This window comes from Acomys minous, assembly GCF_964271855.1.
Source record: "Acomys minous genome assembly, chromosome: 8".
NCBI lineage: Eukaryota > Metazoa > Chordata > Mammalia > Rodentia > Muridae > Acomys > Acomys minous.
Window position 1 is genome coordinate 5,220,192 of NC_140489.1, and position 72,089 is coordinate 5,292,280.

A 72,089-nucleotide genomic window follows, 5' to 3' on the forward strand; every position below is an offset into this window, starting at 1 on the left:
TTCTTGAGAGACCTGACGCCAGGTTTATGTGTGTTCCCAAATGTGGTGTCTGCTCAGGGCTTGGACCTCCAGATATTGGTGTTTTTGTGAGCAAAGGCTCTTTCATCCCCCTGGAATTTTAGACTCTGCACACCTGTCCAGTGGCCTCGGTGCTTATTTAGCAAGTCAGATCCTATTGTTGGGTTTGTAGGTGACCTATGGTAGGATCCACTCATGTTCCAGACTTTGGTATATGCTTGGAACTAGGAGCCAGAGATGCTAATGTTTTTGAAAGCCAATGTTCTTTCTGTGCTCTGGGGATTTCAGAAGCTTCCCACCAGGCCGGCCAGTGCACATGAGCCCAGAAGCCAGTGGCTGCCCTCCAGCTAGATGTGTGATGCCAGCCTTCTGACCATGAGGACCTGAGTCTTTATTGTGGGATATGGGTAGCTAGAGACAAGACTCAACTGTGCTCTGCACAATTTGGAGACCTCTCACCTGTGGGTTACAGATGCTGGTGTTTTCTGGACCTCAGCTAAGTCTTTGGGTGGATGAACGGTCATTGCTGTCCTGCTACTTAAACAAGGTGTGTCCTAAGTGACACTATCTTGGATCCCTCCCACTTGTTACTTTTTTATGAGGTTTTGTGAACAGCTGACATTCCCATCCCCCAGGAATGCAATAATCTTATTTAGGAACCTGGATTTGTAATGCATTTCAAACTGTAGAGACAAGGAGAAACAAAAAAGTACACACAGACAAACAGGCAGACAGATGGAGACATACACAAACAAATGTGAATAAGGACCTCATCTCCAAGTAATGTGTCCACAGGTGGTCAGGTGAATACTGACATGGCAGGAAATTCAGTCCTTTGGGTCTCCTCTCAGACAAACAATTATATTCACTCATACTAAATGTTTGTGAATTACATCCTCACAACAGGGAATTCCTAGGTGAGTGAAAAGAGGAAGATTTACACCATTGACACTAAAAATTTAAGTAGTTCCTTAATCTGGCTTTCACATGACTAAGAGCCATTGTGCATCATCTGACTAAATTTCATCCTCAGCTTCTGCTGGAATTGACAGAGACATACACATGCACTGAGGATGTGCTATCCTCTTCTGCCTGCACAGCAGAATATGGACCCAGTTAAGGTTCTGCACAGTGTGAATCATACAGTTTCTGTTTATATGGAAATGGAAATATTGACAGAAGCATTAGTATTCCTGATATTTTGCTACCAGTTGCTCTAGAAACACAGGGCAAATCTCAGACACTTGTAACTGTAGAGGAATTTTTAATTCAGAACATAGCAGTTCTGAAAAAAGTTCACATCCAAAGACCTTATTGGTCTGTGTGATCCATCTGGAATAGAAACATCCATTTAATCCAGGAGACAGAGGCAAACAGTTCAGAGATCAAGGCCAGGCTGCTATAGAGCAAGTATCAGGTAAAGGAAAGCTTAGGTCCAGGCATGGTGGTGGTACATGTCTTTAATCCCACACAAAGGTAAAGTTAGTTTGTAGAAGGAAGTACCCATATTTCAAAGTGATGTATAATTGAGTGGCAAAGAAGCTGATGAATCAGAGAAGATTTGACAGAATAAAATACCCCAACCCTAAAGAGAAGAGAGTGGAAAGGGAAGGTACTTAAGAGGCAGTTTTTCAGAGTAGTAGGCAGTTTTGCCAGGACAGTATTATAGAGGAGTGTTGCAGAGAGAGAGAACTCACGTGAAGACTGAAAGACACAGAAATTGAGAAGGAGCCAGATTTAGAGCAGATTACTGACTTAGTTTGAGGCCAATGAGAGCAATTTCAGGCCAAGAGAGAAGCTAGATTAAATACATCAGCTGGGAGAAGACTTTGAGCCAGACCAAGTGACTTGACCCAGGCAGCACAGTGTTCAGAAAGAACAGGTGAGAGTGAGTTTCTAAAAAGCTAGTCTCAGATGGTGAAAATATTCTAGGCCTGTGTTAGATTTTATGGATGCTAAAAGCTTCTAGGTCTAGGCTTAGGTGAGCAGAAGGAAGCAGTAAGATTCTGAAACAACACTGGGAACAGGAGAACTGCACTACATTTTCATGGAGGTGAAACTAATGTACTTGCTGGGTTCTTCCTCTTATCCTCTCAGGAACCACCCCCAATGCAAAACAGCCCTCAGCCTCAGGATGAAAGCCCAGGCCTAGCTGAGAAGCCTCATGTCCTTGTCACTGGAGCCTCCATCAGAGCATGGCTGTCCTGCTGCTGCTCCTCTGCCTGGTGACCTTTCCAAGCTGTAAGTGTTTCAGGGCTTCAGGAGAGGGACCCGGACATGGATGTCATCTATGGGATGTGTGACTGATGGTGATGTTCTTGTCCCCAGGTGCCCTGTCCCAGGTGCAGCTGAAGGAGTCAGGACCTGACCTGGTGCAGCCCTCACAGACCCTGTCTCTCACCTGCACAGTCTCTGGCTTCTCATTAACCAGCTATGGTGTAACCTGGGTCCGCCAGCCTCCAGGAAAGGGTCTGGAGTGGATGGGAATAATATGGGGTGGTGGGAGCACAGATTATAATTCAGCTCTCAAATCCCGGCTCAGCATCAGCAGAGACACCTCCAAGAGTCAGGTCTTCTTAAAACTGAACAGTCTGAAGACTGATGACACAGCCACTTACTACTGTGCTAGAAACACAGTGAGTGAACTCCACAGTGAGCCAACACAAAAACGTACTACACTGATGCTCAAACCAGCAGGGGGCGCTGAAGCCGAGCAAGGACTTTCTAGGTCACTTCATTTAGGAAATTCAATGCTATGTTGCAGGAACATATATTTCAATGCTAGGAACAATAGTTTCTTCTCCCAGCCAATGCAATCCTCTAGAGACATTCTCCACTGTCATATTCTACCAAACTTAAGTTTTGCTGACACACTAGAAGAATTTATTTACCCACAAATGATCTAAGCTACTCATTTACTTCTTGTTATCAGACTAAATGTTACATAATTTACTATGTTCCATATAAATACATATATATGTAACCTTTTATATGCATATGTATGGAAATATAAATCATATATAATTATAGATCGTGCATGTGTAGAATTATATAATTATATATTAGGCATAATTATATACTCATATTGTGAAACATAAAATTACATATATGGCTAAAATTATAACATATTGATATATATAAAATCCTATCTTTCCATATATGATGTGATATATCTGAATATACATGTGTGTATGTATATAACTGAATATACTTATATTTTTAAAAGAGACTGAAATTGTAGCACTTGTTGATTGGAATTTTTGTAAGGAAGTTTGACAGTTTTGAGTTTTCTGTAATTCAGCTTCCTTCTGATACTGTGGTTTTCAAAGCTAGTTTGGAAACAGAAATCTCCATTGTTTCCTTCTTCTTAAACCAGAGAACCCTATAAAAGATCCAGAGCAAAGGACAAGAATTTCTAAGTCTCAAACATTTCCATGTGACAAAGAAAATATAGGACACACTCTTGACATTCTTACACTGTGCCCCACCATAGCATCTAAATATCCATAGAGTTATAAGTTTTTAAACAAGTAAGCACAAACAAGTATTTTCCTCTGGACTAGACAGAACTAGCAATGGTGTGTGGCTGGTCCTTGAAATCCTCCTCTTGATTATGTCTTCTGATTAGTCCTAGGAAGGTAGAAAGTAAACATAGCCAGGTCATGTGACACAGAATCCTGGCAACTCCACACCTCAATCAAATGGCAAAGTAGAAGGAACCAGAGGGTCCTAGAAACCTATAAGTAGAACATTATGATAGGCAGATTTGGGCCCAGGGGTCCTGCTCAAACTATGGCACCAGCCAAGGACAATACAGGCCGTAAAACTTTAAACCCCTACTCAGATCTAGCCAAGGGTCAGAACATTCTCCAAAGTAGAGTGGAGAGTGGGATATTACTTTCTCACATACTCTGGTGCCTCACCTTTGACCATGTCCCCTGGAGGGGGAGACCTGGCGGCACTCAGAGGAAGGACAGCAGGTTACCAAGAAGAGACTTGATACCCTATGAACATATACAGGGGGAGGTAATACCCCTCAGGAACAATCATAGGGGAGGGGAATAAGGGGAAATGGGAGGGAGGGAAGAATGGGAGGATACAAGGGATGGGATAACCATTGAGATGTAATAAGAATAAATTAATTTAAAATATTTTTAAAGTACTAATAAAATAATAGGATAGTTTTAGAAAATAAATAGGAAATAAAAGATGATGCCTTAAAGTTTTCTGCTGTTGAGTATGTTCTGTTGTCACTTCTAGAGTTACCAAGAAAATGCATAAACGAATGACATGAGGGCAGAACCCCGGCACACACTACCTTACCTGAAACCACCAGAGTTGGTGATCTTATAGCTTGTGACTTTTATAATATGTGCCAAGAATAACATAAGACATGTATTCCTATTATTCACTTACCCCAAATCTGTCAGATATAACATGTCAGTTTAGTATGGTGTCTCAACTAAATAAATATAAATTGAAGTTTTACAAATCATGCATAGGTTTTCCTGTGAACGGACTTCATGTAAACAGGACATGAGACCCTCCAGTTCAGTTGATCAGGTCTGTGGTTCCAGATAACATGTCTGAGCTCATTCTGTCACCAAAATGCAAAAAGGAAAATCCACAGTGCCTGGCAGCTTCAGAACTGTTATGATTTTTTTCCCATTCTAAATCAGAGTATTACTACTGTTACTATTCAGTTGCTTGTGATGTGTAAACTTTATTTATTATCTAATTATCAAGCAAAATATAAACATTCAATGTGTCTAAAGTATTTTATTAGATGTACAGGGACAAAGGAAAATAGTAAAGCATAGATCCACATTATAATTATGAATCCAGCTATGTTGTGAAGAATAAATCAATAAACTATTCTTTTACACTTTAGAATGTATAAATATAATACTTAGACAATGTTATAATCTAATAGTGCAATATAAAACAGGATACTGAGTTGGCTTTTATCAGAAAACCTAAAGAGAGCACTGTGCAAATGAGGACATCCAGAGAGATTGGATAGAATGTTTTTCTTTCTTCTCTCTGCAGTTTTAGAAATATTCTACTTTTTGATACTCAAATGATATGTCAAAGCGCCATCATTTTAATAAAGCATGCAATCCTAGAATGAGCCTCTTTAGAATGCAAGGAAATGCATATTGAAGTTCTGAATATGAATACATTTTATGATGTGCTAACATTTTAACTTTGACTTTTTAAACTTTACAAAATGAACCACATGGGCTTTTGTGTGTATGACGTTGCTCTAAGGTGGCATCATCAGGTGTAATCTCTACTCTTAATTCAGAATATGAAACTTCACCTAGTACCTGACCCTTGACGATATCAAAGCTTCTATTCCTATTTAGTTATTCCATATATGAAGCTTCATCTTTCCATGATGTTTGTCATTGCAGTTGAGAGCCAGGTTCTAAGATGACTGTCATCAAATCTGTCTAATCTTTGAGTATTATGACACAGTAATTAACTATTTCTTTTACTTAAGATAAATGTAAGCCATAGGTCATTCCTAATTCTTTAAATCTCTTTAAGTCTAGTGTCTCTATGGGTGTCCAATCAAATTCTTGATAACCGTGTGGACATGGATCATCTGCACCTAATCAGCTTAGAATAGCTGGAAATATCTGGTAGAATACCCTGTTGTTAAGGTCTCATTCCACCATATTCAGATAGCACTCAGAGCTTGGCAAAAAAGAAGAAGATTGCTTTCTCAATCTGGCTATTACTTCTTTGGCTGACCTTATCTGGAAAGTGTCTCTAGTAACAGACATCTGACCATTATTGGAGGATAACACTGCACACAGCACCTTCCAATCACTACCTGACTTAAATCATGACTATGGCTCCTTCCCCCTACCCGTATGACAATTAGGTGCTGTGCTCTGCTCAATCAATACTTCCTGCCTGTAATACTAACAACCCTTATATGCCTTACCCCTAAAACAATAAAATGAGCTGCCTCTCTGAGATGACTCCCACAATTATTTTCCATCATACTCAAGGCTGTCCAAATGCCATCCATTGCTCCTGCTCCTTTTATCATCATGGCCCAGTGGCCAACAACCCCTGGGGGAGGAAAGGACAACAAATCATTGCAGGATTTTCTTTCAATGGTTTTCAACTTTTGTGATACAGTCTGTCACAAGACAGTTATTTACACTTTAGATTAGATTCATCTGAAAATTCTTTATTATTCAAAGTATTGTCCAGTATGTCTAGCTTTATGTTGAGATATTAAATCCACTTGGACTTTAGTTTTGTGCAGGATGATAAATAATGGTCTATTTGCATTTTTCTGCAAGTAGACATCCAGTTAGCCTAGCACCATTTATTGAAGATGTTCTCTTTTTTCCACTGTACGATTTTGGCTTCTTTGTCGAAAATCAAGTGTACATAGGTGTGTGGGTTTATTTCTGGGTCTTCAATTCAATTCCATTCATGCACCTGGCTGTTTCTATGCCAGTAGGGTGATGTTTATGTTACTGTTGCTCTATAGTGCAGCTTGAGATCAGGGATGGAGAGACCTTCAGAAGGTCTTTTGTTGTACAGGTTTGCCTTAGCTATTCAGGTTTTGTTTGTTTTTCAATAAGAAGATGAGAAGTGTTCTTTCAAGATCTGTAATAAATTGTGTTGGAATTTTGATGAACATTGCATTGAATCTGTAGAGTACTTTTGGTAAGCTGGCCACCTGTTAGAAGAAAAAATGGGAAAGACCAGAAAAAATGCTGGTGAGGATGTGGGAACAGCAGAACACCCCTCCATTGCTGGTGGGAGTGCATATATGTACAGCCACTTTGGAAATCATTCTGGTACTTTCTCAGAAAATGGGGACTAATTCTACCTCAAGACCAACCCAGCCATATCACTCCTGGGCGAATACCCAAAAGATGCCCCACCATACAACAAAGGTATTTATTTGCTCAATTGTGTTCACAGCATCTTTTTTTAATGGCCAGATTCTGGAAACAACCTACATGCACCTTAACGGTAGAGTAGATAAAGAAAGGATGGTGCATTTACCCAATGCAATACTACTAAGCTATTAAAAACAAGGAAATATTGAAATGTTCTGGAAAATGAATGGAACTAGAAATTATTATCCTGAGTAAGGTAACACAGACCCAGAAGGCCATGCATAATATATTCTCACTCACAAATAGATATTAGCTACATAATACAGGATAACCACACTAGTATACAGAGACAGATGCACCAATCAAGGGCCATATATAATGTGGACCAATACCCTCTGCTCAGATGCAGTACATAGACAGCATAGTCTCCTTAGGGTCCCCACAATATGAGGAGTAGAGACTATTTCTGACATGGAATCTGGCCACTCACATTGATCACTTCTTTCTGGCAAGTTTGTCTTTTCAGGCCACAGCAGAAGAGGACACAGGTGGTACTGATGAGATTTGATAGGCTGAAGTCACATGTTAAAGAAGGAGGGTCCCTCTCTGAGGACTAGGGTAGGGAGGGAGAGATTATGAGGGTGGGAGGATGAGATCAGGAAGTGATGAAGGAGGGGCTATAATTGGGATGTAAAGTGAACAAATTAAAAATAAATTTTAAAAAAGGATTGCCTGATTTTTGTTCTATTGTTTGTATTTTTTCATTCATTTTCTTCTCTATGTCAGCTCTGTTCTGATCTCTCTTAAAAAGGATATATAAAATTGAAATATTTCCAAAAATATAGCAATTTCCGTGCTGATCCAGCAGCAGCATCTTTACATAGGATGGTGCACATTATCTTGTACCCAGTCCATGATGGGCACCAGTCGGAAGCCACACCCACCTGCCCCAGCTCTGGGTTACACTTTCTATGCTGCCTTTCTCCTGATCACAAGGCTGGTGCCAGGGGCTTCAACACAGCTCTGTGAAGTTGCACACTGGGGGGCACATGCTACAAGGCTCTGTTTCACCATGCCTTCTACCTTCAAACACAGACTGACCTCAACTGCTCATCTTGTCCCAGCCCCAGGCAGCATGTGGGTGCTAGGGAGCCCTCCCTCCATTGCTTCTCCTTCCTCTTCCATGCCTGGCTTACTGGTATGAATTTCATGTCCAGAATTTCAGTGTAATGCCTGAGTCCTAAGGAACATGTGTGGGAATATATTTTAATGGTATGGGAAGATTATGGATAAAACATAAATTTATACTAAGGTTAATATACTAATATTGATCATTTCAAAAATGATTCTAGGCTTAATCTTTGTCACTACACACTTAAGTGTGTGCTAATGAATTATTTGATTGTTTTGCTGAATTATGGGTCAAAAGGTGGCTGGTTCAGCTGGAGATGCAATGTGGGTAAATGGATTCAATGCTCACAGAAATAGTCATTTAGGAAGGGGTTTACTATATGAAGTATAATCCTGCACCGTGATAAGGAACTAAAGTCAGGCCCTTCACTGGAACAGGAACAATCTGACTGTGAAAGCAACACCAGGAGTCTAAAGGGCTTTGTCATTGCTCTTCCCTGGAGGCCTGGACTGTGAGAGCCCTGGCTGGTCAACATGAAGATTAACATGAATGAAATGAGCCTAACTGGATCCTGAAGCAGCATAGGCTCAAAACAGCATTTAGTCATCAAAGGAAAAGTGAGTGTGTGGACTTGAAGTGACACCAAAGCAAACAGTGACCACAGTGGTGTGACTCCTGCAGTGTGATGACAGTGGCTAATTATCTGTGGTGTTCCCTAAAGATAGTTTTTCATTTATTTATTTAATCACTTTACAACCTGACCCCAGAACATTCCTTCCTCTCCTCCAAGTCCCACCCTCATTATTCAACTTACCTTTCTGTAAAAAACAACAGTCTCCTGCATGCTAAAGATCAACCTGAAGGCGGAACAGTTTAACATTAGAGATTTTGGAGCTCTGTCCCTGACATAGATGACCTCTTAAAGACTCCACACAGGGGATTGAGACAGATACTAAAACTCCCAGGCAGACCCTGGACAATGCGCTGTGAGTTGTATGGAGAAGTTGGATGAAGGAAGGGCAGGGAAGCAGGGAGTGTTTGTCAGGAGCTCCACAAGGAGACTATCAAGACTGGCGGACCTGGGCCCAAGGGGACTGCACAAAGTGATGCACCAGTGAAGGACACTGCCAGCAGAGAATCTAGATCCCTGGTTCAGATGTAGCCAATGGACAGCTCATTCTCCACATGGAAAAGGGGAGCAGGAGATCAGGAGACTGCCTCTGATGAACTCTGCTGCCTGCTATTTGAACAACTGCCTCTTGGGGAAGACACCCTATGGGAACACAGAGGAAGAGAATGGAGATATGCAGATGAGACCAGATAGGGTGTGGTCAGAAGGTAGGGAAAGAGGACCTCACCGGTCAGAGGTCTAGGCGGAAGGAATAAGGTGGCAGAGAATTCCACCTCTTCCTCAGAATCTTCTGCATTTTGGGTGAACTTGGATGAAGCTGGAAATCTTTATATCAAACGACATAATGAGGACCGGAAAGAACAAAACAGCCCATTTATATCACATGCAGGAATTAGGTTGTGTGATGGAGGTTTGGGCTTCTTCTTGCAGGTTATAAAACTTGATTTGGAATGCTAGAAAGAGAGGATATCTTAAGTGAGTGGACAGGGTGAGCAAGGAGAGGGGAATAATGGTGATGTGAAAGCAAAAGTGAGATGTGGTAAAAGAAAGGGATGAATAAGAGAGAAGCAAGAGAACTGGAGAAACAAGACCAAAATCAGAGTAAAAATTAATTAAAAGGAAAAGATACACTATTATATAAATTTGGGGAAATGACATCAAGCCTAAGACAAAGACAGTGATGTGTTGTCTGATGTAAAGATGGAAGATGAGAATGGTGGACAAAATTTAAAGAAATCATGTGGAGACTTCAGGTGCAAAACAACTCAGTGTGCTGCAAATAACAAAGTCTCCACTGCAAACGCTGAGTGGAAGACCAGCAGTGACAAGGAACAGCACATATGCAAGCCTCTTATGCCAGGAAGAGTATGGTCGCTCAGAAATTAGTAAAATTCAAAAAAGTCCCAACTGTCCTCATCACAGAAAAGGAATTCTGAGAACCTTTCCATAAAGTCATGATCCTGTCCAAGAGGCACATCGGGGAGAAACCACATCCAGTTCAGGCAATAGGAAAACTGAGCTTTTATATAGAAACAAAACTGTGTGAGGAGATGTTTAATTTCAAATTTGTACTGGGAGACGTAGCAGGATATACGCACAGCATGTTGTGTGCGTGTGCACAAAAGAGAACTAAATAAAATAGGATGGATCATTAGCAATGGGAAGCTGCACACAGAGCAACCATTCTGTGTTAATTTCTGTAACTGTCATCAGTCTTTGATGCCTTATATCAACTCTGAGCACTGCTTCCTGCCCAGGTCCAACAACATAGCCTGCTACAGCAGGAAGACATGCAAATGAGGCTTCTCTGTGCCCATGAAAAACAGTCCTGCCTTGAACTTATAGCTCTGGCAGAGGAGCTCAGCCCTGGATTCCCAGATCCTCCCATTCAGTGATCAGCACTGAACACAGACCACTCACCATGGACTTGGGCATCAGCTTGGTTTTCTTTGTCTTGATTTTAAAAGGTAATTTGTGGAGAAGAGATGCTGTGTGTGTGTGTACGTCAGAAAGAGAAACATTATGACTGTTTTCTGACCAGTATTCTCCATGTTTTCAGGAGTCCAGTGTGAGGTGCAGCTGGTGGAGTCTGGGGGAGGCTTGGTACAGCCTGGAAAGCCCATGAAACTCTCCTGTGCAGCCACTGGATTCACATTCAGTAGCTATGGAATGCACTGGGTCCGCCAGGCTCCAGGCAAGGGGCTGGAATGGGTCGCATATATTAGTGAACGTAGTATTAACATCAACTACGCCGATGCCGTGAAGGGACGATTCACCATCTCCAGAGACAATGCCAAGAACACCCTGTACCTGGACATGAACAGTCTGAGGTCTGAGGACACAGCCACATATTACTGTACCAGACACACAGTGAGTGAGTGACACTGAGAACTCAGACTCAAACCTCCCTGCAGGGAGCTGATGATCAGCAGGGGGCGCTGAGAGCACACAGAGCTCTGAGTGACAGAGAGTTACAGCCTCTTCAGAGAGTCCTGAAGGACACGGAGGGCTGGACTCTTCTGTGTATAGGCTACCTGTCCACAGGGATTCTCGCTATAAGTACAATGCATAGTAATTCTTGAATTGTCCAAATGTATACTCAACTTTTGGCTCTCCATTTTCAAATGTGTTTTATAGTGTTTCTCCCTGTCTCTGTCTCTGCCTGTCTCTGTCTCTGTCTCTGTCTCTGTCTCTGTCTCTGTCTCTGTCTCTGTCTCTGTCTCTGTCTCTGTCTCTCTCTCTCTCTCTCTCTCTCTCTCTCTCTCTCTCTCTCTCTGTCTTTCTCTCTCTCTTCATATGTGTGAGTCTCTCTGTTGTCTGTTTGTGTGGGTGTGTTTGTGTTTGTGTTTCTGTGTGTGTATATGTGTTTGTGTACATGTTGACATATCTTTTTCTATCAATCTACATGATAATTTTGAAAAAGTCCTGTCACTTGGCCTGGATCTCAGCATCTGGCTAGACTGACTGGCTAGTGAGTCCCCAGGATCAACTGTCTAAAGGTTCCACAGGTGGGATTAATTCTTGGCTACCACATCTACCTCTTTTTGTACCTATGAAGCACCAAATTTGGGTCTTTGTTCTTATGTGGTAAGAACTTTAAGCAGAGTATTTTTCACAGCCCATAGATTGTTTTAAATAAAGGACAAACTCTGACTTGAAAAACTTGTAGAGAAGTTTTCTGTGTGGGGACCAGGATCAGATCCCAAGGAAGCAAAGGACTCATGAGACGGTGAAAACCAAGACTCAGGGCAGAGGCTCAGTAAGATTACCTGGCTAGAGAATGTTAGGGGTTCAAGTGAGAGCCAACAGGGAATCAGGCAACGCCTGTGACCATGAAACTAGATGACCTTCAGTCTCTCCATCATCCTCACACAAACCATATCCATCAGAGCCATCCCTGACCTGCTGTGGGGCTGGTAATAAAATGTGTGTGAGACTCAGCACTGAGAACTGAGGCCAATGTAGGTAGTGATAATCACTGAGCTTGGGTTAGCTGCTAACAGCTCCTGACCGCTCAATGGGTTGCAATGCTTTTCTTCCTCCCTAATTATTTGTTAAGGTTTACTTTGCATAGTTCCCCCAGATTTAAAGAGCACAGTGAATTTCCTTTTAATATATTAATCCCATTTTTTTCCTCCAGGCACCTAAGGGTCTTACTTGTAAATTGCCCCCAGAACATGGTATAAAAGACCTCTGAGTCATTCTGAGTTGGTTTCTTCATCTGAGGCTCAGAAATAGTCAGGTGTGGCACCTAGAACCAGAATAGAGCATTATTCTTGATGGCATTTTGGATTCACATGGATGATGTTTCTATATTTCTAGGAGGCACTGGAAGCCAGGGGATGATGATTATTCAATCAAAGCATGATGCACCTGGGACATTGTTTAAGTATGTCAGTTTGTCATGGATTTGTAGGCTCTCTGGTGATGGCACAGGTGTGGCTGTGACACATTGTTGTCTGGTGAGTAGTGGAAAAATGAAAAGAAAAAGAGCTTTATATTTACAGATTCACCATTTAGGCAGAGATCTGAAAGATGTGGGGAGGAACCATGGCTCCTTCTACAAACCGATTCAACCTTCTCTGCCCTGCTCAGCCTGTCAGGTCCATCCTCCTGTGTAGTGAAAATGTTCCTGAGAAAGAGCCTCCCAGCCACAGCTGCACTGGTGAATCCTGGGTAACGGGAAACTAGTCCAGACCGGCTGATGTGTGACACTGAAGATTTCTGTGACTTCTTTCCATAGAGCTTAACTAACATGTTCTATAATATTTGGTATTGGATGTCTTCTAAAAGACAAACAACAAAATTATTGTAATTTCTGTATGTTTGTAAAGTACATGTGCATCCTTGGAAAACAATGCAGAGAGTATGTGAGAGCACGTGATGAAGGATTGGTTGACTAAAACAAAGGAAGAGAGTTGGAGCATGACTAAATCCCTGTGTTTGCAAAGGGGAGTTAGTAATGGAACTGAGTTGTCTACAAGTTGCAGGCCCTCATCAGAGGCCCCATATGCCTCTGATGCCTTGTCTTTTCTCATCATAAGCGCAGGCCCTAGCCAAAGAAATCCCAGTATGTGAGTTCATCACAAGTGTACAAGTGTATACTTCACTGCTATGCTATTCCCCAATTCTTATCTCATGCTCCTTCATGTCACTTCTTACAATATACTATTTGCAGACACAGGAAGCGCGCGCGCGCGCGCGCGCGCGCGTGTGTGTGTGTGTGTGTGTGTGTGTGTGTGTGTGTGTACACCTAAGCAGACAGCCCAAGGATTTGTGTTACTGATTTTTGGCTATTTGAGTGATGACCTAAATTCAGAATAATTTTGGTGTTCCTTCATGCCCTGTGCAATCCCAGATAGGCCCATTCAAGGACAGAAACATACATCTAATGAGGAGGTAGGCTCCACCAGTGCAAAAAGTCTGAGATCATGAGCTCCCAAATTATGCTAGAAGATTATAGAGGGTTTTAAAAACATCAGGTTCTATAGACTGTCATCCACCTGTAAGGACTGTGTGCAACATCCAAGGCTACAATGACCAGGACCATTGGATGTAGCACTGCAGCCTCAGCCCACATTATTTCACATCCTTTTCTGCGGTTTCATTGTATCCCTGAAGAGCACACATGTTTGAAACAGAGTCCTCACATTCTGTGCTCCTGTACTCTTTAGGTGAGGCTTCAGAAGGCGACTAGGTTCGAGGAGATGGTGACACTGGGAAATGGCCACAGAGCACTAGTGGTTTCATAGATTCAAATGACAACATACTTGTTTATCTGTGACTCACACTCAAGTCACACAGGAAAAGTGACAGAAAGAGGTCCTACCCTATTTTCAGTGCTGTATATATGTACACCAGGATCCAGAGCCATGAACAAAATACATTTTCATTTCTTTAACATCCCTCAGTTTCAGGCATTGTGTTGGAGAAAGGCAATAGTGGATAAAGTGATCAATTTCTGCATTCCTCTTCTTGAGATTGGGGATTGGAAGAACTTGCCTCATCCTTCTGGCTCAGCCTCTTTTGTCAGTTCCATAAGTACATCTTAGGTAATTCAAGGAACACTGAATATAGTGTTACTCTTCCTGGAAAATCATCAATTTTGCAGGCAGGGAACTATCTGAGAACTCTGCTTTCATAAGTGATCACCTCACCTTAAAGAGAAAAGAAAAAGTCAGAAGGCCCTATGGAGGTTGGCCTGCAAAGGAGTCTCACATGATTCTGAAGCACCCCAGGCCCAGATAGTCTCAGTCCATCTGGCTCCATGTGCTCCTCACCTCAGGGGATGTGCTAACCCTGAAGCCCAGTTTTCCCTGCCTACCATGTACCCAGTCAATATTTGATGAGCACTAACATATTTATAGTCAGTGAATGATAATGAGTTATTCCAAGACGGTTCTATTCGCTGGGTGGAGATGAAAATGACTGAAATTAAATAATGCAATTGATGGAATGTAGATTAAAGAATGACACAGGGAAGCAGCAAGAAGCAAGGAAATCAAGGTCTGGAGGGAAGTGTTTCAGAGAACCCCAAATTAATTCAAGGTACCACATGGTAGAATTGTAATACAGTTACAGAGGAACTAGTGTCTTCTGATCTTTAAGGGCACAAGACACACACATAGTACACAAAAGATATACATGCAGGCAAACAACAAAAACATGTAAAAATCGTTTAAAACAATGTAAGTTACTCTAAAAAAAAATCCTGAGGGAATTGTCCAGAAGAATGTGGGATGGGATTTTTTGCTGTCATATGACCAAAAAATGTTCCCACTTCCTCCCAGATGTCTCAGATCCACTGAAGACTTGGCAGAGGCTGCACAGCCTGACTATCAGTGCTCATCGTTTCCTACTTCATTATTACAGGTGGGTTACACCATCTGCTCCAAGTCCTTGCTGTGCTGACTTCCATGCTATGATGGGCTTTGCCCTCACGTGTAAGACAAAATAGATCAGCTCTCCATTAAGTTGCTTTGTTGGGATATGTCACCACAAGGAAAAGAAGAAACAAATTGTCATCTGAGACCTCTGCTGCTGACCTCTGTGATGGGGAACCAGAGAAATGTGTTACTGTGAGCTACATAGAGAATTGTTACTGTGACCCAGAAACAAAGCACCCATCTCCTGAAGCTGCTCATGGGGATATGCCATCAAGCACACACACACACACACACACACACACACACACACACACACACACACACACACAAAGAGAGAGAGAAAAAGAGAAAGACAGAGAATCAGAGAGAGAGAAAGAGACAGAAAGAGACAGAGACAGACAGAGAGAGAGAGAGAGAGACCTTTGATTTCTCAGCCTCATCACCAGAGTCAGTACAACCTTGCTTATAACAAATTGCCAACATTTGACTTCCTCAAGCTCAGGAACAACCTTGTGTTTGGAATTCATTCTTCAGGGACAGAACTAAAGGAGCATGTAATAACATCACTAATTAAAAAAAAAACAGGTACTATTTTTAACTGTTACAGGTGTGGGGTTAAAGGGCAGGACCATGGACAACGAAGGATCCAGACATGGTTCTTCACTGGGCACAACCCAAAGAAGTAAATGCATCATACACAGTTAGGAATGCAGATGGAAAACAAACACGTTGTAGGCTCCCCTGATGGACTGAGACACACATGCTCTCATAACCACTGAACTTATCTCCTTAGGCTCTGCCTGGCTCCAATCTTCTGGGTTCCCTCAGTTTGAATGCAGTTCTGCACAATGCATAATGGGATCAAATATAACCCAGAGAACCCTAAACACCTGAGCAAGAACCCACTGATTTCATTAAGGATAAACAGCACAGGCATTCCCATTAACCTATTGTCACAAGAGTGTAGCAATGAGATCCCTGAGAATGAGAACACAGGTGAACACGGGTGTGTAGGGTGAGACCGTGTTTCAGGCACAGAAATGCAATGATAATTTTAGCAGTTATGGGAAGCATGGAATGTCATAGACTTTAATCCTGTATGTATGTGATTGATTGGGCAGTGGCCACAGGAGAGAGAGGGGGCTTGGGGAAGGTTGTGTATGGGTTTATAAATAAGACTTCAGCCTTGAGAAGCTTCCAGAATGTTTTTCTTACAGGTTTTGTCATCTAACACCCTGTGTAGATAGAGTTTGAAGTCTCTATCCCTTTAGGTTTTCTTGTTATTAATTTTTAAATAAGATTGTGAGAATTATTTGAGGTCATTAAATGTTATCTTACTGTTCCATTGTAAAAAGAGAAACCATGACCACAGAAATTCTCATTTCTTAAAGGCATTAATTGGTGCTTGATTGTATTTTCAGAGGTTTAATCAGTTGTGACATGGCAGGAGGCCTGGCAGCATGTAGACAGAGGTAGTACATCAGAGGAGTTAATACTTCCATATCAAGATTCTCAGGCAAGAGGAAGTGAGGTAGAGCCATTGTGCTTTGCTTGGGCTTTGATGCTTCAAACGTCACCACCAGTGGTACAATTCTGCCCACAAGACCTCATGTACTCCAACTAGATCACACTTCCTAATTCTGTTCAAGGGCTGCCAATCTCTGAGGACTTTTTGTTCAAATATAAGAGCCTGTGGAGTCCATTCCTGTTTAAACTTCCTCTCACCCAAAGGGTGATAACCATATTATACGGCAAAAAAATGTATTTATTTCAACTTTAAAAGTCCCTCTAATCTATCACATTTTCAACATTGTATGAAAGTCCAAAGTTGCAAGTCTTTTCTGATACTCATGTCAAACTTTTAACTACAATTTCTTGTGAAATCAAAATGAAAAACATATCACATACTTTCATCATACAATGTTATAGAATATACATTACCTTTTGAAAGGGAGGAATGGAAGCACAGTGAGGAAATTCTGGGCCAAAGTAAAACTTCAAACCAACACGACAAACTCTAAACTGCATCTCCATGTCTGAAGTCAAAGCGCTCTTCAGATCTCCAACTCCCTTTGTTAGTGTAACACACTACTCTCTCTTAGGCTGGATCCACACACAGTCTTCATCTGTCCTTGGCGGGTATCTCTTGGCTCTGCACCACCATCACCATGGGTTCTCAAACACAGTTCAGACTTCACCTTCAAAGATACATGTGATGACCTCTCTGGGGCTCAAGCAGAGCCCTTGACATATGGCTAGTCTCGTTAGCTTTCCTTAGCCCTGGAGAGAGATTCCACAGCCCCTTTCTCATCACATGGCTCTAAAGCAAGAACCACTTGGCTGAAGCTCCCAATTTCTGCAGCTTTGTTGAGGCTGGAATGTGGCCACTTTTCAAATACATCCCTTGACTTCTTTAGCTTCTCTTTAATTCCCTTTCACAGGTTGGAAGCTTAGCTGAGTCAAGTCCTGCCCTAAGGTGACCACCTGCTTATTTCATTTAGCATCAGACTAGCCCCTTTTTTGTTAATTTATTCATTTTTCACATTACCTCCCAGTCAGAGAATCCTCTCCTCCCAGTCCTACTTACCTTCCCTTATCCCCTATCTGCCCTCCATTATGGACAACACATAGACTGGACCTAGGCCACTGCACAGATGTAGCAGATGGGCAGCTCAAGCTTTATGCAGGTCCCCAAAGAAGGTAGTGGGAGCCTGGGTCTGACATGGACTCTGCTGCCTGATTTTGATCACCTCCTTTAGGAGGGCCACAGGAAAAGAAGACATCAGTAGTCCTGGTATGATTGATGAACTGGTGTAGGTGGGTATAGGGAGCTGCCTTGTTCTGGGAATAGCAGAGGATGGATGGGAAAGAAAAAGGGATGGTGAGATAGGAGAGACGGGGAAGCAATGGGATGTAAAGTAAATAAACAAATGCTTTTAAATACTATTAAAATGAAAAGGTAGCCAAGGCAAATCTCAGTCACCTGGAAGTGAATCTGGAAAATTGCCCTTTGCTTCCTTTTATCCTCTCAGGACCCTCCCCTAATGCAAAGCAGCCCTCAGCCTCAGGCTGAAAGCCCAAGCCTAGCTGAGAAGCCCATGTCCTTCTCACTGGAGCCTCCATCACAGCATGGCTGTCCTGCTGCTGCTCCTCTGCCTGGTGACCTTTCCAAGCTGTAAGTGTTTCAGGGCTTCAGGAGAGGGACCTGGGCATGTCATCTACAAGATGTGTGAGTGATGGTGATGTTCTTGTCCCCAGGTGCCCTGTCCCAGGTGCAGCTGAAGGAATCAGGACCTGACCTGGTGCAGCCCTCACAGACCCTGTCTCTCACCTGCACTGTCTCTGGCTTCTCATTAACCAGCTATTGTGTACAGTGGGCCCGCCAGCCTCCAGGAAAGGGTCTGGAGTGGATGGGTGGTATATGGAGTGAAGGGAGCATATATTATAATCCAGCTCTCAAATCCCGACTCAGCATCAGCAGAGACACCTCAAAGAGCCAGGTCTTCTTGAAACTGAACAGTCTGCAGACTGAGGACACAGCCACTTACTACTGTGCCAGATACACAGTGAAGGACACCCCCGTGTGAGCTTGCACAAAATCTTTTCAACAGGAGAAGTAGGTGGGGCTGACACCCCACAGGGACTCCCTAGAACCACTGGGAGTCATTAAAAATAGGAAGTTCAGAACAATGCTCCTTGAGCATGTATTTCAATGTTAGGACCTGTGGTTTCCTCTTCAAGTTAAGGAAATCCTCTAATGTGGTCTCCACTGTCATATTATATTAAACTTCTCTGTTTATAGAGTAGGAAAATCATTTTCCTGAAACCCTCTAAACTATACAATTACTTCATGTTACCAGACAAACAGAATATATTTTTGCTGTATATATGGATATATATGTGATTTATGTATATTTGTATATTGATAAAGATGTGATATATTGATAGATAGGTACATACATACATACATACATACATAGATACTCAGATAGATAGATAGATTGATTGATTGATCTACAGATATATTACTTGAATATACTTATTTTACAAAAGAAGTCTGAAAATACGGCATTTGTTGATTGTAATTTTGGTTAGAAATGTTGGGAAATAATGAGTAAACGGTTATTTATCCTCTTTGTTTTTAATCTTGGGGTAGAAACACCACAGATTCCTTAAAATATTGTACCATTCCAAGGGAACTCAGAACCTGAAATACCCATTGTTTCCTTATTCTAAAAGAAGGGGATCTGAAACCGTGAGTTCAGTTGGTTATCATATTTGACTGGCTCCATTTTTATACATTTCTATCTTGGTTAAAAATTACTTTATATCTCAAAGCCCATAGGTTTCAAAGTTTTGAATCTTCTGCAGTTGTATTGTGCATCATCAGACCATGAAATTCTCACCCACTACTATGCACATCCAGTCTGATGTAGCCTCCTGACCTGGTTTCATTTCTTATCAGCTCTTCCAATATACAGCTGAGTTCTATTATTTTCATATTTTGTGCATTTCTTGCTGCTTTTGTTGCCTACAAATGCTCCCAAAATTATTCCTCTCATACTCTCTGTTGCTGCTGTCTGAAAGAGACTGGTATGTAAGCTATGCAGTAGAGAAGAGTCATTCTGTGAAGCTGTATTGGCTGTAGGATCCATGCTAAAGGAAACTGGATTGAGGGAACTTTTAAAAGGAAAAAGAATCTGCTCACATGATGTTGAGTCTTCTCTGGAAACTCTTGCAGTAACAGCAGCAGTGTGTGATGAAGCTTCAAACACCATATTGACTAAATTCTTAGAATTCTGAAATGAAGACAAATAACACTGGATTGAAAGACTGCACACAATACTGAAGGATTCTGCTTTTGAATTCCCATGATGGTGAATTGGGGATGTAGGACAGCCTAAATAGCTCTCAGTAAAAGTGGATAAGCAGCATAAATACTTCAATCAAGGTTGTTGGAAGAAGTAATACCAATATCAAGAGGTTTTAATTCCCTAGAATGTCAATTTTGAGAGAGAACATGCACAACTTGCTATTGAGATGCTATCACCATGTACAACAGAACAATCATAGTCTATATTGACAGAAGAAAATGGTTGGGCAAATGAGTAAAGACAAGGATCTACATCTAAAGCACGACAGAAGTAATAATAAGATAGTAAAAATAGATTTAGGAAACAAACATAAAATAAAATAGGAAATAAAAAGATGTCTTAAAGTTTTCTCCTGTAGAGCATGTGCTGTTGTTATTTTGAGAGTTACGAATGGGCAACTCCTGCCATTTCCCACCGGCAAGATATTACCTTGCCCATCTCCTTTAGATTGACAATCCCTAGACCAATGTTTTCCTTTTTTCACATTAGCTACAGTACCCTGGAAGTCTTAGAACCTCCTAACCATCATGACCAGATGCTCCTTGTTCTGACCTACAAGCACCATTTATGCCAAATTGAGTGCACCTGTTATTTTAAGGTCTGGCCCTTTTAACCTTACAGTTTCTTTGAACAAGACCAAGTTGGCCACAATTAAAATACCAGGTCTTATGATATCTGGATCCTCTAGCTACAGCTTGTCCTACAATGTGGTTTTGATGTTCTGGAAATCTAATATAAACTGTTTCTCTTACCCACTTATGTAATGCACCTCTTATTTGCTTTTAGGGTCTAATTGCCCTCTTATATCCCGTGTTAGCATTCTCATATGCCATAATGAGTTTCAATGCCTGTTTGGTGTCAGAATCTGTTATTGCTCTATCTAGTGCTGATCCCAATATCTGCAATAATTTTGTGATTGCTTCCCCAGGACATTGAAATATCTTAGTAAAGGGAATGCTTGTCTTACCAGGTTCCTCTACCATGTCCCAAGCTCTTAAGGCTGTAACATGACATTATTCAATCACTGTATCATCATGTTGGACATGTTCTCTTAATTCAGCATCTCGCCCTTCACCAAGCAATTGCTCTTTACCAACATTTATCTCCCTTCTACTATTTTCTTTTTCTATTTTCTCTGCCTCCCTTCACCACCCTGATAACCAAAACAGTTGTTGTACCACTTCTAATACTGCTGAAACTAAACTTTTTCATTCTTGGGGAACACATATGTGCTGCATAGTCCAGTCATTCAACATTTCTTTAACAAGAGCCAAATATATTCCATACCTGATGGCAGATTGCTTAAAATGTTTTAATCCAACATATCTAGTGGACTCCATGCCATTTCATCATAACCCTCAGCACCATTTTGAGCAGGCACATGCCTTACAGTAACTGGAAAAGCTGATTGTGACTGGATGACTCTGGAGGGTTCTTCTATGGGAACATTTTTCTACAAAGACTCTTTTCTTTGTCTGATCTCCTGTTCCTGTAGTTACTTTACAGCCTCTCTGGCTTCCCGTTTCTCTTCATCCCCTTCCACATGCTGTTGTTCTGACCATCTGGCACGTGGAGCAGGGAAGGATGGCAATTGTGGAAACACTCACTCACTCTCAGTTACCGTGTTTTTCTCCTTTATCAACAGCACTTGTTGTTTTCGAATTGCTTCAACCTCTAACTTCAAATTTTCTAGTTGTACTGCTAAGTCTGCAATCCTTTCCAGAATGATAGAATACACTGACCCTTCCAGTTTTCACATCTTATTGGTCTTTCTTACAATTAAAAATAGAATGTTATACAATAAAAAGACCAAGAAACAACAAAATATTCGGTCTGGGTATAGAGAAATAAAGGAATTTGGAATATCAGCGATTTTGCCTGAAAGAACATTACTATATCTTCAAAACTATTATCTTCCTCCACAACACTAGAAGGTAAGTTACCCATGATGCCCAAAGCATGTTGGGCACCAGTCGTAGGCTCAATTTCCTTAGTAATTATATTTTATTATGGACTTATTAACCAAGTCCATTATTAACCTCACTAATAACCCGACTAACCTAAACAAGGGAAAATGGATGTTAAAGAACACAGAAATGAAACCTTCTGGGTATCAGTTCTGAGGAAAGACTCTCTTGGCATAGTCAGCAGGATTTCTTTTGCTGGAACCTGGAGCATCCAGAACCCGGAGCAGAATCTGAGGCCTGAAGCACCAGCCAAACCCTGGACCAGGAGCTGAAGCCTGGAGCGCCAAAGCCTTCGCTGGAGCTGTTCTCTCAAAGAGCATTTCAAAGCAGTGCAACAAACAGCCACACAATCCCAAGTCTAAAAATATGCCCCACCTATTGTTTTTGGCTCACATTTATATATCCCATCACAATTAGCTCAAGGAAGTTTTTCATCTGTTAACAACCTAGCTCACCCACAACGTGGTTCAACTTCTAAGGAGATAAACATCACCCGCTCTCTCACAAGTCGTACCACGCTTGAGATCTAAACAACAAAAAATATGTTTACCTTTCCTTCAGTCAGTCTATTTAGAATACAAGGAAAAGGCAGATTGAAATCCTGACAATGAATCAATTGTATAATGAATTAACATATTCATTTTAACATTATTAAACTTTACAAAATGAAGCACATGGGCTATTGTATGTATGATATTGCTCTAAGATGACATCATCAAGTGTAATGTGTACTCTTAATTCAGAATATGAAACTTAACCTAGTAGCTGATCCTTGACAATATCAAAGCTCCTAGTCCCATTTTGTTGTTCCATATCCTAAGCCTCATATTGCCTAGATGTTTGCCACTGTAGTTGAGGACCAGAACCTAAGATGACTGTCATCAAATCTGACTAATCTTTAGTATTATGAATTCTGCCTGCCCCAGTAATTAACTATTTGTTTTCCATAGAATAAATGTAAGCTATGGGTTATTACTACCTTTTTAAACATCTTTAAGTCCTGTGCCTATATGGAGAAACATGTGGACACTGATCTATTTGGTTTTAATCCCCTTATCATAGCTGGAAAAATCTATTAGAATACCCTGCTATTAAGTCTCATTCCATCATGTGTGGGTAGCACTCAGAGCTTAGCCAAAAATAAGAAAGACTTCTTTCTTAGTTGGCCTTCTTCTGCTCTCCATGACCTTATGTGTAGAGTGTCTCTACACACAGATTCCTGACCTTTCTTAGAGGATGACCCTGCACAGATCCTCCCACAATCACTACATGACTTAGCTCAAGAATATGGGTTTTTCCCCCTGCCCGTATGACAAGTAGGCACTGTGTTATGATCAATCAATATGTCCTGCCTGTAACACTAAGAACCTTAATATGCCTTACCCCTAAAACAATAAAATGAGCTTCCCCTCTGAGCTAACTCCCAGAAGCATTTTCCATCATACTCAAGGTTGTACAAATGCCATCCATTGCTTCTGCTGCCTTATTATCATGGCCCAATGGCCAATAACCCCTGGGGAAAGTAGGGACAACAAAATCACTATAGAGCTTTCTTTTAATGGCTTTGGACTTTTGTTTTGCAGCCTTGTAACAAGGTGGTGGTTTGCACTTTAGACTAGATTCATCTAAAAATTCTTTATTATACAAATGATTTCCTAGTGTGTCTGGCTTTAGGTAGAGATATTAAATATACTTGGACTTTAGTTTTGTGAGGAGTGATAAATAAGAGTCTATTAGTATTTTTCTACAAGTAGACAGCCAGTTAGAACAGCACTGTTTTTTCAAGATGCTCTCTTATTTCCATTGTAAGGTTTTGGCTTCTTTGTCAAAAATCGATTGTACAGATGTGTGAGTTTATTTCTGAGTCTTCAGCAAAATTTCATTGATCCACCTCTGTTTCTATGCCAGGACAATGACAGTTTTGTTCGTGTTGCTCTATACTACAGCTTGATATATGTGATGCGGATAACTCCAGAAGATATTTTGTTGTACAGGTTTGTCTTAGCAATTCGGGTTTTTTTGTTTTGTTTTTTCAAATGAAGCTGAGAATTGTTCTTTCGAGATCTGTGTTGGAATTTGAAAGGGAATTGCATAGAATCTGTAGAGTACTTTGGGTAGGATGGCCATCTGTTAGAAAAAAATTGGAAAGAGCCTTGAGCTCATTGGCACAGGAGAACCTTTCTAAGCGCAGGCCCTTAGATCAATTATTAAAAATGGGACCTCATGAAATTGAAAAGCTTCTGAAAGGAAAGGACACTGTCAAGAGAACAAACAGACAATGTACAGACGTGGAAAAGTTCTTCCCAACCTTACATCTGACCAAAGGGTAAAATCCAAAATATAAAAAGAACTCAAAAAACTAAACACCAGCATTATTAGATACTAGGATGGCTATTCTAGCTTGTGTCTTGGATACCTATGCTTAAAATACCTTTTCCCAACCCTTTCATCATAGGTAAAATTTATCTTTAATGCTGAGCTGTGTTTCTTATATGCAACAGAATGATGAGTCCTGTTTACACATCCATTCTGTGAGCCTGTGTCTCCTCATTGGGGAGCTGAGGCCATTGATGTCGAGAACGATTAATGAACCATGGTTATTGGTTCCTATTATTATGATGTTGATATTCGTTGACTGTGTGTCTGTGAGTGTGAGCCCCACTTCTTTTATTTTTGTGGATGTGGGGTTATTTGTTTTCTTTGTTTCCCTGGGTAATGTTACCCTCCTTGGTTTGGAGTTGTACTTCTAGTATCTTCTGTACAGCTGGACTTGTGGTTAGGTACTGTTTGATCTCAGATTAGTCATGGAATGTCTTCTTTTATCTATTTATGGTGATTGAAAGTTCTGCTGGGGGGGGGGATCCAAGATGGCGGCGAGCAGTGTGGACCGTGTTTGAAAACTCCAGCGAACAATTCAGGGAATTGCACAGATTTCTGAGCCAGGAACACCAAGGTCCCCACACCACGGCAGCAGAAGTGCACCACGGTTCGGAGGGACTAGGGTGCGGAGGACCTGCCTGCCCCTGCACACGGGAGAAACAAGGACTTTCTCAGATCAGAGTGGCGGCGGCTTTTGGGACAGCAGTGCTACCAGCAGCTCCGGCAGCCCCAGCGGCTCGGGCAGCCCCAGCGGCTCCAGCAGAGACGGCGGCTCCAGCAGCAACAGAGGCGGTGGCTAAGGTTTGCAGCTCAGAGCCTTCCAGTGGAGGCGATTAGTGCGGTGGATGGGCGAGGGGACTCTGGTCAGGATTTGGGTTGGGTGGCCTTGAGACCCAGGCTGGACTCAGCGGACGGTTCAGCCCCGGAGTCCTGGGTTTGCTCAGTGAGCTGTGCTGTGGAGAGGCGGGCTCGGCTCGGCGGGCAATTCTGCCCGAGGCGCAGCTCCTCTGCTGTAACGCAGGATGGGTGGGGTGCCCGCTTCTACCCTGGGCTCTGGCTCAGCGCAGAATCAGTTTTCCTGCTGTGATACGAGCTGGATGGAGTTCTCAGTTATACTCTGGGTGCTTGCTCAGGGCTGCCGCAGTTTTCCTGCTGTGACGCGGGCTGGGCGGAGCTCTCAGTTATACTCTGGGTGCTTGCTCAGGGCTGCCGCAGTTTTCCTGCTGTGACACGGACTGGGCGGAGCGCTCAGATATACCCTGGGTGCGTGCTCAGCGCAGACTTGGTTTTCCTGCTGTGACACAAACTGGGCGGGGTGCTCACTTCCACCCTGGGTGCTTGCTCAGTACAGTCGCAGTTCTCCTGCTGTGGCAGACGGTTCAGGCCCTGAGAAACTAGCTGAGCTCCACGCGTGGTTCGGGCCCAGTATCCCTGGCTGGACTTGGCAGGGGACCCAAAAGGTTGTGGATACCTTGGCCTGACCCAACGATCATTCAGAGACCCAGAACGATTGCAGGACCCACAGCAAAGGGGAGCTGAGGATCACTGGTGGTGAGAGCCCAAAACGACAGGGCTAACCTCCCGCCATTCACACAAGTGAAGTATCAGGGCTTCCAGCCTACGGAAATCATGAGAAAAGAAGTGAATCTATCACCAGACTCCCTCCACTCAACTCTGGAAGTTACCCAACAAAAACAGAGACGGCAAAATCTCTAAGGGACAGCGTAAAAGCATTCGCAAAAAACCCCAAAACAACATGGCGTCTCCAGTTCCCAGCTATCCCAAAGAAAACAACCCGGAGAACTCACATACAATGGAAACACAAGAAAATGACCTCAAATCCTTGGTAATGAGGATGGTAATGGAGGAAACAATTAAAATTAGAAATCAGATGCAGGAAGAAGCAACGAAGCAGGTGTGAGACATAAAAGAAGCACATAGAGTGGAACTGGAAAATTTTCAGGAAAATATAAACAACCAAATGAAAGAAATAAAAAAATCTGTTCAAGAAATGAGGACGAAAATGGATTCAAGGATAAACACACAGACAGAAGAAAAACGAGAACGTGAGGTCTCAGAGAAGAAGGCGAATGACACAGTGCTGAGCTTTTCTAACAGAATCCAAGAGATGGAAGAACGAATCTCAAGTCTAGAAGATACAATCGCAGATCTTGAAGCAACCATTAAAGAAAATGCCAAATTTGGAAAACTCCTGACACAAAACATCCAAGAAATTAAGGACACCATGAAAAGAAGAAATCTGAGGATAATAGCATTGAAGAAAGAGAAGATATCAGACTCCAAGGCCCAGAAACTATTCTCAACAAAATCATAGAAGAGAATTTCCCCAATCTAAAGAAAGAGATGCCTATAAATATACAAAAGGCATACAGAACACCAAATAGAATTGACCAGAAAAGAAAAACTGCCCGTCACATAATAATCAAAACACAAAACATACAGAACAAAGAAAAAATATTAAAAGCTGCAAGGGAAAAGGTCCAAATAACATTTAATGGCAAACCTATCAGAATTACACCCGACTTCTCAGCAGAGACCATCAAAGCCAGAAGGGCCTGGACAGAGAGCCTGCAAACCCTAGGAGACCACAGATGCAAGGCCAGACTACTTTACCCAGCAAAACTATCAATAAACATTGATGGAGAAAACAAAATATTCCATGACAAAACCAAATTCGAACAGTACCTATCCACAAATCCAGCTTTACAGAAGATACTAGAAGGAAAACTCCATCCCAAAGGGGCAAGGTACAACCAAAAGTACTCAGGAAATAGATAACTATACCATGGCAAAACCACAACTACACAAACGCTCGACTGGAACCAACATCAAAATTAAGACTCTTAATAGTACCTGGTCGTTAATATCTCTCAACATCAATGGTCTCAATTCTCCAATAAAAAGACACAGACTAACTGAATGGGTACATAAACAGGATCCAACATTCTTCTGCATTCAAGAAACACATCTCACCCATAATGATAGGCATTATCTCAGGATAAAAGGTTGGAAAAAAATATTCCAAGCAAATGGTCACAAGAAGCAAGCAGGGGTAGCCATTTTAATATCGAACAAAATAGACTTTCAACCAAGATTAATCAAAAGGGATGAGGATGGACACTTCATACTCATCAAAGGTAAAGTCAACCAAGATGACATCACAATTCTGAACATCTATGCTCCCAATACAAGGGCACCCACATTTGTAAAAGATATGCTAAAAAGGCTTAAACCACACATCGATCCCCACACAATAATAGTGGGAGACTTCAACACCCCACTCTCACTGAAGGACAAGTCATCAAAACAGAAACTAAGCCGAGTAACAACATCATTAACCAATGCCATGGGTCAAATGGATCTAACAGATATCTATAGAACCTTTCACCCAAACAAGAAAGAATATACCTTCTTCTATGCAGCCCATGGAACCTTCTCCAAAATTGATAACATCATAGTTCACAAAGAAAGCCTCAACAGATACAAGAGGATTGAAATAATACCTTGTATCCTATCAGATCATCATGGGCTTAGACTGCAATTCAACTACAACAGAAATAACAAAAAGCCTACACATATGTGGAAATTAAACAACTCTCTGCTAAATGACACCTGAGTCAGGGAAGAAATAAAGAAAGAAATCAAGGAGTTTCTGAAATTCAATGAAAATGAAGGAACAACATACCCAAATTTGTGGGATACATTGAAAGCAGTGCTAAGAGGAAAATTCATAGCACTAAGTGCCTTTAAAAAGAAATTGGAAGCATCGCACATAAACACCTTAATGACACAACTGGAAGCCCTAGAAAAAAAAGAAACAGAAACACCCAAAAGGAGTAGACGTCTGGAAATAATCAAACTCAGGGGTGAAATTAACAAAATAGAAACTAAAAAAACAGTCCAAAGAATCAACAAAACCAAGAGCTGGTTCTTTGAGAAAGTCAACAAGATAGACAGACCATTAGCCAAGCTAACTAAAAGGCAGTACTGAAATCAACAAAATCAGGAATGAAAAGAGAGACATAACAACAGACACTGAAGAAATACAAAGAATCATAAGGTCCTACTTTGAAGGCATATATGCCACAAAATTTGAAAATCTAAGGGAAATGGACGATTTTCTTGATCAATTTCACCTGCCAAAGTTGAGTGAAGAACAGATAAACAAGCTAAATGGCCCTATTTCCCCTACAGAAACTGAAGTAATCATTGATAGTCTCCCAACCAAAAAAAGCCCAGGGCCAGATGGCTTCAGTGCAGAATTCTACCAGACCTTCAAGGGCGAGTTAATACCGATACTCTTCAAGCTACTCCAAAAGATAGAAAGGGATGGAACATTACCAAACTCATTCTATGAGGCCATAGTCTCATTGATACCTAAACCTCACAAAGACTCAACAAAGAAAGAGAATTTCAGACCAATTTCTCTGATGAACATCGATGCAAAAATACTAAATAAAATACTTGCGAAACGAATACAAGAACACATCAAAGATATCATTCATCATGACCAAGTAGGCTTCATTCCAGGCATGCAGGGATGGTTTTATATACGGAAATCCATCAATGTAATCCACCACATAAACAAACTGAAAATAAAAAACCACATGATCATCTCTTTGGATGCAGAAAAAGCATTTGATAAAATCCAACACCCATTCATGTTTAAAGTTTTAGAGAGATCGGGAATACAAGGCACTTTCCTCAACATAATAAAGGCTATATATAGGAAGCCAATAGCCAAAATCAAAGTAAATGGTGAGATACTCAAGGAAATTCCTCTAAAATCAGGAACAAGGCAAGGCTGCCCACTCTCTCCATATCTTTTCAATATAGTACTCGAAGTTCTAGCCAGAGCAATAAGACAACATAAGGAGATCAAGGGTATTCAAATGGGAAAGGAAGAAGTCAAATTATCCCTATTTGCAGATGATATGATAGTCTACATAAGTGACCCTCAAAATTCCACCAGAGAACTCCTACAGCTGATAAACACCTTCAGCAAATTGGCTGGATACAAAATTAACTCAAAAAAGTCTGTAGCCTTCCTATACACAAATGACAAGCTTGCAGAGGAAGAAATTAGGAAAACTACACCCTTCACATTAGCTACAAGCAATATAAAGTACTTAGGAGTTACTCTAACTAAGCAAGTGAAGGACCTGTTTGAAAAAAATTTCAAAACCCTAAGGAAAGAGATTGAAGATGACATGAGAAGATGGAAGGATCTACCTTGCTCATGGATAGGGAGAATTAACATAATAAAAATGGCCATCCTACCAAAAGCAATCTACAGATTCAATGCAATCCCTATCAAAATACCCACACAATTTTTTAAAGACATTGAAAGTTCAATTCTGAACTTCATATGGAAAAACAAAAAACCCAGAATAGCTAAAACAATCTTATACAATAAAAGGTGCTCCGGAGGAGTCTCCATACCTGATCTCAAACTGTACTATAAAGCAATAGTAATTAAAACAGCATGGTACTGGCACAGCAACAGGCTGGTTGATCAGTGGAATCGAATCGAAGACCCAGATATGAATCCACACACATATGGTCATTTGATTTTTGACAAAGAAGCTAAATTCATTCGATGGAAAAGGGATAGCATCTTCAACAAATGGTGCTGCTCTAACGGGATGTCTATGTGTAAAAAAATGCAACTGGACCCATATTTGTCACCTTGTACAAAACTCAAATACAAGTGGATTAAAGACCTCAACATAAAACCAGAGACACTAAGTCACTTAGAAGAAAAAATGGGAAAGAGCTTGGAACATATTGGCACAGAAGACAACTTCCTGAACAGAACACCAACAACCCAGGCATTAATGTCAACAATTAATAAATGGGACCTCATGAGGCTGAGAAGCTTCTGTAAGGCAAGAGACACTGTCAAGAGAACAAAGCAACAGTCTACAGACTGGGAAAAGATCTTCACCAACCCTACGTCTGACAAAGGTCTAATATCCAAAATATATAAAGAACTCAAGAAATTAAATACCACCAAACCAAATAACCCAATCGAGAAATGGGGCATGGAACTAAACAGAGAATTCTCAACAGAGGAATATCAAATGGCTGAGAAACACTTAAAGAAATGCTCAACCTCCTTAATCATCAGGGAAATGCAAATCAAAACAACTCTGAAATTCCATCTTACACCCATCAGAATGGCTAAGATCAAAAATTCAAGCGACACCACATGCTGGCGAGGATGTGGAGAGAGAGGAACACTCCTTCATTGCTGGTGGGAATGCAAACTAGTGCAACCACTTTGGAAATCTATCTGGTGCTATCTCAGAAAAATGGGAATAGGGCTTCCTCCAGACCCAGCTATTCCACTCCTTGGAATATACCCAGAAGATGCTCCAGCACACAGCAAGAAAATTTGCTCAACCATGTTCATAGCAGCCTTATTCATAATAGCCAAAACATGGAAACAGCCGAAGTGTCCCTCAATAGAAGAATGGATAAAGAAACTGTGGTACATATACACTATGGAATACTATTCAGCTATTAAAAACAAGGACTTCCCGAAATTTGTGGATAAATGGATTGAGCTAGAAATGATCATAATGAGTGAGTTAACCCAGAAACAGAAAGAGTCAAATGGTATATACTCACTTATATCTGCATATTAGCCCAAGGGGCATGTCCCACAAAAGCCTTCACTTACCAGGAAACTGAGACAGAGGAGAGGACTTTCTAGTGGGATTCTAGATGAGAGAATAATGGAAGAAAGGCAAAGTAGAAGTACCCAGATGGTCCTAGAAGCCTACAAGTAGAACATTATGATAGACAGATTTGGGCACAGGGGTCCCACTCAAACTAAGGCACCAGCCAAGGACAATACAGGCGGTAAACCTTAAACCCCTACCCAGATCTAGCAAATGGATGGAACACTCTCCACAGTAGAGTGGAGAGTGGGATATTACTTTCTCACATACTCTGGTGCCTCACCTTTGACCATGTCCCCTGGAGGGGGAGACCTGATTGCACTCAGAGGAAGGACAGCAGGTTACCAAGAGGAGACTTGATACCCTATGAACATATAGAGGGGGAGGTAATCCCCCTCAGGAACAGTCATAGGGGAGGGGAGTAAGGGGAAAATGGGAGGGAGGGAAGAATGGGAGGATACAAGGGAGGGGATAGCCATTGAGATGTAACAAGAATAAATCAATAATAATAATAATAATAATAATAATAATAATAATAATAATAAAGAAAGTTCTGCTGGGTATGGCAGTCAGGGTTGGCATCTGTGGTCTCTTAGAGTCTGCATAACATCTGTCCAGACCCTTCTTGCTTCATAGTCTCCATTGAGAAGTCAGGTGTAATTCTGATAAGTTTGCCTTCATATGTGACTTGCATTTTTTCCCTTGCAGCTTTCAATATTATTTCTTTTTTCTGTATGTTTACTGTTTTGATTATGATGTCGTGGGAGGATTTTCTTTTCTGGTCCAATCTGTTTGGAGTTCTAAAGGCCTCATATTTATTTATCTGCATTATTCCCTTAGATTGGGGAGCTTTTCTTCTATGATTTTCGTGAACATATTTGCTTGGCCTTGCAATTGGGAGTCTTCTTTTTCTTCTATTCCTATGATTCTTAGATTTGGTCTTTTCATAGTTTCCCAGATTTTTTGGATATTCTCTGTCAGGAGGTTTTTAGATGTAACATTTTCTTTGACTGCTGTATCCATTTCTTCAGTCATAGCTTCTATCCCTGACATTGTTTCTTCAATTTCTTGAATTCTGCTCTTAATGCTTGTGTCTGTAGAACCTTTCCTCTACCCTGGGTTTTCCATTTCCAGTATTATCTCACATTGTGTCTTCTTTATAGATTCTTCTCCACATTTAGGTCTTGAAACTTTTTGTTCATTTCCTTCTAATGTTTGATGATAGTTTGTTGTCTTTCACTAATTTCTTCAAGTGATTTGTTCAACTCTTTCACCTCTTTCTTTTATATTCCTGTTCTAGTTTGAGGAATTTAATTTCCTCCTTAAAGCATCTAACATTTTGAAAACCCCAGATTTGAAATCCTTCTCCTGTGCATTGTTGGTGATAGTATCTCCAGGACTGGCAGTTTTGGTGAGCCTGCTGATTTCTGGTGATGTCCAATGGACCTTGGAATAGTTCCTGTTCTTACTCTGACCTCTTCCTGTTGCAACATCTCTGGTTGGAGCCTGTGTTTGGTGGCTGCTTGAAGACTTGGAGCTCTCTGTGTTCTTTCTGGTCGACCTGGGGTCAGATCTACTTGTGTTCCATACTGTGGTGTCTGCTCTGGGCTTAGAGCCACAGACGCTGGGGTTTTGGTGAGCAAAGGCTCTTTCTGTGCCTAGGGATTTCATATGCTGCTCGCCAGCCAGGCATACACAGTAGCCTGGTGGTTGTTTGTCTACCTGGAGCTTGGTGAGGGTTTTCTGGGAGACCTGATGTCATATCTACTTGTATTTTCAACTGTGGCATCTGCTTAGGGCTTGAAATCACAAATGTTGGTGGATTTTGTAAGCCAAGGCTCTATCTGTGCCCTGGGATTTCAGATTCTGTGTGCACACACAGGATCCCTGATGGTTGCTTGGACAGCCATATCCTTCTGTGGGTTTTGAGGTGACCTGTGGTCAGATTCTCTCATGTTCCACACTGTGGTGTCTGCTCAGAACTAGAACCCACAGATGCTGGAGATTTTGCATAACAAGGCCCTTTCAAGTGTGCCTGAGCCCAGGAGCCAGAGGCTGCCCACCAGCCAGATGTGTGGCATTAGCCTTCAGACCGGTGAGGACCAGAGTCTTTTCTGTGGTATTTCTGGGTGGCCAGAGGCCACACTCAACCTATGGGTTACAGGTGCTGGTGTTTTCTGTGTCTCAGCTCAATCTTAGGTGACATAATGGTCACTGCTGTCCTGCAGCTCAAACGAGGTGTGTGGTAGGTGCCTGTGTGTTGGATCCCTCCCACATACTACTTCCATTTTATGAGGTTTTGTGAACAGCTGATCTTCCCATCCCTCAACAATGCAATAATAATCTTATTTAGGATCCTTGATTTGTGATATGTTTCAAACTGTAAAAAGACAAGGAGAAACATAAAAGCACACACAGACAGACAGGCAGATGGAGACACACATAAACAAACATAAATCAGGACCTCCTCTCCAAGTAGGAAGTTCTCATGTGTGCAGGTAAATACTCTGAGCCCACTGATATGACAGGAAAGGCAATCCCGTGGGTCTCCTCTTAGATAAACATTTATAATCACTTATACTAAATGTTTGTGAATTTCTTTTTCACAAGTGGGATTTCCTAGTGAGTGAAAAAGCAAGATTTACATGATTGACACTAAGATAAAAGTTTAAGGACTTCCTTAGTCTGACTTTCACATGACTAAGAGCCAATGCACATCATATGACTAAATTTCATCCTCAGCTTCTGCTGGAATTGACAGGGACATACATGCACTGAGGATATGCTACCCTCTTCTGCCTGCACAGCAGGAATCTGGACCCATTTAAGGTTTTGTACAATGTGAATCATACAATTTCCTGTCATATGGAACTGGATATCCAGGCAGAAGCAAAAATATTCCTGATTTATTGTTACTACTTCCTCAGAAACCACAAGGCACATCTCAGACACTTGGAAACATAGTGGAATGTTAATTCAGACTATGGCTGTTCTGGCATGAGATCACATCCAAAGACCTTCTAGCTCTGTGTGATCCAGCTAGAATACAAGCATGCATTAATCCAAGAAACAGAGGCAAACAGATGTGAGTTCAAGATCAGACATGGATAGAGCCAGAATCATGTAAAGAAAAGTGTGGGTCCAGGTGTGGTGGTGGTACACGTCTTAAATCCCAAACAAGGGTAAAGTTAGTTTGTAGAAGGAAGCACCCATGTTTGAAAGTGATGTCTAATTGAGCAGCAGAAAAGTTCATGAATCACAGACGATTTGACAGAATAGGATACTCACAACCCTAAGGAGAAGAGAGTGGTAAGGGAAGCTACTTAAGAGGCAGTTTTTCAGAGGAGAAGGCAGTTTTTCCAGAACAGTATTAGAGAGGGTGGTGCAGAGAGAGAACTCAGCTGAAGACTGAATGAGCCAGAAAATGAGAAGCCAGAAGATTAGAGCAGATTGCTGACTTACTTTGAAGCCAATCTGAGCAATCCCAGGCCAAGAGAGAAGCTAAATTAAATAAATCAGCTGGAAGAAGAGTTCAGGCACAATAAGGGACCTGAACTAGCCCGTCCAGTGTTCAGAAAGAACAAGTGAGGGTGAGTTTGTTAAGAAGTTAGTCTCAGATGCTGAAAATATTCTAGGCCTCGATCAGATTGAATGGAAGCTAGAAGCTGCCAGGTCTAGATTAGGTTGGCAGAAGGAGGCAGTAAGACTGTTATACAACAATTTAAACAGGAGAATTGAATTACTTTTGCATGGAAATGAAACTGGCATTCTTGCTGTGTTCTTCCTTTTATCCTCTCAGGAACCTCCCCCAATGCAAAGCAGCCCTCAGCCTCAGCCTGAAAGCCCAGGCCTAGCTGAGAAGCCCATGTCCTTCTTACTGAAGCCTCCATCACAGCATGGCTGTCCTGCTGCTGCTCCTCTGCCTGGTGACCTTTCCAAGCTGTAAGTGTTTCAGGGCTTCAGGAGAGGGACTTTGGCATGTCATCTATGAGATGTGTGACTGATTGTGATCTTAATTTGTCCCCAGGTGCCCTGTCCCAGGTGCAGCTGAAGGAGTCAGGACCTGACCTGGTGCAGCCCTCACAGACCGTGTCTCTCACCTGCACTGTCTCTGGCTTCTCATTAACCAGCTATGGTGTACACTGGGTTCGCCAGCCTCCAGGAAAGGGTCTGGAGTGGATGGGCGCTATGTGGTATAATGGAGGAACAAGTTACAATTCAGCTCTCAAATCCCGGCTCAGCATCAGCAGAGACACCTCCAAGAGCCATGTGTTCTTGAAACTGAACAGTCTGCAGACTGAGGATACAGCCATGTACTACTGTGCCAGAGACACACAGTGAGGAAACTCCACTCTGAGCCTGCACAAAAAAACAACCTTTCTACTGGCATGTTCAAACCAGCAGGGGGCACTGAAGCCAAGCATGGATTTTCTAGATTATTACATTTAGGGAATTTAAGACTATGCTGCATGCACTTGTATTTCAATACTAAGAACAATAGTTTCTTCTCCCAGCCAAGGCAATCATGTAAAAGCCGTTCTCCACTGTCATATTCTACCAAACTAGGTTTTTGTTGGTACACTAAAACAAAATTTTTTACCCTCAAATCATCTAAGCTATTCATTTATTTCTTGATATCAGACTAAATAGGATATAATTTTATATGTTCTATATAAATGCATATATACATAACCTTTTATATCCATATACATGGAACATATAAATTATATAGTTATATATTGTGTATGTATATAATTATATGATGTATACATAATTATATATCCATGTATGTGGAACATATAAATTTATATATATGGGTTAAATTATATATATATATATATATCTGAATATGAATGTGTGTGTAAGTAAGTGACTGACATTATGGCAGTTGTTAATTGGAATTTTTTGTAAGAGCATTTGACATTTTTGAGTTTTCAGTAATTCATCCTTTGTATTTTAGCTCTTGTGATAGAAAAACTGAAGCTTCCTTGAGATACTGTGATTTTCCAAGGTTGCTTAGAAACTACAATCTCCATTGTTTCCTTCTTCTGGACCAACAGGACCCCCAAAAAATATATAGTTGGTTATCATTTTTGACATTTTTATTTTTAATGCACTTTCTCTTGGTAAAAATTACCTTACACCTCATAGGCCAAAATTATAGATTTTCATCAGGTGTGTTGTGTACCTCAACTCATGAAATTCACAGCCACCTGTGTATACTTTCCAGCTGGTGTCAGCTACAGTCTCTGCCCCATCTCTCCTCGGCCCTTCCCTCAGACACTTGAATCTATGGTGTTGAGTTCTTGTTGGTGTTTTGAAGCTTACAAAGCATCCATAGTTGCTCTTCCTGAAATCTGGTCCTGCTGACAGGAAGAACCTGGTATCTCTTACATGAGTTGGGACAGTATCAAGCAGAAACTCAGTGTTGTCTGTGGGGCCTATGCTAACATAATGGAGCAGCCTTAAAAAGGAAAAGAGAATCTGCTCATCTGAGGCTGTGGCTTCTCTTGAAACTCTTCTAGTGACACCACTACTTTGTGATGAAGCTTCGGGACCAAATTGAGTAGACTGTTAAAACCGAAAGATCATTACAGATAACAGTGAATTTTAAAGTTCCACACTGTGTGGAAAGCAGTGGATCCGCTGCCATATTTATCTGGGTCAAGTTGAGCATCAGCTTACATGCTTGGAAGTAGAACTGGATGAGCAGGGCAAATTTTTAAACAGATTGATTAGACCAAACATGTGTCAGAGCCAAGGATAAGCATTTCTAAGTCTCAAACATTTCCACATGACCCAGAAAATATAGGACATATTCTTGACATTCTAACACTGTGTGCCACAAGAGCATCTAAATATTCATACAGTTTTAAGTTTTTGAACAAGAAAGCTCAGACAAATACTTTCCTCTGGAGGAGAGCAGAGGTAACAATGGTGTGGCTGGTCCTTGAAATCCTCCTCCTGATTATGTCTTCTGGTTAGTCCTAGAGAGTTAGAAAGAAAACATAGCCAGGTGATGAGACAGAATCCTGGCACACTCCACCTCAATCTAAAGCACCAGTGTGAGAGTCCTCATAGTGTGTCTCCTGATAGCAAATGATAAGCAGGCATGACTTCTGTGGTGCTCTTTCCCTAATTCCATCTGACCATCAGGAAATATCACCTTGATGTCACTGTCAACTAAACAAAGGTAAATAACTGATTTATAAATCATGTATGATGTTTCAGTAAATAGATTTTATAGGAATAACTGAAGGCCCCAACAGTTCTATTGCTCAGGAAGATGGTCACAGATAAGTTGATTGACCTGATTCAGTATGAGCAGACATGAAAATAAAATTCATCATTCCCTGTACCCTCAAATTTGTCATGTTCTCTTACCATATTAAATAACACTATTACTATTCCTACTAGTTACTTCTTTCAGTGAATTATAGACTTTTCAAATTGTTTACTTATCAGGAAAAGCTAAAAAATATTGATACCTCTAAATTATTCTAAGTGGTGCAAAATACTCAGGAATTAAAAAGTCATAGACAACATTATAATTATGAATCTACCAGTGTATATGTAGTAATGTAATAAACCACTTTTAACACATAAGAAAATTTAGGAATACTTAAATGTTGGTATAATTTAATAATGTAAAATAAAAAACTTTATTTAGTTAACTTTTATCAAGAAACTTCACTACAGTTCAGTGTATCTGACAACCACAAAGGAGATGTTATTAATCGGTTTATTTTTCTTCCACTTGTATTTTTAGAAACATTCCTAAACTATTGTAGTCAAGTGATGTTTGGACTTAGTTGTATTCTGCATGTCATGATGTTTTCACATATGTGTCCACAGTTAAGGGAAAACACAGATATTGTCTGGTGATGCCAAATAAAATCTACCCTCTCTATCTATGATGAACACAATATATTAATTGTTGTCAATATACATACAGCAAATTTTTAAATAATCTCTCCCATATGCCTTTTTAGTCTTCTCATTCTGCAATCTGTGAACCATAGTCAACCTTCCAACAATTTCAGTTTGCCTGAGATCAGTTTCTTAGGTTCTGTTAGATTAAATGTTCTCTTTTTATGTTCATGTCTGGTTGTCACTGATAAAATGTGTTCTAAGCTCATCAAGTTCAATGTGATATTTAGGCCATTGTAAACAGACCTGCATCAAACACAAGAGGGACCATCACATAGGTGCTGGAGAAGCAGTTCAGAAGCTGAAGAGTTCTTAAGTGGTATACATGAGGGTTTAACTCAATTGGTAAAATTTCAAAATCACATTCCTCATTTTGATTAATAGCATGTTTCAACTATCAACATCAGTGCTTAGGATATTGTTTGTCACATAAAAGAGAGCAATATCATTTACTTTCTCAAAATCACTTCATTTTATCACCTGTGTGAGGTGTGAATCCAAAGGACAACACAGAGATAAGACAGCACAGAAGTCTGAGGTGATGTCCCCTTGCTTGCACATCATTCTGCCCTCCATCCTGATTTGATCAGTTACCTGGACCAATGAATTTGAGTAGAAGAAGTTGCAAAAGTCCCATATCTCTAATCACCAGAGAAATAAAAATTGAACCCTAACTGATAATGGTATGGGGTACATTCAGTAATAGAAAGAACAAAAACAAATATGGATGGGGAAAAACGGGTCCCTATGGCCTGACGTGTGAACATAGGTCCTCTACAATGCTGGCAAATACCATGTAGAACACTCAGAGTTAGAAACCCCAGTACAACTGGCAAAAAAAGTCTCACATACAGGCTGGTAGCGATGAAAATGACATTTTCATTAAACATAGAGATTGGCATTTTCTTGTTTTTTCTCCCTCTCTTCTTGCTTGCTGTTCTCCATCATTCTAATTCTCTTCTTACTTGCTATTTCCTATCTATCTATCTCTCTTCATGCTTGCTGTTCTCCATCTATCTCACTGTCTATCTCTCTTTAGCTTACTCTCTCATTTTCTTACTTGCTTGCTATTCTCCTTAGGCCAACACTAGTATTTTATTTAAAGTGAAGTTCAACTTTTTAGTACAGATATCATGATTTTTCCCATCTTTTACAATCAACAGCACATTCAAAACTCAAAAAACAAGAGAAGAGTCTAACAAGGAAATACAAACAATTCTGTATAGAGTACAATAATACCTAAAAAGAAAATCAATTTGCAAGCAATGCTCAACATAACCTGATTATTTCTTCAGCTTAAACAATACTCAGGAAGTTTAATCATAAATTTTCCTGTATTAAAGCCACTGTGTTTTCAAGATGGCCACAAAAACAGGGTTTGAGTTAAATGTTCTCTACTAAAGAAAAAACTTGACTTACACCCAATCCCAAGACAACAGGTGTGCTATCCAAGCCTAGCCTAACTGCCAACAGGTCCTTCATTGTAAAGATCTCCAAGGCCGGATGTTGCAAGCCCACCTTCTATTTCTCCCAAAGTAGATTATAAAGGAAAATTAGACTGTCTAGCCAGGAACAGTTATGCCAAAGTCTTAACTTTTCTTTTATGCAGTTTCTACTTGGGTGCTAACAATCAGAGCAAAACACTGTATCACTGTCTCAAGCCTGTGGCCAGATGGCATCTTTCAACATTCTCTGTGGAAAAAGGTTTCCCTGTACGAATTTCCTTAGCGATGAAAAATAAAGAGAAAAAGATACTTTTAGGAAAAAATGACAGATTTTTAGACAAAATTACACCTGGACCATACATAATATTTAATTGCAGTGGTGACTAGCTGCACATCTTTGTAACTTTGTCAAGCCAATCCTCAACATCTGTTTTGGATGTCTAAAGATCATGCTAGACAGTCAGAGGTCTCTGAAACTCTGTAAAACAAAGCCTCTATGACTTATCCTCATGTATCTGACAGTGGATTTCTATAATTGTCTCTGTTTCTTTCAATGTTCATTGTATACAAAAAGAACAGTCAAATAAATAACGTGTTGAATGGCTGTGATGTTTTGTATTATACAGATTAGCATGTAATATGGCAGCAATGCAGGCTATGGAAGTTTTATGTGGCTTAAGTCTCAATGCCACAAAAGCAAACAAAGCCACCTGATAGATATTCTCATCCAGCATGGATTTGAAGGAAAACTTAATAGACTAAATGAATTCAAATACTTCTCCCTTTGATGCAGTAACATACTTCTTTCACAGCAAACATTCAATAGATATTATATAGCGAGCAAAAGGTAACCACTACATCTTGGATTCTGGGTTGATAATTTCTCCACAGCAAACTGAAGCTTACTACCTAAACTTTATCTATAACACAGTCAAATATTTCCATGTTTTATTATTTTAAATACATCCCAAGGTAAGCATTTTTATACTTAGAGTCTGTTTGCATTGCAACTTCATGAACCAACACCAAGACTGTACTGGCTGTACATAAGCCTCAGGCCAATACAAGCTTCTGAATTGATGCTGATCTTTGGAGCTCTCAAAGCCACAGCCTCCACACTAGGCTGCTGAGCTGCCAACACTCACACACTCATCCTACTCAACTCTCCCATAAGTCCTATAAATACCCCATTCTCAAAATAGTGGCCTCTAAACCATAACAGATTCCTTTCTACATGGTGATGGGTTCAGGGTGGACTGGGAAAATTCACTTCCATAACAATAATGAACTTAACCTCTGAACCTCTAAGCAAGCGCCAATGAAATGTTTTCTCTTATAAGTATTGCTTTGGTCATGGATTCTCTTCACAGCAATATAATAGTGATTCAGATAGGGACAGATAAATTGTTAAGAGAGCATTGTAAGAAATAAAGAGAGAAAGAAAGAAAGAAAGAAAGAAAGAATCAGAGAGAGGAACCAAGATGGGTGTGCTGATGAATCATGGTATCAAAGCAGCAGAAGAGCAGTGATTATAGAATGACTGACAGGCACTGGCTGTGGAGACCAAAACTACAATGTCTGTGTTTCCCAGATGAGAGGAAAGGCCATGGTGAGGGGAAAACAGGTCCAAACTCAAGTCACTCTGATGATGCTGAGGAAAGTCCCAGGGCCACAGGTTTACCCCCACTATTCTGTGGGTGGACACTGTATGTCAACCAATGTACACAGCTCCAACCTCAGGCCTGCTGACGTCTAAGATCCACAGAGAAATACCCAGCTGCTGTTACAAAGAGCGACCCATCTGCCAAAGGACAAAATCATGTCCTCTAAGCTCAAAGGTCTCCAAGATAACTGCAAAGAGCAAGAACAGGTCTGAGTGCACTGTCTGGAAAGCTGTACCTCATTAACCATAAAGCAAGAGAGCCACTCACAGGGCATATGACTCCATAAACTGCTCTGTTGAGAGGACAGCCCCAGGCTCCTGAGTGGTGCTAACCATCATCCATCAGAGGGGAGCTTCAGACAGATCCCTGAGTACCACATGACTGTAAGAGAATGAACATAACCAACAATCTGAGAAGAGCTCCTAGAGGAACATCTAGCTCCCTAACCAAGGCTCTTCCCAAGTTCCTGAGAACTCCACTGGTAAAGGAACTACCAGGTAATGCCAGAGACAACCAGATGGCTAAGGCCAGGGTAAAAATGTGAGCAACGAAAGCCAGAGAAACATGTGATCTGCAGAACTCAGTTATCCAACAGCAAGCAGCCCTAGATCCAATAACACAACAAAACACTTGGAAATGATGTTAAAAATATGCTAACAAAGATAATTATGGCTTTTGAAGTGGAAGGCTTTAAGGAAATACAGGGAAATACAGCCAAAAAGATTGAAGTGTTAGATAAGGAAATGAGTAAATCACTCAAAGAAATACTGAAAATTTAAAAAAAAAATAGGTACAGGAAAGGAATAAGGTTCAATATCTAAAGATGGAAATAGAAACAAGAAATCACAAACTGAGGAAACTATACACGAAGAAGACTTAGGAAATAAAACAGAAATACATAGGTAGGCATCACCAACAGAATACAAGTGCTGGAGGGAAGATTCTCAGGTGTAGAAGATATGACTGAGGAAGTTGATACATCATTCAAGGAAAATGTTAAGTCTAAAAAATTCCAGACACAAAGCAACCAATAAATAAAGTACACAATGAAAAGATGACACTTAAGAATAATAGGATTAGAAATTTATCCAAGGCTCAGAAAATATTTGCTATAAAACAGTAGAACAAAAATTCTATAATCTGAAAACAGAAATACCTTCAAGCATAAAAGAGGCCTGCAGAACACCAAATAGATTGGAACATAAAAGAAAATCCTCCCATAAAAGAAAATTTTAGTGTTGTAAAAATACAAACACTAAATGCAGAGAATAAGGAAAAATATTAAAAGCTGCAAGGGGAAATGCCAAGTAACAAATAAGGGCATACCTATCAGAATCACACATGACTTCTCAGCTGAGACCATAAAAGCCAGAAGGAACTGGTATTACTGTAAGCATACATGGCAAAAATGCAAATAGATCCATATTTATAATACTGCACAAACTAAAGTCCTGGTTGATCAAGGGCCTTAAAATATAAAACTAAATACACTGAATCTTATAGAAGAGAAAGTGGGGAAAGGAGTTGAACCCACTGACACAAGAGACAACATTATGAACAGAACACCAGTACCTCACGCTTTAAGATCAACTATTAATAAACTGGACCTCATGAAACTGAAAGGGTTCTGTATGGTAAAAGACACTGTCAATACAACAAAATAGTAGCTCAAAGACCAGGAAATGATCTTCATGATCCCTACATCTGACAGAGGACTAATATCCAAAATATATAAAGAACTCTAGAAATTAAACACTAACGAAACAAATAATCCAATTAAAAATGGGCTACAGAGATAATCAAATAATTCTTTTGTAAAATGCACATCCCACCTTTATTATACTCATCTGTGAAGTGTTAGTTCTGAACCCATATGGTAGGGTCAAGCCGCTGGAACATGGTTCAGACGGTGAAAGACAAAAAGTTGGACATGGTCAAGGTGCCCCTCACCTCTCCAAAACAAGGCCATGGGGTCCCCATCTGAAGCTACGAGATAAAGTTAAGATCCTGAAGACATAGTCAGTGTGACAGGTACTGGGGAAGGGTACAGAAGGCATAAACAGGCAGGGAGGTTGTCCTTGCCTTCACTTCTTGACCTTGCTCTCAGCAGCCACACCTTCAGTGGCTTTGCGCATGGTCTCCTCATCTCCCAGGAACTGCAATGTCTGATGGGGAAATGAAGTCAAGCCTAACATAAAGACAGTGATTTCTTGTCTGGTGTAAAAGTGGAAGATGACAATGTTGAACAGAATTTGAAGAAATCATGGGGAGACTTCAGTTGCAAAACAAGCTAGTGTGCTGCCAATAACAACATCTCCATTGCAAACACTGTGTGGACAATCAGCAGTAACAAATGATGACACAATTTGCAAGCCTCCTACCCCATGAAGAGAGTGTTCGCTCAGAAATGTGTGAAATTGAGAAAAATGCCATGTGTGCTTATCACAGAGAAGGAATTCTGATAACATTTCCATACAATCATGACCCTGTCCAACAGCTATATCAGGGAGAAACCATGTCCGGTTCACACAATAGGAAAGACTGAGCTCATATATAGAAACACGACAGTGTGATGAGATATTTAATTTTCTAATTATACAGTGGAGACATACTAGTATATATATACAATATGTTGTGTGTATGTACCCAAAGGAGAACTGAATAAAGTATGATGAATATTTAATAATCGAAAGCAGCATACAGAGCAACCATTCTGTGTTAATTTCTATAACTGTCATCAGTCTTTGATGTCTTATATCACCTATGAGCACTGCTTCCTGCCCAGGTCCAACAACATAGCTTGCAACAGCAAGAAGACATGCAAATGAGGCTTCTCTGTGCCCATGAAAAACAGTCCTGCCCTGACCCTGCAGCTCTGGCACAGGAGCTCAGCCCTGGATTCCCAGATCCTCCCATTCAGTGATCAGCACTGAGCACAGACCACTCACCATGGACTTGGGGATCAGCTTGGTTTTCTTTGTCTTTATTTTAAAAGGTAATTTATGGAGAAGAGATGCTGTGTGTAGTGTGGACATCAGAAAGAGAAACATTATGACTGTTTTCTGACCAGTATTCTCCATGTTTTCAGGAGTCCAGTGTGAGGTGAAGCTGGTGGAGTCCGGTGGAGGCTTGGTACAGCCTGGAAAGTCCATGAAACTCTCCTGTGCAGCCTCTGGATTCACGTTTAGTAACTATTATATGAGCTGGGTCCGCCAGGCTCCAGGCAAAGGGCTAGAGTGGGTCACATATATTAGTTCTGGTAGTAGTGACATCAACTATGCTGATGCCGTGAAGGGCCGATTCACCATCTCCAGAGACAATGCCAAGAACACGCTGTACCTGGACATGAACAGTCTGAGGTCTGAGGACACAGCCACATATTACTGTGCCAGACACACAGTGAGTGAGTGACCCTGAGAACTCAGACTCAAACCTCCCTGCAGGGAGCTGATGGTCAGCAGGGGGCGCTGAGAGCACACAGCGCTCTAAGTGACAGAGAGTTACAACCTGTTCAGAGTCCTGAAGGACATGGAGGGCTGGATTTTTCTGTGTGGGTGCTGGCTGTCCATGGGGATTCTCTCTACAGAGACAGTACATAGTAATCCTTGAATGGTCCAAATGTTTAATCAATTTTTAGTTTTCCACTGTGATGTGTGTATTTACTGTGGTTTTTTTCTGTCTCTCTCTATGTCTACATCTGGCTCTGGCTCTTTATCTCTTTGTCTCTCTGTGTCTCTGTCGCTCTCTCTCTGTCTCTCCCTCCCTTTCTCTCTGTCTCTCTCTCTGTCTCTCTCTCTCTCTCTCTCTCTCTCTCTCTCTCTCTCTCTCTCTCTCCCCCCTTATCTCTCTCCCCCTCTCTTTGGGTGTGTGTGGTGTGAGTTTGTGTTTGAGTTTGTGTGAGTGTATGTGTGTGAGTCTGTGTGTGTGAGTGTGTGTGTGTGTGTGTGTGTGTGTATGTGTGTCTGCACATGTTGACAGGTCTTTTTCTATCAATCTACACTATAATTTTGAAAATAAATCAATCATTTGGCCTAGATTTCAGCATCTGGATAGACTGGATGGCTAGTTAATCCCAAAGATCACACACACTGTCTAACGGGACCAGAGGTGGGATTACTTTTTGGCTACCATACCTACCTCTTTTTGTACTTCTGAAGCACCAAACTCTGGTCTTTGTTCTTATGTGGTAAAAAACTTTAAGCACAGAGCAGTTTCCACAACACATATATTATTTTAAATGTAGGACTAACTCTGACTTGAAAAAATGCAGAGCATCACACAGGGTAGACGGGATTCTGTATGGGGACCAGGATCAGATCCAGAAGAAAAAAAAGGACCCTTGAGACTTTCAAAGCCAAGACCCAGGGCAGAGACTCAGTAGGATTCCACCACTAGAGATTGTGTGAGATTCAACTTAGAGCCAACAGGGAAATCAGACAGGGTCAATGACCCATGATCCCAAATGACCTTCAGTCTCTCCTTCATCCTCACACAAACCATACACAACAGAACCATCCCTGACCAGCTGTGGGGCTGGTAATAAAAAGTGTGTTAGGCTCCTGCACTGAGAAGTGAGGCCAGTGTACGTAGTGGTTCTTACTGCGTGACACTTAGATTTAAACAGCTTCTAACCCATGCAACACGTAATGTGTCTTTTCTCCCTCTCTGTTTATTTGATGAAGTTTAGTTTTTATAGTGCTCTTGAACTTAAAGAACATAATTAATTTCCTTTTAACCTGTGATTCCCTTTCCTTTCCTCCAGACATCTAATGATTGTGTTTGCAATGCTGCCCCTGATCATGGTATAAAGAATCTTTGACTCATTCTGCCTTGAGGATCAACATATCAAACACAGATGTACTTCTGTGTGGCACCTAGCAGTAGAAAGAGCATTGTTCTCATTGATATCTGGGACCACATGGATGGAGTCACCAAAAACCAAGTAGGACACACTCGAAGCCAGAGGATGATGATTGTTCAATCAAAGCATTATGCTCCTGGACTTGATGTAAGTATGTCAGATTGTCATGGAGTTGTGTGCTCTGTCGTGATGGCACAGCTGTGGCTTCAACATACTGTTGTCCTGTGAGTTTTGGAGAAATGGAAGGCGAGAACTCTGTATTCACCTGTTTGTCCATTTTTCAAAGTTTTGGAAAATGAAGGCGAAAGCCATGGCTACTTCTACTAAGTGATTCTAAATACTCTGCCCTCATCTGCCTGTCTGGGCAATTCACCTATGTAAGAACAATGTTCCTGAGAGGGAGCTGGGTTTTTAACCTCAGGCCCATGACAGCTTCCCAGTCTCAGCTGCAGTAGTGAATGACTAGGTGACTGGAGACTGGTCCAGACTAGCTGGTGCCTGAGCCTGACAATTTCTTTGATTTTGTCTCAATTTCCAATGCACATTTCTTAAAAGATACTAAAATTTTGGTAACAAATGTTGTCTTAGAACCAAACTCCAAAGATTTTTAATTGCTGTATATTTGTAAATATATATATATAAGACTTTGCAGAATAATGCAGAGAAGGGAGACTGGAAAACTGAGAAACAAGATTGAAAATTGCAACACTAAAGCAAAGGAAGAGAGGAGTCAAATGCTCCTAAATCCTCATTTTAAAAAAGGAGGCCACTGGAATAGGACTGAGCTGTCTATAAGACAAAGGCCCGCATCACACTCCCCATCTCCCTGTGTTGAATCTGTCCCCACTAAGCTCATTCATCAGCCAAGGGGTTCTCAGACTGTGTGTGCATCACAAATATTTTCTTCACTGTTATTTCCCAATGGACACCTCGGTCCCCTGTGTGAGGACAGGGGAAGGATCAATATGATGTCATGTCAAAGCAGTATGTCAAAATATACACTATAGCAAAATGAACACTACTAGATTATGTTTCTAGTTTTAAGACCTTTGAGTGACAACTAAATCAGAATTTTTTATTGTTACTTTATTTTCTCTGCACACCTTGGGATGCCTGACAAGATTAGAATTATGTATCTGTTGAGGATGGAGGCACCTGATGTGCCCACATTCTGAGACCATCTGCTGCCAAATTATAAGAGGTTTTTTACATGGTCCTAAAAACACGATGATACTTATATCATCAGCCAAATATGGAAATTGTGTGCAGCATCAAGATTGAAGTGACCAAGGTCACTGGGATGTGTCACTGAAGTCCAGTCCACATTAGTCTCACAACCATCTCTGTGGTTAATTAAAGAGCACACACGTTTGGAAAATCATGACTTTCTACGCTGTTCCCCTAAGCATCAGCTTCAGCATCCAGGTTCCTGACCTACTTCACATCCTTCACTGACGTTTGTATGATGAACAATGATGTAGAGAATGAAAAGCTGTGGAAATGTGTGTCTTCTGTAGGAAAGCCTGCATCCCTGAATGTAAAGGAAAGACAGAAGAAAGGACATTGGGCACTAGAAGGCAAACTGATGCAGGGGATGGATAAGACACGGATGTCTCTAAGCTTTTTTGTTTCACTCTCAGGAAGGTTCTGCACTGTGAGGAAGAAATCCAAAGGCACAGGTGTTCTAAAGGACCACAACCTCCCAGTCCTGCTGTGCCCAGTGTCACTGCAGAGCTTAGGTCACTGAATGAGAAGCTCCACAATGTTGATTCAGCACACAGTTTTCACAGTCTTGGAACTCTCATCACAGAAGCCATAGAAACGAGTGTGAGTCAAGTACACAATGAACAGGCTGTGCTTCTGTGGACTTCAGCTCATCAGCGTAAGGAGGCCAGCATGGGAAATGGGACTCTCACCTGATGACTGCTGTAGGAAATGGCCTCACTGCTTAGATAGGATGAGAACCCAGCAGTATGATCCAAGCACTCTCCATCTCTGAGAATATTCTGTCACCTGTTACTCTTATACAAAGAGAGGTCACCAAGGACTCTGATTAATTATGTTTTTTAAACATTGTTTAAAGACTCTAACGTCCACCATTTGAGATTTCTACTGCAGGATTGCCACATTGATGGATAAGGGTGAATCTCATTATTCACTCACACAATCTTTGAAAAATCTCAAAATTAAAATTATTTTCATCACAAACACAAATCTCTAATATTATCGATATTTCATGTTGGCATTCACAACCTAAAACACGATGTCTTGCAGCTGAGTTAAGCACAGTTCTTGTTTAAAATATTTTTTCTACATATACATTTATATTATTACACATATATACAATAAAACGTAAAGCAAGAAGAACCGTGACACAATCCGGAGCTATATAAATGCTATATTCTTAGTGTTTTGGATATTTGTATTTGACAGCCTTGAAGAACACATCTTTCCTATCATGGTGCCTCTCAAATTCTAAATGTAAATCAATCTCCATCACATCTTGTCATTATCAACTTAACCCAACTATCTAGATGTAAAAACATCTTAAGCCCTAAACAACTATGCTTCATTGTAAAAAATAAGCTACCTGGTCTTCAACTCCATCAGAGATATGGGAAGGAACGAATTCGATTACCTGAGCATGCCAGGAGTGCACATTAGTAGCTTTCCTAATGAGAGGATGACAGAGACAGTTTTCTACCTGAGTAGTGACCAAACCCTCTCTATTATGTTGGAGCATCTTCTTCAGCCTTCTGACAGACATATTTATGAGGCAGGAACTATTGAGGACTTGCTTATGTTGTCCTGGCAGAGTTTGGCCATCAACTCTGCATGCATCCAAGCTTGTCCTTTTTTTAGACAGAATTCTGTCTATGATAGAATGGAGGACATTTTCCCCAGTGGCTTGTTTGCCACATTTGAAGCCATCTTCATAAGGACGTTTTTGATGCTCATCATCCTCTTTGAGGTAGACTGTGTGTTGCCAGGAATTAACCTCTCTCATTGTCTGTGAGTTTTTCAAATAATAAAAACATTTTAAAATACCATATTCTGCATGTTTTTGTGGTTTTTGAAGACCTTTTCTAACTATCCTACCTTAACTTTTTAGAGAATCATATCTAAGATGTAAACCTTCTGATAAAATTAGTCCAGCAATTGATATGACCATGATATTGTCATCTAATAATAAACTTGTATAACTTTTAATCCTTAACAGCAAGCAATAGAACTTTAAATATGGTAGAAGTGAACCTTCTATTATAATTAGGTTATATGGGCATAATACCACATATTAGTACACACACACACACACACACACACACACACACACACACACACAAAAACATATATATATATATATATATATATATATATATATATATATATATATATATATATATGGAATATATAAGGAATATACTTATATTTGAATTCCAAAACACTGTATTACAATTATTTTACTGGACCCTTCCATGGAGAATTCAACATGCTTTTGCCTAGTTTTGTGGTGATTTTGATGTGTTGAATTCTTCCTAGGAAAATTTCTGTGATTTTTCAAGCATTTGCAACTATAGGAAGGCAGGTTTTTCGCTGTGTCTTAAACATAAAATCTGTATTCTATAGAACTTTGCAGCAGTGAAAACTGACAATGATATTGGTCATGAGCTCAGAGATAATAACTCAACAAACACCATGATACAACCTGGACACGTAGAAAAGGTTTTCTAGTGTGAATTTGTGGTCTCTCAGGGAAGTGCTAATTAACTTCAATCCTGTGGGATAAGTGTGAGAAGATTAATAGCCTGAAACACCACATTTGGAAACCATCACCCTTAAATACAGTATGATGGCCTGAAGAAACCAACACTGAAACCCAAGGAGACTCACTCCTTCTGAACCAGTCACCTGTTGATCTCAATTGTGAAACATGTTTATACATTATTTACTTTTAAACAGTTCTATAAATCAGAAGGACCTGGTTATCTTTTGAAATAATTTTCAATCAATGTGTCAGAAGAGAATATGTGGGCTCAAGTGTGACGTGGATTGAACTAGAATGACATTGTTACCTTGATGTGTCAAATGTACTTCTGTGGCTCAAGTGACCCCTCACTTGAGAAAACTGTGATCAGAGCCCATCAACTGTGTTTCTCTTAGAAGGAATTTGTTAGTCAAGAACTTCTTGCTGTAGCATTGTACATTAAACACAGATAATAATTGACTACACAATTTTCTGAAGGTGCTGAGCTAACATGATTTCCATAATGCATTTGTTTTTTCACTAATATTACCAAGATATGTAATGATTTAACATGTTCTTTTATATAAGCTTATATGTTCCTGTGTGTGTGTGTGTGTGTGTGTGTGTGTGTGTGTGTGTGTGTGTGTGTGTGTCTTTCAATATCCCTATTGTGCCAGTGGACTTATCTTGCCAGGTCGGTAATTATGGTACCTCACAGGACCTAGGAAAGGTCGATAAAAGTTGTCTTTACCCCAGTAGCTGGCAAAGAACCTTCCAGAGCTATGAAAGCCAGACAGTATAAATGAAACTTTGATGTGTGCACTAGCTTGATATCTCTCTGTTCTGTGACTCAAGTGTTTGGTGCCTCAGCAGTAGAATCTTAGTGTCAATACAGACTACACAGGACCATGGGAAGTACCCTGAAGAACTTGAGCATAGATTGTATCTCACTAGACATCATGTCAAAAAATGAAAACTGCTTGTGCTACTAGGGTTTCTGTTCCCTAACATGACATGTCTAGTTGTGGCAATGCCTACTGTTACATGATAAGTAAGTCCACCTTTGTCTGTGAGTATACATGTGTGTATACATTTCTAAATATTTCAGGAAGCATCTGGCTTAGGTGGCATGGGATACAGTGTGAGTTCAAACAGTACTTCCCTACAGAACATTCTAGACAAGCATAGGGCACATCAGGTTTCAGGAAGCTCGGGACTGATGAGCAGGTACTCAGGTCATGCCTAGGGCTGCTTAATGCTGCCATGTGTGGTTTCTTCTTCTTGTTTAATAATCTTCCCAAGACCCTTCAGGATATCATCTTTTTTGAAAATCTCAGAAAGTTTGCTTTTTAACAACAAATTATGTTCCTATGGAAGAACTAGTTGCCCATTTCACAGTTTCCCTGCTGTTGGTGAACATGGGAGGGCATGCAAGTCAGGATCAGCATATATTAACAAGTGTCTCTAATTCTGAAAAGTCGTGAGTGAGAGATATGTGAGAAGGCTTAGGAAATTTTAAATCATCTTTTTTTTTACTTTATTAATTTATTCTTGTTACATCTCAATGGTTATCCCATCCCTTGTATCCTCCCATTCTTCCCTCCCTCCCATTTTCCCCTTATTCCCCTCCCCTATGACTGTTCCTGAGCGGGATTACCTCCCCATATATGCTCATGGGGTATCAAGTCTCTTCTTGGTAACCTGCTGTCCTTCCTCTGAGTGCCACCAAATCTCCCCCTCCAGGGGACATGGTCAAAGTTGAGGCACCAGAGTATGTGAGAAAGTAATATCCCACTCTCCACTCTATTAAATCATCTAGGAATCATCATTTATTTTGTTCACTTATGGAATAAAAACCACACCTCACCAGAATTAACAATCTATGATAGGGTGGAAAATGAGAGGTGCTCAGTTTCAGATGGCAAGTGCAATTGCCTCCAACAATAAGGTACAGTTAGGATTGTTTTTCACAGATTCCATGTTTGAATGCTCAGGTACTGCAGACAAAACTTTAAAATGTCTGGTAAGACCTCTAGCCATGCTCCTTTTAGTGAGATTTGATTTACATATTTTTCACATTGCATAGATTTCCTTAAATAATTTCTTTGCGGATTTATTGTCTTTAAATCATTCAGCCATGTAGTTCATACTTTTCTCCATATTTGAGAATCTCTAATATGCACAATTAGACGCAGTCAAATTTGCACCATATTTTCCCATTCAGCTACTCCATATCTTCCAGAAAATGAGCTTCTTCCAACTTCAAGAAGTTATCCAGCCCAGTAACTGCTGCCTATGTGTGCACATGTGTGTGGAGCCAAGCGCTACAGCATAGGAAACCTTCCAGTGACCACACCCTGAAGAGGAGGATTCTCCTTCTCCAGGAACTATCCACTTACAACAGCTCTTCACTAAGAGTCAAGGCCTAGAAAAAGTTCACCCCATGTATCCTGAGGCTGTGGCTGGTTTGGTGGTAGGTAGGGCTTACACAGGCACCAACAGCCAAGATGAGGTCATGATTGCGATAGTCATGTCCTGTCCAGAACACAGCACTTCACAGCTCTCTTCCCCCATCCTCACATCTTACATTCTTTCCTCCTCCTCCTCTTCAGTGTCCTCCCAGCCTTGGAGGAAGATGGATGAAACTGCAAGTCTTTATATCAAACAACATAATGAGGATTGGGAACAGCAAACACTGCCTGTTCTGTCACATGCAGAAAATACATTGTGTGTTAGGGGTCTGTGCTTCTTTTTGTAGGGTTAAGACTAGAACTGGAATGCTAGGAACGGAAGACTCCTTAAATGAGTGGCAAGGGGGCTGCAGCGAGTGGAGTAATTGTGATGGGAAAGCAAAGGTGAGGTGTGGAGAGAGAAAGGCGATGATTAGGAGGGAAACAGAAAATAGGATGTGTCTCCATAGCAAACAGTGAGGAGTTGACAGGTCGTGAAAGGGAGGGCACATTTGTAAGACAGCTAGACCAGGAAGACAAATTTTCTATCAGAAATGTGTAAAATAACGAAAAGTCCATAGTGTCCTCATCACAGAGAAGAAATTCTGAGAACCTCTACAGGCAGGTTATCCTATAACCTATCAGGGAGGAACCATATCTGATTCAGGAAGTTGGAAAGACTAAGCTCTTGTATAGAAACAAAACTGTGTGAGTTTTGGTTTTTATTTAATTTTGCAATTATACTGAAGAGAGGTAATACACAAAATGTTGGGTGAATTTGTACAATAGTGAACTATGTAAAGTATGATGGATCCCTAACAATTGAATGCCGCATACATAGCTACCAGTGTATGTTAACTTCTGTAACTGTCATCAGTATTTGATGGCTTATACCAGCTCTGAGCACTGCTTCCTGCTCAGGTCCAAATACACAGCCTGATAGAGCAAGAAAACATGAAAATATGGCTTCTCTTTGCCCACAGTCAGCCCTGCTCTCACCCTACTGCTCTAGCAGAGGATCTCAGCTCTGTATTCTCACATTCAGTGATCAGCACTGAGCACAGACTTCACACATGGACTTGGATTCAGCTTGATTTTCATGGTCCTTATTGTACAGGGGAAATGACATTATCTGTGTTGTGTGGATGTGAGAAAGGGGGGAAATTGTGTTTTGTTGTAGCTTTCTGACCAGCATTCTCCAAGATTGCAGGCATCCAGTGTGAGGTGAAGCAGGTGGAATCTTGGGGCAGCTTAGTGCATCCAGGAAAGTCCCTGAAACTCTCCTGTTTGGCCTCTAGATTCACCTGCAGTGATTGTACCATGAACTAGGTCCCCCAGGCTACAGGGAAGAGGCTGGAGTGGGTCACGTACATTGTTGTTAGAGATGATCTTATCCACTATGCAGACACCATGAAGGGCCAATTCACAATCTCTAGAGACAATGCCATGAACACCCTGTACCTGGAAATGAACAGTCTGTGGGCTAAGGGCACAGCCATATTTTACTGTGCAAGAAACAGAGTGAGTATTACTGAGAGCTCAGCACAAACTTCCCTGCAGGGCTCTGATGACCACCAGGAGGCGCTGAGAGCACACAGAACTCTGGTTACAAAAGAGACCTTTGTTCAGACAGGCATAAAGGACTGGTCTCCTCTATTTCAGTGCTGCATGTACATATCTCAGTTAGGGATTTTCACGACAGGTATAGAATGTAGTAGTCCTTGACAATTTCAATAGTATATTGAGATTTCTCTTTGCCCTGAAAGAAAAACAACACATGATCATCTCCTTAGATGCTGAAAAACCTTTTGAGAAAATTCAACACCCATTCATGTTAAAAGTCCTGAGAGAGCAAGGATACAAGGCACATACCTAAACATAATAAAGACAATATACAATGAGCCTATAGACAACATAAAACAAAATGGAAGGAAACTTAAACAATTCTACTAAAATCGGGGAAAGGACAAAGCTGTCCACTCTCTCTGAAACTCTACAATATAGTACTTGAAGTCCTAGCTAGAGAAATAACACAACTGAGGAGACCTTAACAATGGAAAGCTGCATGCAGAGCCACCATTCTGTGTTAACTTCTGTAACTGTCATCAGTCTTTGATGTCGTATATTAGCTCTGAGCACTGCTTCCTGCCCAGATCCAACAACATAGCCTGCTACAGCAGGAAGACATGCAAATGAGGCTTCTCTGTGCCCATGAAAAACAGTCCTGCCCTGACCCTGCAGCTCTGGCACAGGAGCTCAGCCCTGGATTCCCAGATCCTCCCATTCAATGATCAGCACTGAGCACAGACCACTCACCATGGACATGGGGATCAGCTTGCTTGTCTTTGTTTTGATTTTAAAAGGTAATTTATGGAAAAGTGGTGCTGTGTGTTGTGTGTACATCAGAAAGAGCAAAATTGTGACAGTTTTCTGACTGTATTCTCCATGTTTTCAGGAGTCCTGTGTGAGGTGCAGCTGGTGGAGTCTGGGGGAGGCTTGGTACAGCCTGGAAAGCCCATAAAACTCTCCTATGCAGCCTCTGGATTCACATTCAGTAGCTATGGAATGCACTGGGTCCGCCAAGCTCAAGGCATGGGGCTGGAGTGGGTTGCAGCCGTTAGTTCTGATAGTAGTTACATCTACTATGCTGATGCCGTGAAGGGCCGATTCACCTTCTCCAGAGACAATGCCAAGAACACCCTGTACCTGGACATGAACAGTCTGAGGTCTGAGGACACAGCCACATATTACTGTGCCAGGGACACAGTGAGTCAATCATACTGAGAACTCAGACTCAAACCTCCCTGCAGGGAGCTGATGATCAGCAGGGGGCGCGGAGAACACACAGAGCTCTGAGTGACAGAGAGTTACAGCCTGTTCAGAGTCTGGAAGGACATGGAGGGCTGGATTCTTGTGTTTGGCCTGCCTTACATAGAGATTCTCTCAACAAGTACAGTGTAAAGCAATACTTGAATTGTCCAAATGTTTATTCAACTTATAGTTTCCCAATGTGTTATGTGTTTTTATAGTGTTTTTCTCTTTCTCTGTGTATGTCTACATATGTCTCTGTTTCTCTCTCTCTTTCTCTCTATGTGTGTGTGAGTCTGTGTGTGTGTGTGTGTGTGTGTGTGTGTGTGTGTGTGTGCACATGTTGACATGTCTTCTTCTATCAATCTACTTGATAATTTTGAAAAAAGTTCCATCACATGGCCTGGATCTCAGCATCTGGCTAGACTGTCTGACTAGTAAGTCCCAAGGATCATACTGTTTAAAAGTACCCTAGGTGGGATTACTTCTTGACTACCACACCTACCTCTTTTTGTACTTATGAAGCACCAAACTCTGGTCTTTGTTCTTATGTGATAACAACTTTAAGCACAGAACAGTTTCCATAGACCACAGATTATTTTAAAATGTAGAACAAACTCTGACTTGAAAAATCTACAGAGCATCCCAAAGAGCACATGTGATTCTTTGCGGGGACCAGGATCAAATCCTGAGGAAGCAAAGGACCCTTGAGACTGTGGAAGCCAAAACTCAGAGCATAGACTTGGTAAGACTCCCTGGCTAGGGACTGTCTGGGGTTCTGACCCCAACCTGTGGGGATTCGACTAAAGCTCAGGAGAAGATTCACCTGTATGAGGGACAAAAATACAAGACATGAAGAAGGAGAGCAAGTCTGAACATGGATCAAACTCTCAAACTTTATTTTTCAAGGGCAGTTTTTATAAGGCAGGAGACAGGGAAGCTTATTGCTATGGCAACCCAGCTGCAGGCTATCTCAAGACACAGGGAATTCCAGGCAGAGTCATAACATTCTGCCATACAGAATATTTTCTTCTAGCTTTATCTAGTCTAATGGATAAACCACAACAGGATGGCTCCATCTTAGTCTTATCTTTAATCCAACTGTCCAACCAACACAGGGTCAGATGGTTTCTGGAAAAAGACAGACTGCTGGAGAAATAGAAACCTAAAGATGCAGGTTCTGACAAAATGGCTGAACACTGGCCATATGGACTACTGTCCCAAACAGGGTCCAAGTTAGAGCCAACAGGGAAATCAGGCAGGGCCTGTGACCATGAAACCAGATGGCCTTCAGTCTCTCCATCATCCTCACACAAACCATACACAACAGCGCCATCCACGACCAGCTGTGGGGCTCTTAGTAAAAGGTGTGTGAGGCTCCAACACTGAAAAATGAGGCCAAAGTAGGTAGTGATAATGACTGAGCTTGGGTTAGCTTCTAACAGCTCCTGACCACTCAATGGGTCGCGTTTCTTTTCTTCCTGTCTAATTATTTGTTATAGTTTTATTTGCATAGTTTCCCCAGTATTGAAAGGGCATGATGAATTTCCTTTTAATATATCAATACCATTTCTTTCCTCTAGGATTCTAAGGGTCTTAACTTGCAAAGATGCCCCAGAACATGATGTTAAGGACCTGTGGCTCATTCTGAGTTGGGTTCTTCATCTGAGGCTCAGAAGTAGTCAGGTGTGGCTCCTAGAACCAGAACAGATCATTATTCTCCACATCATTCTGGAATCATGTGGATGTTGTCACTATATTTGTAGGAAGCATTGGAAGCCAAGGATGATGATTGCTACATCAAAGAATGCTGCACCAGGACATGATCTAAGTGTGTCAGTTTGCCATGGGTTTGCGTGCTCTATGGTGATAGCATAGCTGTGGCTGCAATACATTGATTTCTGGAGAAACAGAAGGAATGGGCTCTGTGTTAGTGGCTTTGCCCAGGAGACAGAGATCTGGAAGATGAAGATGGGAACCATGGCTGCTTCTACAAAGTATTTCTACTATTTTTGTCTAGGTCAGGCTGTCTGGTCCATTGAACTCTGTGAGGACCTCAAAGGGAGGTGAGGCGTTAACATCAGGCCCATGATGACTTCCTAGCCACAGCTGCGCTAGTGAATTCTGGGTACCTCGAAACTGTGGTACAGACAAGCTAATGCCTGGGACTGATATTTTTTGTTGTTTTCTCTCAATTTCTCACAGACCTTGATTAGCAGGTTCTAAAATATTTGCTAATCCATATTTTCTGTGAGATGAACACCAAAGTTCTTTTTTGAATATATATTTTATTAATTTATTCATATTATATCTCAATTGTTATCCCATCCCTTGGATCCTCCCATTTACCCTCCCTCCCACTTTCCCCCTACTCCCTTCCCCTATGACTGTGACTGAAGGGGACCTCCTCCACCTCCTGTATATGTTTATAGGATATCAAGTCTCTTCTTAGTAGCCTTCTATCCTTTCTCTGAGTGCCACCATATGTAGACCATATAGGTGACTGAAGCACGAGCCAAGGACAATGCATAGACTGGACCTAGGCACCTGCACAGATGTAGCAGATGGGCAGCTCGAGTATTATCCAGGTCCCCTAGGAAGGTAGTGGGAGGCTGTGTCTGACATGGACTCTGCTCTTGATTTTGATCACCTCCTTTAGGTGGGGCTGTCTTGACAGGCCACAGGTGAAGAAGACATCCTTAGTCCTGATGTGATTGATTAACTGGGGTGGGTGGGTATGGGGAGCTGTCCTGTTCTGGGAATAGGGGGGATGGATGGGAGTGAGAAAGGCAAGTTTGGACAGGGAAGAGAGGAGAGGAGAGATGGAGCTGTGGTCAGGATGTAAAGTTAATAAATAAATGCTTTTAATTATTATTAAAATAAAAAGGTAGCCCAAGGCAAGCCTCAGTCACCTGGAAGTTAAACTGGAAAGTTGCCCTGTGCTTCCTTTTATCCTCTCAGGAACCTCCCCCAATGCAAAGCAGCCCTCAGCCTCAGCCTGAAAGCCCAGGCCTACCTGAGAAGCCCATGTCCTTCTCACTGGAGCCTCCATCAGAGCATGGCTGTCCTGCTGCTGCTCCTCTGCCTGGTGATCTTTCTAAGCTGTAAGTGTTTCAGGGCTTCAGGAGAGGGAGCTGGACATGTGATCTATGAGATGTATGACTGATGGCCTGACATGCGAACATGGTTCCACTACAGTACTGGAAAATACTGACCAGAACACTCGGACTTAGACTTCCCAGTCCTAGAGGCACAAAACTCTCACATACAGGCAGGTAGTGATGAAAGTTACTTTTTCATTAAAAATAGGCTTTTGCATATTCTTGTTTTTTCTAACTCTCCTCTTGCTGGCTGTTCCCCATCTATGTATCTCTCTTGCTGTCTGTCTCACTCTAGCTTACTTTCTCATGTCTGTTACTTGCTTGCTATTCTCCTCGGGCCAAGCCCAGTACTTTTTTTTAAGTGATATTTAATTTGTTATTACAGATGACATCATGATTTTTTGTATCTTTTACAATCAACAGGGCTTTCAAACTCAACAATGCAAGAGAAGAATCTATCAAGGAAATGCAAACAATCTCTATAACTTACAATAAACATACAGAAAAAAATCAATTTCCAAAAAATTGTCAGTCAAACCTGATTATTATTTCTTAAACAATCCTCAGGAAAGTTTAATCATACATTTCCCTGACCATTTCCTAATCAGAGTAAACAAAGGACTGAGGAAAACTGTGATCACTAGCTCTCACCTCTCCTGGTAAGAGTGCTGTCCCTGCATGAGAATCAAGAACCTGCACCGTCAAAGGTGTTATTCTGTCTATAATCTATGCAGGGAGTGGTGCAGGGGATAGAATACTAAAATGGAAATGGGAGCCACAGGGCCCCATCTGCAGTGACAAGTTAAAGTTAAGATCCTGAAGATGTAGTCAGTGTGACAGGTGTGGGGAAGGATGCAGTAGGCACAAACTGGCAGGCACGCTGTTCTGGAGTTGTAGTCGGCCTCCTTGCCTTCACTTCTTGACCTTGGTCTTAGCAGCCACAGCTTCCGTAGCTTTCTGCATCGTCTCCTCATCTCCCAGGAACAACATGGGCTTTATGGGCTTGAAGTTCTTGTCCAATTCATAGATGATGGGGATGCTGGTCAGCTGGTTCACCTACATGATGGCCTCTTCTGAGGGACCCTCCACATACTTGACAAGGCCCCAAAGGCTGTTAGCATGGGCAGCATGCAAGACCTCCATTGATCTCGGAGACAATTTCTTCATTCCAGAAGGGTAGTGCTCTGTCAATAGTGTCGTTCAGGCTCTCACAGGAAGGTAGCTGGTCCTCAGTAAAGTCTGCATGCCTGTGGTCCTTATTGGTGTTGCTATAGAAGGGATGATCCCACTACACCGGATGTGATAGCACATGGTAAGATTGCCTCCTGATCTTCACGTGTGCCTCACCATGCATAGCAACAGTTTCTTCTTTATTAAGACCAGTTAGTTCTCCATAGTGTCACTCATTGATGTGCCTCTTCCTGACAACAATCAGCCACATCCGGTCGGTGGCATCCAGATCTGTTCATAGGGACCAATTGCTCTCTTCTTCATGAAAGTAAAGATGTCATATTCTTAGCCAGCATCTCACAACATCTGCCCTCTGCACACAGCCTCCTCTTGGCTGGCTCTGCTCAGATTGGTGTTGTGCCTGCTCTGAAGTGGTTCTCAGGTTCCAGGCACTCTTGACATGCCAGATCAGCACCAGCTTGTAGGCAGAACCTGGGCAGGAGATGTGGAGCAACTCAATCATATTCTAAACCAAGGAATATCTAATGTCCTAGAATCACTTAAAGAAATGTTCAATGTCCTTAGTCATCAGAGAAATGCAAATCAAAATGACACTGTGATTCTATATTACAACTATCAGAATGGCTAAGATCAAAGACTCAAGTGAGAATGTGGAGATAAGGAAACACTCCTCTGTTGCTGGTGGGTGTGCAAACTTGTGCAAGCACTTTGGAAATCAACTTGGCACTTTCTCAGAAAATTACCAACAGGTCTACTGAAGACCAAGATATACAACTACGACATTTGGTCAACTATGTTCATAGTGTCATTATTTGTAATAACCAGAAACTGGAAACAACCCAGATGTCCCTCAACGGAAGATGGAATAAAAAAATTCGGGGACGTGCAGAAAATGGAATACTATTCAGCTATCAAAAAAGAACATCATGAAATGTGCAGGCAAATGGATGGAACTGGAAAAATCATCCTGAGTGAAGTAACCCAGGAGGACACACTTGGTATATACAAACTTATAAGTGATATTATCCATAAAATACAGAAAAACCATATTATAATACAAACACCTAAAGAAGCTAATTAACAAGGAGGACCCTAGGGAGGATGCTTAATTCTCACTCAGAAGCACAAAGAGAATAGGCTCTGGAAACATCTGAAGAGAGGAAGCAAGATGGGAGCCTACCATACACGTCCTCTGAAAGAGTCCATCAAATACCTCCAGAAGCTGAAGTAGAGAAGCTGATTCTCACAGTCAAACTTTGACAGAGCACAAGGAGTCATACAGAAGTGTGGGAGTGAGGATAGAAGGACCCAGATGGTACAGGAGCTCCACAAGAAGACCACCAAAGCCAACCAGACTGAGCCCAGGAATGAGGGGGTGGCAGAGGCTGATGAACCAAAAAAAGTCTATAAAGAGGATATAGGCCCCCTGCTCAGATGTAGTAAATAGGCAGTTCAGTCTCCATATGTATCCTTTATTAAGGGGAGCAGGGACTGTCCCTGATATGGACTCTGTTGGCTGCTCATTAAGCTCTTCCCCCAGACTCGGTGCCTTGCCATGCCACAGAGGAAGAGGATGCAGTCAGCCCTGATGGGAACTGTTAGCCTGGGGTCAGTTGGTAGTGGAAAAGAGATCCCTGCTGCTGGGGAACACAGGAAAGGTATAGGGAAGAAGAAGGGAGGGTGGGACAAGGAGGAGATGAGGGGAGGGGGTTACAATTTGTATGTAAAGTGAATACATTTTAAATCATAAATGTAAATTTAAAAATCACAGACTTGGGTCCTTGATAATTTAAATCATAATGTTTAATAAAATATTATCCATATTATTCATATATTTGCTAAGAGAATGAATCTTCTCAAAATTATATGTTCCAATTTTATCCTTTTTTAAAGTAATTCTTCATGTGAGATAAACACAAAGAGGAGAGGAATATCTTGGAGAAGCCGTGAGTGTCTGAAGAAAGATTGACAGACTGAAGCAGGAAGGACACTGACAGGAACACTTGGAAGATTCTGTGCTTCTCAGGGAGATCCACTAGGTAATTAACTGAGTTGTCCCCAAGACATTGAATTAGATTTGCCCAGAGCTTCTGAGAAGTTAAGATTCCAAGAATAACCTAAGATGTACCCAAAACAAACAGCTACAGAGTATTCGGAGGACTCTTGAGGAAAAAACAATAAGATAAGGCTGACTCCAGAGTTCACGAGAAAGTCATCAGGCTTTAAAGGACTTAAATTTGTGGTGGAAGGAAGACACTGTTGGTAAACAAGCAGCTATTCAGAATATTGGAGTAGGAGGTTCTTAATGTTCTATTCAGTTGGCTTTTAGCAACTTTCAAGAACCTTCAAAGTATTATGAACAAATGACATGAGGAACACATAGTGTTAGGTGTCCATCAGAACATACAAGGGTTAGCTGTCATCCCAATGTCAGTATCTCTCTCCACCACTGACACACAAACAAAGATTTTGTACAGAATAATAAGGGACAAAACATATGGGGTGTCTAATGCAAAAATAAAAAATAAAAATTGGTGAAAGTTCTTGAGTTCTGACACATTACATCAAGTGCCTGTAATTTTGAAACATGGTGAAAATTCGTAGGAAATTCTAAATCATCTATGAATTCTCCTTTAGATTGTATACATTTGGAATAAAACCACAACTTGCCTGAATTAGCAATAAAAAGATAGGTTAAAATGACATAAGCTCTGTTTCAGATAACTAGTGTAACTGTGTTCCACATAAGGGACAGTTAGTCTTCAATTTGTTGTTGTTTTAGTTTTTCACATATTCCATGTTTGAATATTCAGGTACCTACTAACATTGATTTTCACTGTGAAGATTCAAGAATAATCCTTTCAGAAATTACTTAAAATGCACAGTCTTGAAAAAGTATTATCCTCTACCTGGGTTGATGTCAACCACACTCCTTGTACCAATCCTTATCAATCCTTGTAATTTAGTTCTATAATTTTTAGAGTTCAATATTAATTGCCAAGTCTTCTGTTCACATACACAGGCACAGACACAGACACATACGCATACACAAACTCACAGGCACAAATGCGAACACACACACACAACACATGCACACACACCACCTGGACTATTATCTTCTGACCCATAGCCTGAGGTTATTAATCCTTATGTTCTGTGGAATCAATAACCTTACCCTGAAGTGGTAGCTACAAATCAGTTTTGAGGTCACTCAGACCAAACTGTCACCACCCACTGGAGAAACTGTGCAAGATTCAAGAAATACTGACCTACTGAAGCAGAGAGGAGGAAAACTCAGGGAAACATTTCTAAATTTCTGTGTTTCTGAGGGAGGTCCACTAGGTAACTAAGTAAGTTGTCCTCAAGTCACAGAGATATTCAATAGGATCTTGTGCCTAGCGAAGCTCAGATTCCAATAGGAATCTAGGATGTGCTCAACACAAACAGCTACATAGACTTGGGAGGACACATGAAGAAAAAGCAACAAGATGTGGCAGTGTCCAGGATTCATCAAGCACAGATCAATATTTAAAGGACTTCACTTTGTAACAGAAGGAAGACACTGGTGGTGAACCAGCTGCTCCTCAGAACAATGGAGCAGGAAGTCTTCAATAGTCTATGCCTGTGGGCTTTAAGAACCTACACTGACCCTCAGAGGGTTAGGAACAAGTGGGAGAGAGCACCCCTAGTGGCAGGTGCCCTTCAGGACATGCACAGGAAGGATATCTCTGCAATGTCAAGACTCCAGCACTCCACTCACAGTACACAGATTATGCACAGAGAAATAATGAACAAAACATATAAGGAGTCCATTGTGAAAGAAGTGGTGGATGTTCTCTGAGTGCTGACTGCACTCGATAGGTTCGGCTGTTCTCCTCCCTTCCCTGGTGTTTTACATAACCAGAGCATGGACAAAATTGCTACGTTACCTTGTGTTGAATTATTTTTATATAACTGTCGGTTTCTCTTAATTTATGACTTAAACTAGCTAACAAATAAGTAACTGAGACTCCTTTGTATCTGTTCACCAGGCTTTACACACAATCTAGAGAAGTTTAAAGCTGTTCTTCACCCTCTTTGTTGTCCTGACTCCATCTTTGGAAAGTCCCCATATTCCAAGCTTAAAGTCCTTTCTTTGTTCCACTTCATCTCTTCTCCTCCTCTACATTTGTCTGAAACTCCCAGTTCAATCCCCCACTTCCTCTTCTAACTCCTTGCCTGGTGTCAGAATGTCGAGCCCTATTTTTTCCATATTTAGAGAACTGGTTTTAAAATATGCTTCAAAATGTAAAGAGACAAGAAGAAAGATTTTTAAAAATACATTGGCACAGACAGACAGGCAGATAAGCAGACAGGCAGAGAAGCATACAGGCCAGTAGGAATCAGGAAGTAGTAAGACTTGCCCACAGGTATGGTGTCCCTGAGTGTACAAGTGAAAATTTTTCACCCACTGACATGGCTACAAACTCAATCCAAAGGTCTCCTCTCAGACAAACATTCATAATTACTGTACAAAATGGTTGTGAATTGCTTCCTCACAGGTTGGATTTTCTAGGTGAGAGATAAGAGTAAGATAGCACCACTGACACTAAGAGAAAAAAATTTAAATAGTTCCATAATTTGGATTTCACATCACTATAAACCCAAAGTGCATCATAAGACTAAACTCCATCCTATTGCTTCTGCTTGGTATGCACATGCATTGAGGATGTGGTAGCTGCTTCTTCCTGCACAGCATGAATGTGGACTCACTTAAGGTCTGCACACTGTGAATCATAAAATTTAATGTTTATGTGGAAGTCAAGTCTAGACAGAAATAGAAAATGTTCCTGGATTTTTTGTCAACATTTTTTTCACAAGAAGACTAACACAGCCAACTAACCAGGACCCAGAGGGTTTATGGTGACTGTAGCACCAGCCAAGGACAATACATAAACTTGACCTAGGCGCCTGCAGGGATGTAGCAGATGGGCAGCTCAAGTTTTATGTGGGTCCCCTAGGAAGGTAGTGGGAGGCTATGTCTGACATGGACTCTGCTGTCTGATTTTTGATCACTTCCCTTAGGTGGTCCTGCCTTGACAGAACACAGGAGATGAAGACACCCTCAGTCCTTCTGTGATTGATGAGCTGTGGTGGGTGGGTATGGGAAGCTCCCTACCTCTGAGGAATTGTGGAGGACGATGGGAAGCAGAAAAGGATGGAGGGACAAGGAAGAGAGGAGAGGATAGAAGGGGCTGTGACCAGGAAGTAAAATGAATAAATAATTGTTTTTAAAATTATTAAAATAAAAATGTAGCACAAGCAAATCTCAGTCACCTGGAAGTGAATCTTTAGAGTTGCCCTGTGTTTCCTTTTAACCTCTCAGGACACTCCCCCAATGCAAAGCAGCCCTCAGCCTCAGCCTGAAAGCCTAGGCCTAGCTGAGAAGCCCCATGTCCTTCTCACTGGAGCCTCCATCACAGCATGGCTGTCCTGCTGCTGCTCCTCTGCCTGGTGACCTTTCCAAGCTGTAAGTGTTTCAGGGCTTCAGGAGAGGGACCTAGGCATGTCATCTATGGGATGTGTGAGTGATGGTGATGTTCTTGTCCTCAGGTGCCGTGTCCCAGGTGCAGCTGAAGGAATCAGGACCTGACCTGGTGCAACCCTCACAGACCCTGTCTGTCACTTGCACTGTCTCTGGCTTCTCATTAACCAGCTATGGTGTACAGTGGGCCCGCCAGCCTCCAGGAAAGGGTCTGGAGTGGATGGGTGGTATATGGAATGATGGGAGAATATATTATAATCCAGCTCTCAAATCCCGACTCAGTATCAGCAGAGACACTGCCAAGAGCCAGGTCTTCTTGAAATTGAACAGTCTGCAGACTGAGGACACAGCCATGTACTACTGTGCCAGATACACAATGAAGGATTCCCCGTGTGAGCTTGCACAAAATCTTTTCAACAGGAGAAGCAGGTGGGGCTGACACCCCACAGGGACTCCCTAGAACCACTGGGAGTCATTAAAAATAGGAAGTTCAGAACAATGCTCCTTGAACATGGATTTCAAGGTCAGAACCTGTGGTTTCCTCTTCAAGATAAGGAAATCCTCTAATGTGGTCTCCATTGTCATATTCTATTAAACTTCTCTGTTCACACAGTAGGAAAAATAGTTTTCCTGAAACCCTCTAATCTATACAATTACTTCACGTTACCCTACAAAGGGAATATATTTTTGCTGTATATACGTATATATATGTAATTATCTATATTTGTATATTGGTAAAGATGTGATATATTGATAGACAGGTACATAGATACATACATACATAATACATACATACATAATACATACATACATACATACATACATATATACATACATACATACATATATACATACATACATAGATACATACCTACATACACACATACATACATACTCAGATAGATGGATAGATAGATAGATAGATAGATAGATAGATACATAGATAGATCTACAGATATATTACTTGAATATACTTATTTTACAAAAGAAGTCTGAAAATATGGCATTTGTTGATTGCAATTTTGGTTAGAAATGTTGGAAAATAATGAGTAAATGGTTATTTATCCTCTTTGTTTTTAAAATTGTGGTAGAAACACCACAGATTCCTTAAAATATTGTACCATTCCAAGGGAACTCAGAACCTGAATTACCCATTGTTTCCTTATTCTAAAAGAAGGGGATCTGAAACAGTGAGTTCAGTTGGTTATCATATTTGACAGGCTCCATTTTTATACATTTCCATCTTGGTTAAAAATTACTTTATATATCAAAGCCCATAAGTTTCAAAGTTTTGAATCTTCTGCAGTTGTATTGTGCATCATCAGACCATGAAATTCTCACCCACTGCTATGTACATCCAGTCTGATGTAGCCACCTGACCTGGTTTCATTTCTCACCAGTTGTTCCTTTATAGCTGAGTTCTATTATTTCCATATTTTGCACTGTTCTTGCAGCTTTTGTTGCCTACAAATCCCCCCAAAAGTTACTCCTCTCATACTCTCCATTGCTGCTGACTGGAAGATACTGTTATGTAAGCTATGTGGTAGAGAAGAGTCATTCTGTGAAGCAGTATTGGCTGTAGAATCCATGCTAAAGGAAACTGGATGGAGGGAACATTAAAAAGGAAAAAAGAATCTGCTCACCTGATGCTGAGTTTTCTCTGGAAACTCTTGCAGTTACAGCAGCAGTGTGTGATGAAGCTTCAAACACCATATTGACTAAATTCTTAAAATTCTGAAATGAAGACAAATAACACTGGATTGAAAGACTGCACACAATACTGAAGGATTCTGCTTTTGTATACCCATGATCGTGAATTGGGGATGTAGGACAGCCTAAATAGCTCTCAGTAAAAGTGGATAAACAGTATAAATACTTTAATCAAGGTTGTTGTTGGCTCTGTTTCTTAACAATTAAACTTTATTATACAACCTAACTAGCTTACACTAGAAGGAAAAAAGGTTAAAGGGACAAAAGAGTGAACCTTCTGGTATCCATTCCACGGGACGGTTCCTTAGGTATCTCTCTGTCCCACGTGCTGGTCTGGCCTGTTTGCTGCTCCCCACGTGCTCTCCCCCGGGCTGAACTTGTTGTTCTCTCCTCCCCACCTGCCTGAGTCAAGTGGGAAGAGTGGTCTCCTTCTCCAATTGAGGGTCAATTAAGAAAACAATAGTGCAGGTGGGGTTCCCAGGTCGGCTTCCTGAATTCCAGGCCCAGGATGGCTTCACTCAGTCTGTCACAAGGTATTCATGGGGTGCCCCAAGGGTAAAGCCCGCCAAGATTGCTTCCACCTGTGGCAAAGCTTAATCTGTGCCACACATCCCCCTTCTCTTTAAAAAAATAAGAACTATATACACACATATGCATATATACATAATCATCAGGTATCAAGTACATAACAAAGTCCTTTTATACTTCTTAACCTGAGAGAAAGTATTCCACTATCCTACCAAAGAGAGTCCTTTTCTTTCATGAGAAATTGCAATTATCAATCTATAAATGTAGTATTAATTCTTAAACTAAAGCTTCTAGTAACACTGTGGCTATCTAGTCTTCAATCCCATCAGAGATGCAAGAAGGAAAATCTATGTAACAAAGGAAGTGCTGGCGGTCAACTTCCAAGTGGCACAGGACAGAGAGAGCAGACTGCCTGGATAGTCACTGGATTCTCTCCTTCATTGGGGCAATCAGTCTTCAGCTTTATCAGCCCAAAATATCCAACAAACTGCTTTTTGAAGCAGGAAATCCAACGGTCTGGTCCATCTAGTCTCTTCAAAGCTGGACAGTCAACTTTCCAGCATCACTGTTGATCATTGCATACAGTCAGCCTGTCATCAGCAGTAGAGATAAGAGCAGTTTCTCAGTCCAGTGACCATTTTGTCACCTGCATCTCTCGAAGCCCCCATCTTCAATGATGGAAATGGAGATGCGGGCAGGAGTAGATGTCTCTCTCTGTCAGGAAAGCCCTCATTGTTAAATGCCATATTCTGTGGATCTCTGAAGAGTTTGAAGACCAACTCTATCTATTCTTACAGTTATCAATCTATTCCTTTGATATATACAAGGAATTAAACAAACATGCTCTATGACAAAGTAAGTTAGTATCTAGTAGGATTTCTATGTAACTAAATACCAACTTTTATCCCCGATCTTCCTGAACAGTTTTTCATAAGACATTAGTGGTACATGAATAATACATTAAATAAACATTGAACAAAATGAACTAAAGTTTCTAACATACAATATATGTTTTGTCAACATATAACATATAATACATAAGGCAAAAATGAATGACAATATACAATTTAAGTTCTTATCAATGTGAAGCAAAAGTTGAAGTCTTAAATTTCCATCAATCAAGTCTTAAATTTTCATCAATCTACAATAACAATGTAGGATTTTTGAAGGTAGTAGATTCAATAATCTACCTTTTATTCTATAAACCTGTATCCTCCTTTCCTTCCCCCCTTTTCCTTAATATTAAAAGGGATAGAAAGTAAGAGAGAATGAAAGATAGAAGAAAGAAATCCCAAAATGAACTTTTATTAATTGTAACTAATCCCATTAGGCAAAGATGAGCATTGGTAACCCACCAAAAACACACACCCCACCTACTGGGAATGGGGGCGTTGTGTTCTCATAATTACTTTATGCTGTTTAGGAGAAAAATCTTTTTCAGGTACCCTAGAAAAATAATATATTGGCCAAGCACTGGAAAAGCTAGCTGGTTTTGTCCAGTCCTTTTGAGATCAATCCTTTCGGCTACCCGATTTATTGTTAATATGCATGCAATTTCTGGAAGAAGCAGTAGTGCCAGAGGCAGAAGTTCGATCTTCATAATTGTCCTTTTTTTGCTCTGAAAGTAAGCAGACTTTTGAAATCATTAGTACAGGTATGTTAGTACATATATAATTTTTAAGGAAACATCAGTTAAGGCATCTTGTTCGAGGTGTCAGAGGCATGCTTTTGGGGTTAAATCACCCATGCTGCCTGTTGTCTTCAACATTGTCCTGCTTTTTGCAAATACAGGGCTCTACCTGCATATACACCAACAGGACAAAAGAGGGCATTAGTTCTCCAAGCTGTAGGGAACAATGTCAAGTTGTTAAGAACCAGGTAGCTCTTAAGATTCACTTGCTATATGATCAAATCTAATCTTTATAAGTTTAGTTGGTAGCCATATATTTTCACTCCCTGTGGAAACATACGCATACCCACGACCCCATCTCAAAACTACTGCAGGTTTCCATTTCATACTTGACAAGTCCTTGTAGAATATTGGTTGTCCCAACTCCTCAGTTTTTTTCTATCACTCAATGTCTCTCCGCAGCTGATGTCCCTTCATCATTCACATTAAGAAAATTTAGAGTCAACAAAGCATTATTTAATTGGTCCCTGGGTGTCTTTACCCTTCCATTTTGTTTAATATGCATTTCTTTAAGGTACGATTAGCTCTTTCCACAACTGCTTGTCCAGTGGGGTTGTGAGGTATACCAGTAACATGTTTTATATGATAATATATAAAGAAATTTTTCATCTTAAGGGACACATATGCAGGAGCATTGTCAGTCTTAATTTGTGCAGGTATTCCCATAAATGCCATTATTTCCAGCCACTCACTGTGTGAGTAATCACACAGTCAGCCCTTTCAGAACTTAAGGCAGTTGCCCATTGAAAACCTGAATATGTATCAATGGTATGATGCACATATCTCATTTTTCCAAATTCTGCAAAATGAAACACATCCATCTGCCAAATTTCATTCCTTTTGTTACCTCTAGTGTTAATTCCAGCAGGTAATGGTAGTTGACTATATAAGGAACATGTAGGACACTTATTAATTATTTCTCTGGCTGGTTGCCAAGTGATAGGAAATCTTTTCTTCAACCCCTTACCATTGACATGATGTTTTTCACGAAATTTTGAGGCTTTGAATATATTACCTACCAATAATTTGTCGATCTCTTCATTTCCTTGTGCCAATGGACCTGGTAAACCTGTATGGGATCGAATATGAGTAATATGCAAGGGATAATTTCTGCTTCTGATGACCTGTTGCAGTTCTATAAATAAGGTAGTCAATTCTGTGTTATCAGGAGTAAATTCAGCAGTTTCTATATGCAAAACAACTTTTTCAGCATTGAGAGTCAGTAATTATATCAAGAGATTCAGGAAAATCTAACAATACCATAAGGATTGCATATAATTCTGATTTTTGAACTGATGTAAATGGGCTTTTAATCATCTTAGTCATTTTCTCAGACTTATAACCAGCCATACCTGATTTATTTGTATCAGTGAAAAGGTGGTTGCTCCTGAGATTGGTGACCTCTTTACAATACTTGGAAGGATCCAATTAGTTCTTTTTATAAACTGTATACATTTGCTTTTTGGGTATCTATTGTTAATGTCTCCCAAATAGTTACTACAAGCTTTTTGCCAATCTTCATTGATTACCCATAATGACATAATCTCAGAATCAGTAAGAGGCACAACAATTTCTGCCCGGTCCATCCCTGACAGTTGGTGCAACCTTATTCTTCCCTTTGTAATCAATTCAGAAATTTTCTCTATGTAAGTTTTCATTTTTTTGCTTTGTTTATTTGCCAGGAGTATCTATTCTATGATCCTGTATTCCCTTTGCATGAGAAGCCCAGTAGGAGAATGTTTTGAAGGCAAAATATCCAGAATGCAACCAAGTTCAGGATCAATTCTATCCACATATGCCTTTTGAAGTTTTTGCTCCACCAGAATTAACTCCTTTTCTGCCTCAGTGGTTAAACACCTAGGACTGTTTAAATCTGAACCCCCTTGTAATGTTTGAAACAAGTTACTTAACTCATAGGTAGCTAACTCGATTGTAGGCCTTAACCAGTTAATATCTCCCAATAATCTTTGAAAGTCATTAAGAGTTTGCAATTGATCTCTACAGATCTGTATTTTTTGTGGTCGAATTTTTTGTTCAGTTATTTTTTGGCCTAAATAGGTAATTGAATCTTCTCTTTGTATTTTTTCACAACAATCTGTAATCTCCAGCATGGCAGAATTCTTTGTGCTTCCTGAAATATTTTTTTCTACAGCACTAGGATCAGAATCAGCTGGCAGAATATCACCCATGTAATGGTATATTATAGATTGAGGAAACGGCTTATGAATTATTTCTAAAGGTTGTTGCACAAAATACTGGCATAAAGTTGGGCTATTCAACATTCCCTGTGGAAGTACCTTCCAATGATATCTCTTCATTGGAGAATTACTGTTCAGAGTAGGTACTGAGAAAGCAAATCTTTCCCTGTCTTTTTCATGTAGAGGTATGGTGAAAAAACAATCTTTTAAATCACTTGTAATCATATGCCAAGACCTAGGTAGCAAGAAAGGCAAAGGAATTCCAGGTTGAAGCAAACCTATGGGATGAATCACCTTGTTTATGGCCCTCAGATCCATTATCATTCTCCATCCACCTGATTTCTTTCTTACCACAAGCACAGGGGAATTCTAGGGACTAGAAGATTCTTCGGTGTGTTGAGCCTCCAGCTGCTCTTTCACTAAACTGTGAAGCACCTGTAACTTTTCTTTTGTTAAGGGCCACTGCTCATGCCATGCAAGTCTGTTTGAAATCCATTTTAGGGGCAAGGCGGTTGGTATCTCAGCAGTGGCCCCTCTTATAAATTTTGACACTCTAAACCTGAAGAGTTCTGAGGTTGTACAGTGGGCATAGCTTGTGGTTGCCCCTGATCACTTACATTAATCTCTTCCCCAGAAGCACATACCAAGTCACCCATAGTTTCAACCTTGTTTATCTCGGAATTTGCAGGAATAGTAATCTGAGTGCCCCATTGTTGTAAGAGATCTCTTCCCCATAGATTTATGGGAATATCAGCCACATAGGGTTTCAGCCTCCCTATCTACCCATCTGGCCCCACACACTCAAGCCACTGTACACTTTGTTTTATTTGAGATAACTTACTAATTCCTTCAATTTCTGTATAAACCTTCTTAAGTGGCCAATTTTGGTTCCAAGACTTCTGGCAAATGATGGAGACATCGGCTCCGCTGTCTACCAAGCCTTCTATTTTAACACCATTCATTTGTATAATTGACTTAGGTCTCTGATCATTAATTACTGTTTGCCAGAACACACGTGTCCCTGTGCTTCCGAATGCACCAGTCCTTTCCACTGGAGCTGCTTTGCCCTTAATGTAAGGAAACAGTAGGAGTTGAGCAATTCAATCCCCGGCATCGATTTTCATCTCCCTTTTCACACATGCCATGATTTTTATTTCCTCCTTAGAATCTCCATCTATAATACCAGGGTGCACAGTAAAACCATGAGAAGTCAGCCCACTTCATCCTAGAACCATTCCTACTATGCCTGAAGGCAAAGGTCTGAAAACACCAGTA

The 72,089-nt window shown here is 40.9% G+C and overlaps 1 gene segment (V, D, J or C); it reads left to right on the top strand.

The window, feature by feature from the left end:
* The first annotated feature begins 10,546 nt into the window (after window positions 1-10,546).
* On the top strand, window positions 10,547-46,015 carry LOC311603263 (immunoglobulin heavy variable 3-11-like). The segment is given in 3 exons: window positions 10,547-10,623; window positions 44,097-44,411; window positions 45,771-46,015.
* The last annotated feature ends 26,074 nt before the right edge of the window (window positions 46,016-72,089 follow it).